The following is a 53,213-nucleotide window of genomic DNA, read 5'->3' as shown; positions in this document are numbered from 1 at the left end:
ATCCTTTCAGCGGTCATTCGGCTTTCCAACGATTCAGCCATCCGGCAATTACATTTGACATCCATCCATTCTCGCATCCACCATGTCTGTATTTGTGCAGCCTCTCGTTTGTGGAGAATAATTTGTGATCCTTTTGAAGGTATAAAATCGCGTGCGAAAATATGAAACGTTTGTTTGAACATACATGTCTACGAGTATATGTATAACGTGGTATATAGTGCACAGTTTAAAAACGATAATGATGCGATTCAAAAAAATATCATGCAGACATCAAATCATTCCTGCAAAAATTGCTTGTGCTCAATATACTATACACACATACAACCATCGGGAAAATTACAAATATTTTATTGGGTAATCATAAAATGAAACTGAATGAGTAAACTAACTCTATTCACATCTCAAAGGAACGCATTCATAAATTATAAATTTATGGATGACGACTGCCGCATTTTTTGAGTATTGATCTGAAAGACAAACGTGGCCGACTTTAAAAGGATCCCGATTTGTGACAATAGATGAATGATGGATACATCATTAGACAGTCCCATCGTAAGTCCGCTGAATGGTTGTTGTTCGGTGAATGTCGGGCGTTCAAGCTTCCAAAAGCACAACAGTCGGCCAGAAAGGGTTTAGCCTGTATTTTTTGTAAATTACATGTAATTACTTTCATCGATTACCTCCAAAATGATAAAACAATCAAATAACAATATTACTGTGATATTGGTTCGATTGGACGTTGAAATCAAAATTTGGATACATTTTTAATTCCAAGACTTCTTGGTTAATATATTATCTGTGGAACATTATTTTCGAAACTACTTTTTTATGTTAAATGTAAGAATTTAAGAGAAAAAAATGTAAAAACGGAGAATTATTTTTTTTAATATAAGTGAATTATAATTCATGATATTTGACAACCGTTATAATAATGGTATGAAATTGATTTTCGAAGCTTCATATATTTACTATACTCTATATGTATGGGTAAGTTTGTGAGATATCTTAATGAAACTAAATGATACTGTGTCGCTTAATTTTCTGGGATTAATAGAATTAGGTCAAACCAGCTCATACTTCTGTGTCGGCCGTCTACTTTAAATACTAATGTGCTGTTAAAATTGCAATAAAAGCTTTTAACTCAGCATTTTTATACTCTCGTAACAAAGTTGCTAGCAACAAATTTGCTAAAGAGAATATTATAGTTTTGTTCTCATAATGGTTGTTTGTAACACCCAAAACTAAACGAGTTAGATATAGGGTTATATATACCAAAGTGATCAGGGTGAAGAGTGGAGTTCACTGCCACGCCCACAAAATGGCGAAAACCGAAAACACATAAAGTGCCATAACTAAGCCAAAAATAAAGCTATGAAAATAAAATTTGGTTTGAAGGATCGCACAATGAAGGGGCATATGTGGATGTGGGCGTGGCCCCGACTCCAAATAGGTTTTTTGTACATATCTCGCAAACCAATAGAGCTATATAAACTATATAATTTTTTTAGCCACTTCCTAATACAGTCCAAAAATGAAAGAAATCGGATAATAACCACGTCCACCTCCCATACAAAGGTTAGGTTGAAAATTACTAAAATTGGGTTAACTCACTAACGAAAAACGTCAGAAACACTAAATTTCACATAAGAAATGGCAGATGGAAGCTGCACTCAGATTTTTTTACAAGATTTATAATGGGCGTGGCGTCGCTCACTTATGGGTCAAAAACCATATCTCTGAAACTACTCGACCGATTTCAATGAAACTTGGTTTGTAATAGTTTCCTTACATCCCAATGATAGTTTGTGAAAATAGGCCAAATCGCTTCACAACCACACCTACTTCCTATATACCAGAACTTTGAAGACGATCTGAATCGTTTACTTTACAATATATAAAGTAGGCACTAATGAAGATATCGGTGCAGAACTTTGCACAAATACTATGTTTATAGTGTGGCAGCCCCATTCTAAATCCCCGAAATCGGACCATAGGTTTTTAAGGCCCCATATATCGAACACAAGGACCTCGGTGCTTCTAACCTAATATTAATATCTCCAACTTTCAATGGGCTTTATACAATATATATGAAGAATATGTGGGTCAAATTGTGTATTATATAATATAAATAAATTGCGAAAGTATAAAATGTTCGGTTACACCCGAACTTAGCCCTTCCTTACTTGTTATTTCAATAAATGTTCTCACATATATTGCAGGAAAGGAAGAAATGTCAGTAGATTATCTAATAATAAGTAATAGGGACACCTTAAATAGAGGAGCACAGGTGGACTGTTAGTGAACATGCTACATTAGACTGCGAAGAAAATCAAAAAATCACAAGTAAGAATATTATTTACAGTATGGCGGAACTAAATAACAGTAATAAATTTCAAAAATGTAAATAATAAAAATGGGAAATGAAACAAAAAACAGAACAGAGCGTGTATAAATGTTCCACTGGCATTAAAGGCATACAAAATTCACCACCAAGGCTGAATGGCTGGCATCCGTGCATAGAATGACTCTGCGTGCACTTCCGCAATACGGCTATCAAGCGTAACGAAAACAAATAGAAAGAATGTTGAGAGAATGGAAGGAAAAAGTCGAAGTAAATTGCTGATTGCAATCGTGTGGTAAACAAAAACCGAGAACAATAAAAACATGCAAACAAATATAAAAATCTCAATAAAATGAAATTAAAGAGCAGAATATAAACGGAAGAAAACACGGCAATACTCACTATATATGTATTTATTTGTTGTCGGCGAATTTACGCTTGCTCTCGAATGACCGATTGCGTCATTAACTTATTCCAATTGACAACTAAAGTTATTGTTTTCGAATTGCCCACAAACCACCTTCGATTAATTCTTGGCTTTATGCTCACCCATATTGAGAGCATTGTCTGGCCAGTGCCAATCATCGTCATCATTTGTGTTATTTAATTACCTTAAATTGCTATTTCTTTTGCCTTCCCATTTTCCGATTTCGATAATTGCCGTTGACGATTTCATTTTAATCGGTGCGAACGCGCTTTCTGCGGCAATCTTATGCAGAGCGACATCCAAAAGCCTTGTGGTGGGCAATAATGGGAGTTTTAATTGATGACCAAGGCTGATTTTTTGTTCGCTGTGGATGATACTGCGTTTGCCCGGTGCAGTTTCGTCGTTAATGGGGTTGGTTCATTTCCTCATTTTCGTTGATTTAAAAAATGTCAACGCGTTAACCATATCGCTCATTTACATGAATAATGTCATAGCTCAAAAAACACGATTTTTGAGTTTAAGTTTTACCATCTAGTCGGTAGGAGATCCACGTTTTCAATCGAAAACAAGCTGTTTATATATAAACTTGATTATATATAAACTAAAGCCAATTTGGGCGTATGGAGCACAACTATGGGGTTGCTCAAGTCAAAACTGTATTGCCTGCATTCATCGCTTCCAAAATAAGGTACTAAGAAGTATAGTTAATGCTCCTTGGTATGTTAGATCTGCTGACCTTTACCGTGATCTTGGTGTGGATTCAGTAGTAAACAAAATAACCAAACTTGCAAAGTCTCACGAAATGAGGCTTATACAGCATGTAAATGAAGAGCATCCAGACTCATCGGAACTGCTGAACGAGAAAACCAACTGAAACGTAAGAGGCCTTCAGACTTAGCAATACAACTGTAGCAGCAAATGAATTCCTCTAACGTTTAGCTTTTAATTATTATTTTTAACTTACTACAATTGAATTGTTGTTAGTATTTAATAAAGGTACAATTGTAATAAAAAACAAGTAAGGAAGGGCTAAGTTCGGGTGTAACCGAACATTTTATACTCTCGCAATTTATTTATTTAACTTTATTTATATTATATAATACACAATTTGACCTACATATTCGTCATATATATTGTATAAAGTCCATTGAAAGTTGGAAACCATAATATTAGGTTAGAAGCACCGAGGTCCTCGTGTTCAATATATGGGGCCTTAAAAACCCATGGTCCGATTTCGGCGATTTTTAGAATGGGGCTGTCACACTATAAACATTGTATTTGTGCAAAGTTCTGCACCGATATCTTCATTAGTGCCTACTTTATATATTGTAAAGTAAACGATTCAGATTGTCTTCAAAGTTCTGGTATATAGGAAGTAGGCGTGGTTGTGAAGCGATTTTTCACAACATATCATTGGGATGTAAGGAAACTATTACAAACCAAGTTTCATTGAAATCGGTCGAGTAGTTCCTGAGATATGGTTTTTGACCCATAACTGGGTAATGACACGCCCATTTTCCATTTTGTAAAATATTGCTCTATTGGTTTGCGAGATATGTACAAAAAACTTAGTAAGGGGCGGGGCAACGCCCACTTCCCAAAAAAAATTATATCCAAATATGCCCCTTCATAGTGCAATCCTTCATACCAAATTTTATTTCCATAGCTTTATTTATGGCTTAGTTATGGCATTTTATGTGTTTTCGGTTTTCGGCATTTTGTGGGCGTGGCAGTGGTCCGATTTTGCTCATTTTCAAAAACAACCTTCCTATGGTGCCAAGAAATAAGTGTGCCAAGTTTCATCAAGATATTTTAATTTTTACTCAAGTTACAGCTTGCACAGACGGACGGACGGACGGACGGACAGACAGACATTCGGATTTGAACTCCACTCTTCACCCTGATCACTTTGGTATATATAACCCTATATCTAACTCGTTTAGTTTTGGGTGTTACAAACAACCGTTATGTGAACAAAACTATAATACTCTCTTTAGCAACATTTGTTGCGAGAGTATAAAAATTCAAGATTTATGTGTTTACAATTATGAGGACAACGGGCGCTGCCACATTATAGATACCAAAAATGAGAAATTTCACAAAAATTCCTCTTTTTGCGAAAATTCCCTCTGAAATTTTGTATACCAATTTGAATGCAGCCTTTCTGTACCTTCTTTATGATCAAATTTAAGTTTTCTGGTGTTTTTCCTTACTAAATTAAAGCATTTTTAGTGGTGTTCAACATTACTTTTGTTTGTTAGGTGGGCGTGGTTATAATCTGATTTCTTCCATGTATGGACTGTATAAGGTAGTACCTAAGAAACGACCGTAGAGAGTTTGGTTGATATAGCTTTAGTAGTTTATAAGATATGTACAAAAAACCTATTTTGGGGCGGGGCCACGCCCTTCCTAGTGCGATCCTTTACTCTTATAGCTTTATTTTTGACTTAGTTATTACACGTTATATGTTTTCGGTTTTCGTCATTTTGTGGGCGTGGCAATGGTTCGATTTGAACCATTTTCAATACCAATGTCCTCAGAGTGCTAAGGAATATGTGTTCCAAGTTTCAATTTTTACTCAAGTTATCGCTAGTTAAGTTATCGGATTTCAACTCCACTCGTCATGCTGATTATTTATATATACATATATATATATAATCCCATATCTAACTCTTTTATTTCTGTCTGACACAAACAACCGTTATGTGAACTAAATTATAATACTCTGTGCAACATGTTGCGAGAGTATAAAAAACATATCAAGTATAATCCCTTATGTTGCCAACTCTTGTGTTGACTCGATCAGGGTTAGTTTTTAATGCGTGGCCTAAGGCCGTCCGTAAGAAAGTTCTAAGCGAAAAAATTCAGACATCCCTGGAAAGATTTTTTATATACATACTTGATGCAGAAGAAATTTCTACGACAAGGAACTATGATATGCTGATAATTAAAACGCAGTGTTGCAAAATCCTTCACATATAGTTTGTAATATGTGGCAACGCTTGCCTTCCACATAATTGTAAACACAGGAACCTTTTCAGCTATTAGTGTGCTAAGTGCTTTTTAAAATGAGTAATTTTTGCTTAAAAAACCTTAAATAAGTGTAAAATTTAAATTAACTTGAATGTTAATAGATATGAGAAGTGAAAAATATGAGAAAATTGCGTTAAAGTGTACCATGTGTTACTTATTCCTTCTCTGGAGTGCCTCCTCTTTCACCTGATACCGTTATACCGGAATTCGTAGTCAAACCCCGACCGGCAAAGTAATCGGAATCGTGCCGACCTGTCCATAAAGGGAATGTTGTACAGATGCCTCCTAAATCTACAGTGACCTGCACGGCGAACAATAGTATACATATACATAAGTCGCACCCATTTTTTTTTACAATGATTGTAACCAGCGTTAAAGTATGGGTTTACGATATTTTCATAGTATTTTTGAGCGTCAAGGTTCGGTATGCAAAAATGAATCAAATGGGCCTCCTTTGAACGATTGAACAACAAGAATTAGTCATACGAATAAACCATTTCAAAAATTGAACATTTCAAATATGGGGGCTCTCATCAAAAGTGGTCCTCTGGCTATATGAAACTACAGTCAAGCCTAATAATCTTCTGTGGGATACTTGTGTGGTTGAAGTCGCTTGAAAAGGCCTCACTAGCTAAAAAGCTAATAGACAATATACGAGCTGCTCTCGTAAGTATGAGTGTTACACCAACAACCGGACAACACCAATCTTGGCACTTAAAGCCTCATTGCATATAACACCCGTGTCAGACTTTGGGCACTCAACAATTCTCGCACATTTCGACTTCATCCCGAGGTGCGCTTCTTAACGGATGGGTTGAAAATGGCGGGAAAGGTAGGCTTCCCGACTATTGCAGTGCTTTTCAAGCGGAAGTGGCTGATATTAAGGCTGAGACGGATATATTGCTTCGGAGTGCAGCAATCTTTAGAGAGATGACGATCCACTCTGATAGTAGAGCGGCGATACAAGTCTTGAGCTCGTGTAGTATATATATATATACACAAAATGGAAGCATTCTGTAATTCTGAAGCTGTAGTAGCTGCCTAACGACGAGATCTCATCACTTTCTTCTAGAATGTCCCGCCTTTGCGAAATCAAGAAAAATACTTCTCAGATCACACTTTTTCGAACAACTGCGAGAAATAGTGTATATAGAAGGGAAAATTTCTGCAGATTTGTTGTAGGTTCAGGTCGCTGGATTCATAATCGACTAACTCTCATGGGCTACATAGAAACAGCCATACGACTTAACATGACCTAACACCTTCGGACCAGTTACCTTGGATGATAGTGATCGAGAATTTATGGTCTTTATTAGGAAACAACATCTGGAAACACAACATAAGGAGCAAAGAACAGCTGGAAATTGCGATTGCGGAAGAGTGGACCAAAATTTCACCGGAAATCACAAAGAAAACAGGTGGAGTCAATGCCAGCTAGGCTAAATGCCGTACTAAAGACAAAGACAAGTATATGTATTATAAATACATATTTTTAACTTACACCTCAATTGTGTAAAGCTACTGGCGAATAATCGCCATTGTAGTAGCTTTGGCAACTGAGTCTAGATTTTTTATTACGATAAGCTATTTGTCTCAATTATTTTGAAAGTATTTGGCAGAAATGTTCAAATGTGAGTGACAATTTCTGTAGTTGAAAATACAAATACGTGAACAAAAATATTTTATTTGCATCAAAATATGAAAAAGAACTATAATGAGTTGTTATTAATTATTTTTCATGAGTCGGGAAGAAAGCATGAATGTCGCATTAATTCGATGGCTAATTAAAGATCTTTCCAGCCCAGGATATTTCACTTATGAAGTACGCTAAGGATTAAAATGTTGTTATTTGTTATGTTTACTATATTTTGTATATTTTCAAATAGATTAAACAAAGCATTTTCATACTTGTCGGCCGCATTTTAAATCCATCAACCGATCAACTGCTGTCTCTCCAATTCTGAAGATTTGAGCAGCGGTACCTTTGTTGAAGGTAGCTATCAGAAAGGTAAAGGGAATGACTTCGGAATTTCACAACTTAAATACAATGTCAGCGATGCTTACAGAAGTGACCACATTAATGCAACAGAAAATATGCCGAAAACATATAAAATTTAGCATAAGTGTATAAGAGCAAAATACAACTAAAATAATAAATAATAAGCAATCAAACAGAATTTTCTGATGTAATCCGATGTATGAATGAAACACATGTGCACATTTCAGCTCCTAACAAAGAATTCAACATCTGCATATTAATATCTATACCTCGAGAAGTAAATAAAATTTTACAAATTGCTCAAAAATATAGTATTATTAAAATATTAGCTTCTGCTATTCTTTTCCAGTCCTATGTGGTGACCTGAATCGGCTTCAAAGCCATTCCATAGTTTTGCATTTTTTTAAATAATATTTAAAGGCAACTCATTCAATTATATATTAATGTAAACACATTTTTCATTTGTATTTACAATTTCTTCGCCCTCTGAATATATTATGCTGCTTTACTCAAAACTACAATCTATAATGAAGAAACTGGTCTTGATCAGTAGCTAGTAATAGATAATATGCAAAAAATGGCGACTGGCGATCAGTCATATTCGTCAGTAGCCTCTCTTAATGTATTTTCGGGCTACGATAGCCTGAAGGCAACTGAACACAGGCTATTATAGATACCAAATATGGGTGTTAGTTTTTTTTTAACATTGCATCAAATAATCTACGACAGAAAATTTGGCAAATATTTTTGTTTTTAGTTGTTAAGTACTGAATTTTTATGTCAACAAATCGGTGCTCAAATTTTATCGATATACCCTTTTTAGTTTTTCAATTATATTACTGGAAACTGAGTTTCTATCAAAAATGCCGTTAAATAATATTAAGAGTATGATAACTCTCTAACTAATTAAGTCGTGAGGATTTCTTTAATTATTTATTATGCTAATTTTGGATGAGTCCTCTCTCGACGAACCAAAACCAAACTCTACAAGTCGTTTATCATTCCCGTCCTGCTTTATGGTGCAGAAGCTTGGACGATGTCAACATCAAATGAGTCGACACTAGGAGTTTTCGAGAGGAAAATTTTGCGCAAGATTTATGGACTTCAGAACATTGGCAACGGCGAATACCGAAGACGATGGAACGATGAGCTGTACGAGTTATACGACGACATTGACATGGTTCAGCGAATAAAAAGACAGCGGCTGCGCTGGCTAGGTCATGTTGTCCGAATGGACGAAAACACTCCAGCCCTGAAAGTGTTCGATGCAGTACCCGCCGGAGGGAGCCGAGGAAGGGGAAGGCCTCCACACCGTTGGAGGTACCAGGTGGAGAGCGTTCTCATCGATTCGGCTATAACCGGCTAAACGGCTGAACGCCAATCACATACATACATACAATTTCGGATGAAGTAATATTTTTTATGTTAATTGGACTATAGAAATGGTATTGCGCATTCAAAGGTTAAAATTCATAACTGAGTAGTTACTTGAATGATTTAAATAAAATGGTACAGGACACCTTCTATGTACGGCAAAACCCGTAAAGTTGGACATACTTATAATTTGGACACTCGCTCAATTTTAACAATATGTTCTGTAACAAAATAATATAGTACAAAATATCCATATATTCACAGATTAATTTCGACACTGTCTATCTTGGAAGTTGGACAAAATGTGTCTCAATTTTTAAACAGCAAGCACAAAAATCCCTTTCTATATTGGATAACATAATACATTTTATATAGATATGAAGTGGCTCTTTATTCGGTCAATTCCAAATAAGAACTGAGTTACAGTTACATGAAAAGCTTACATTCTAGATCTTACAAGCGAATGGAGGATGGAATAGGAGAGAAAATAAGTGTAGAGTTAAGGATTCAGTGTTGTAAAGCGTAGGAGTATGATAATAAGATGTGTAAACGTAAGGAATATAGTAATAAGATGTGGTGAATATCTTGATACGTAACAATATGCATGCATATTTGTATGTTTTTTGCTTATATTACACACAAATGTAATTGTATTTCGGCATCTACTTATGGAATTTTTCAAATGTTGCAATACCGTTATTTTTGCGAAATTTTGACGCGAACACTCGCGTAACTTGGACAAAAAGTGATGATCTGCTTTTATTCAATTTCACCAGCAAGGTACACTATATCCAATTCTATACGCTCACTTAATTTTGCTAAGATATCTCACATATTAACCAATACATATATGCGGGATAAAACCCAACGAATTTTTGAAAAACCTATAATTAGGTATATGGCAGCTAGGCAATGGCTATGGCAACAGAGACACACTATTAGAAGAAAACAATTTCCTCCGAATTACATTAAATTATCTGAGAGATTTACCCATATTTTCGGTTAAAATTTATCCTTAGGCGCAGAGTTCAACATGCTCGCTATCTGGGGCCTAGAAAAGTTATGGTCCGTTTTCGACAATTTTTTACAAGTGAAGCCAGAGATGATATGCACTATTTGTGTAAAGTTTTATTTCGCTATCTTCATTGGTTCCTTATGTTTACATTATAAAGTGAAGGAATAAGATGGAATTCAAAATTAAGTTATAAGGAATGTAGTCGTGGTTGTGAACCGATTTCGCCCATTTTTTATCCGTGTTATCAGGGTGTCAAGAAAATATTATATACCGAATTTCATTCGAATCGGTCGCGTAGTTCCTGAGATATGGTTTTTGACCCATAAGAGGGCGATACCACGCCAATTTTCTATTTTGTAAAAAAATCTGAGTACAGCTCCCTTCTGCTATTACTTCTGCAAAATTTAATGTTTCTGACGGTTTTCGTTAGTTAGTTAACCCAGTTAGTTTTAGTAATTTTCCACCTAACTTTTGTACGGGAGGTGGGCGTGGTTATTATCCGATTTCAACTATTTTCATGGTGTGTGGTGGGGTACGTAAGAGAACCGACTGCAGAAAGATTGGTTTATATAGCTTTATTGGTTTGCGAGTTAGATACAAATAACCGATTTGTGGCGGGGCCCCGCCCACTTCCCCAAAAAATTACATCCAAATATGCCCCCTCCTAGTGTGATCCTTTATTCCAAATTTTACTTTTATAACTTCATTTATGGCTTAGTTATGACACTTTATGTGTTTTTGGTTTTCGCCGGTTTGTGGGCGTGGCAATAGTCTGATTCCGCCCATTTTCGAACTTAACCTTCTTATGGTGCCAAGGAATATTTGTGCTAAGTTTCGTCAAGATATCTTAATTTTTACTCAAGTTACAGCTTGCACAGACGGAAAGACATCCGGACTTCAAATCTACTCGTCACCCTGATTACTTTGGTATATATGACTCTGTATCTAACTCTTTTAGTTTTAGGTGTTACAAACAACCGTTATGTGAACAAAACTATAATACTCTCTTTAGCAACTTTTGTTGCGAGAGTATAAAAATTATATCTCACTAAGTACTAATTTTTAATTAAACTAATTTTGTTGTTTCCTAGGCGCTTGTTGTGGGTTCTTAAGCGGGAAAGCGGTTGTATAACACCCCAGCCATTCGCACTTATCTGGTGAAGTGAATGACCATGTTGTGATATAATAACACAGTGTACCGTATTTAACATTATTTAAATGTCTACACTGAAAGAAAATTAATTTATTGAAAAATATTGTACACTACATATTCTATGAACAGTTGTGGTGTGTGATTGTTATAAGATAAGAAGCTCAATATCGGCTGAAATATTTCGTTTATCTTATAGTAATAGCACATAAGAGTATGGCAACCAGACCGCTTTTATTATATTCACGCAAAAAAGTTGCTAAGAGAGTATTATAGTTTTGTTCACATAACGGTTGTTTGTAAGTCATAAAACTAAACGACTTAGATATAGGGTTATATATATCAAAATGATCAGGGTGACGAGACGAGTCAAAATCCGAATGTCTGTCTGTCCGTCTGTCCGTCCGTGCAACGGATAACTTGAGTAAAAATTGAGATATCTTGATAAAACTTGGAACACACGTTCCTTGGGACCGTGAGAGGGTCGCTTTCGAAAATGGGCAAAATCGGACCACTGCCACGCCCACAAAATGGCGAAAACCGAAAACGCAAAAGTATCATAACTAAGCCATAAATATAGTTATAAAAGTAAAATTTGCAACAGAGGATCGCACTAGGAAGGGGCCCCGCCCCAAATCGGTTATTTGTATATATCTCGCAAACCAATAAAGCCATATAAACCAAACTATCTGCAGTCAGTTCTCTTACGTACCCCACCACATACCATGAAATTAGTTGAAATCGGATAATAACCACGCACATAGGGATATCCGTGGCTGAAATTCAAAAATGGCATGTTGTCTGATTTGAATGAAAATTTCACAGTTTGTTACTAACTATCTATACATTATTTTCCTAAAGTATTAGGATTCTATCTGCATTAGTTTTTTGTCCAGAACTGCCCAAAGTTGGTGAATGTGGAGAACATCAAAATTACCAAAAAATTTACTCAAAAGTCAAATCATTGATACAATAAAACAACTATTGAAATTCAACTTTATTATTATTTTTCATTTATAATATGTATCAAAGAAAAAATTTGCATCAAAATCCATTGAAAAAAATAATGCATAAAAAATTTTGTGGAACAACATAATTTGGACGTCTAAATTTCAATGTTCTTCAAATTCAAAGTGGTGCATCTTTTTAGCGCTGTCGACATACATATACCGAATTAAAGCCTGAAGTCTCAGCTAAACGATAAAAAAAAAATTAAGCTGCCCCAAAGTGGCCCCCTTAAAAAAAACAAGGAGATACTCTAAAATGGCAAGTTACCGCCCAAAAGTATGCAATATATAGCGTACTTTATAAACGTTTGCCTTTAAATGCAATTGTTTTTGGCACTGATTTCTTAACATTTTCTTGATATTTTTACCGTAATATTGAATATTTACGGTTGGTCATAGTTTGTCGTTAACGATGATAGATGGGAAAGTGGCGAGTATCACTGGAACTTCATCTATGGCGGTTTGTTTCATTTGTGGAGCAAAACCGACAGAAATAAATGACATTGATGCCTTGATATTAAGAAATACTTCAGATGAAAGTCTCAAATTCGGTATTTATCCACTTCATGCTCGTATAAAATTTATGGAGTGCATTTTGCACATTGCGTACCGTATTACTTTTAGAAAGTGGAGAATTACAAAGGACGTAAAGCTAGAGATGGAAGCCAATAAAGCAGCTATTCAAGACAACCTGAAACAAATACTGGGTATCAATGTAGACGTAGTGAAACAAGGAATGGGCACAACAAATGACGGGAATATGTCTAGACGATTTTTTGAAAATCCTGCTCTAACATCTGATGCAACTGGAGTAAACGAATAACTGGTTCATCGCTTTAAAATTATATTGACCACAATCAATTGCAGGAAGTCGATTGATACAGACAAATTCTATAGATATTGTTTGGATACCGCCAAACTGTATGTTGACCTTTATGGCTGGTATTATATGCCCATAACTGTTCACAAAGTTTTAATTCATGGCAGCAAAATTATTTCAGAGGCTATTTTACCAATAGGTGAGTTTTGGTTAACCTTTTTTAATTTTATATCTTAATTTATGCAAGTTGTAATGTTTTTTCATAGGAATGTTATCTGAGGAAGGCACAAGAAGCACGCAACAAGGATTACAGGAACTATAGGATATATCATTCCAGAAGAATTGGACGCATATCCACTAACGAAGATGTGATACATCACTTATTAATGTCTTCGGATCCGTACATAAACATTTTTCGTACTAAAATAAAATTAAAAAAATTAGAATGTCGCGAAGATGTAAAAAAGTTAAAAGAGATTTGATAGAAGAGAATTTCGTTGTATGGGAGGTGGGCGTAAAAGTGGGCGGATATTATTGAAATTTAACACCAACATATATAATGTCATAAAAATGCTATGTACCATCAGTGCTGTAGGTCAAAAATTAAGTTTCACCTTATATGGGAGGTGGACGTAAAATAGGGGGCGTGATTTTGATTTTTTTAATTTTTTTCTTAATTGGAATCCAAAACAATGATGTACCAAATGTCATTGTCCTGCGACAACTCCTTATATTTTTAGCCGCAGTATGCACCAGCAGAAACCTATGTGCCACGCCCACTTCCCATACAAAGGTTAGGTTGAAAATTACTAAAAGTGAGTTAACTCAGTAACGAAAAACGTCAGAAACACTAAATTTCACATAAGAAATGGCAGATAGAAGCTGCACTAAGATTTTTTTACAAAATGGAAAATGGGCGTGGCATCGCCCATTTATGGGTCAAAAACCATATCTCAGGAACTACTCGACCGATTTCAATGAAACTTGGTTTGTAATAGTTTCCTTACATCCCAATGATATGTTGTGGCCAAATAGGCCAAATCGCTTCACAACCACGCCTACTTCCTATATACCAGAACTTTGAAGACAATTTGAATCGTTTACTTTACAATATATAAAGTAAGCACTAGTGAAGATATCGATGCAGAACATTGCACAAATACAGTGGAACTTCCTTATAGTGAATTCTCAGGGGACCTGAAAATCGCTTCACTATATGGAGACTTCATTATATAGAAATTCATTTTTTTCTTTTGTAATTTTATTTTAAAAAATCAGTAAGTTTGGTTTGAATTACATTCTTCCATTTTTCATTTTCAACAATAGCTTCCAAATCATTTAGACAGTTAAAAAAATTATCGGTACGTCACTTTTCATCTCCACAAAGGTTCTAATACAGTTAATGGAAGAAGAAACTTGTCCTAATGTATTTAATGCCTCATCAGTATCTCCCATTTCTTCTTTAGTGTCGAAATTGACTTCATCGATATCTAAAAAGGCAAAAAAAGAAATTATGTTTATTACATAAATATTTGTTTGGTTACAACAAAAATAAATATTCACCAGGTACAGCTGGAACTCCGCGACTTTCTAGAACGCTGCTGAGGATATCTTCCTCGGACGGGTTTTCCGAAGTCGGCACATCAATATCAACATTGACATAGTCCTCAAATGATGCCTCGATATTTGTACTTTTTTAAATGAAGACTGCAAAGCAGCCAAATCCGCTATTGAAAGGTCTTCTTCATCCCACTGCTCAGATGGATTCTGCATGGCATCTTTTGAAAATCCTGCCTTTCTAAACAGTTGGCAATTGTTTCTGGTTTAACATAGACATCCCATACAGTGCTTAAATTTCGAATAGCATGGAGTAAGTCTATGGTAAAAACAGAAGTTCCCCCATCCAGCTGTTGTTTCATGTTGTAGATAATGCCTTGGTCCATTGGTTGCAGTAACGAAGTCATGTTGGGAGGAAAATAAGCAAGCTGAATGTTTTTTAGCATGTCTTTTACATCTCTAGGATGCGCAGTGCAGTTATCAACAAAAAGTAAGACCTTCCTGTCTTGTTTACCAAATTTTTTGTCTAGCTTTAGAATCCATTTGGTAAAAATCTCACTGGTCATCCATGCTTTCCATGATCGTCATTACCCATTCTTCGCGATTTTGTAGGTTGGCGTCAGCACTTTCTCCACATAACGTTTTTTGAACAATACCATGGCGTCTTTTGAACTTTTCTAACCAACCTGTACTTGCCTCAAATTCATGGTGTCCTAGTGCTTTAGAAAAATAAAGGAAGATTCTTACCACGTGCAACGACTATCCATTTCAGCACTGCTTCATTAATATCCTCAAATTGGCAAGTTCGAAGAATTTTGCGTTTTACGCTAATTGGCGCATCTTCTACATTTTTCAAAATCATTTCCTTATTTTTTAGAATATTTGATAAAGTGCTGGGAAGTATTTCAAACTGATTAGCAATATCTTTTTTTCGTACCTTCCCTTCTTTAACTTTGTTAATAATTTATACCTTTTTTTCAAGTGAAATGCTGCTTCGATGCGTCATTTTTACTTCAATTTCTTAGCACAACTGAACTCCTACTACAATGTACATATGTATGTATATATTTTCATTTTGGGATTCCCCGTATTACATTTCTACATTTCGTTTATTTCTGAGAATACGCAGTTACAAATAATTGAGTGTAACCGAAAACATATTTGAAAAAAAATCACTATACGGAGACAAAAACGTATGAAGCTTGATTTTCAAGCAGTAAAATTTGTTCATTATATAGAAAACTTCACAATATAGAAATTCATTATAAGGAGACAAAAATGCACCGAAAGTAGAACCAAAAAACTGTGTCTTCAAAATGACTTCATTATAGGGAGACCTTCATTGTAGGGAAGTTCACTATAAAGAAGTTCCACTGTAATACCTTTATAGTGTGGCATCGCCCTTCTAAAAATCGCCGAAATCGGACCATAGGTTTTCAAGGCCCCATTAATCGAACATGAGGACCTCGGTGCTTCTAACTTAATATTATGGTTTCCAACTTTCAATGGACTTTATACAATATATATGACCAATATGTGGGTTAAATTGTATATTATATAATATAAATAAAGTTAAATAAATAAATTGCGAAAGTATAAAATTTTCGGTTACACCCGAACTTAGCCCTTCCTTACTTGTAATGTATGCTATTGATTATTGGCATCAGTGAGGGGTGTACGAATACGGATTTTGCACGTGTTTATGCTATATTTTTAGTTTTTGTGGAAATATTATTTACTTTTATATAAAAATCAGTAATTTTTCATCTAAATCTAGTTATTGTTTTCAAAATTGGTTTGAAAATGTATATTTTCGCTGAAAAAATAGGGTGTGCGAATACGGATTTTGCATACTGTACATAGGTAGTTAGCCTATACCAACACAGGACAGGCTGTACATATGTATGTACATATTTTACATTTTCTTTAAATTATGTGAATGCGGCCCACAATTTTATGTAAGCGACATATGTACGTCGAAAACCACCGAAAAGAAATAAGAAAGTAATACAGAAATAAATTAATGTGCAATTAATTATAAATACTGACAGAATATAAGGAGATAAAGAGAAAGCATTTAGCATAAATTTGGTAAATTAACTAATTAACAGAGTGCCGTATCTCCATATATACATATATATTTACGAATCTACGTCTATGTTAGTCTGCTGACATTTAAATAATTAAATTTAAAAATGTTTGGAATACAAATAAACAATAATAAATGCGCAAATTTATATATACATACATATGTATATACATATGAATACGGTTTAGAGGGTAATGACAATATTGGGAAGAGGAGCATACACGCTGATTATGCAAATACGTTTCAATCGCTTTAATATCAATAAATTGAAAGTAATGATTTCGTAACAGCCAATTTACAACCACCAACTCTTACACGAATATTTTGATAGTATACACAATATAAATACATATAGTCCATGAAGTTACATATAATATGTACAAAGTTCCTCAAGATCTCAATTAGTTTTAGGTATTCAAAAAATCCTTTGCTCTGTGCATTATGTTGTGAGAGTATAAAAATCTGAATATATGGTTACAAAAAATTTACGCGGATGTCAAAAGGCAACCAAGTGAATTGTATATATACTGCCGATAATAATTAGGACTTTTTCGCATTTTTTAATAAATGCATACCTTGCGACATCCACAGCTTTTCTACAAATAACATAGGCATAAAAAAATCATTGAAATGTATTTCTTCTTCTTCTTGACTGGCGTAGACAACGCTTACGCGGTAATAGCCGAGTCCACAACAGCGCGCCACGTATCCCTCCTTCTGGCAGTTTGGCGCCAATTGGTTATACCAAGCGAAGACAGGTCCCTCTCCACCTGGTCCTTCCATCGGAGTGGAGGTCTCCCTCTTCCTCGGCTTCCAGCAGCGGGTACTGCATCGAATACTTTCAGAGCTGGAGCACTTTCATCCATTCGAACAACATGACCTAGCCAGCGTAGCCGCTGTCTTTTTATTCGCTGGACTATGTCTATGTCGTCGAATAACACATACAGCTCATCGTTCCATCGTTCCATCGTCTGCAGTATTCGCGGTTTCCAATGTTTAAGGAACCATAAATCTTCCGCAAAACCTGTCTCTCGAAAACTCCTAGTGCCGTCTCATCGGATGTTGACATCTTCCACGCTTCTGCACCGTAAAGTAGGACGGGAATGATTGTAGAGTTTGGTTTTTGTTCGTCGAGAGAGGTCTTTACTTTTCAATTGCCTACTTAGTCCATAGTAGCACCTGTTGGCAAGAGTGATTCTGCGTTGGATTTCCAGGCTGACATTGTTATTGCTGTTAATGCTGGTTCTCAGGTAGACGATATTATCTACAATTTCAAAGTTATGACTGTTAACAGTGACGTGAGAGCCAAGACGCGAATGCGCTGACTATTTGTTTAACGACAGAAGATATTTCGTCTTGTCCTCGTTCACCATTAGACCCATACGCTTCGCTTCCTTATCCAGTCTGGAAAAAGCAGAACTAACGGCGCGGGTGTTGTTTTCAATGATATCGATATCATCGTCGTACGCCAGTAGCTGTACACTCTTATAGAAGATTGTACCTTCTCTGTTTAGCTCTGCAGCTCGTATTATTTTCTCCAGCATCAGGTTAAAATCACACACATACCAAATTCAGACATCGCGGCATAAAGGTAGCTCCTTTTCGTGCTGTCGAAAGTAGCTTTAAAGTCGACAAAGAGATGGTGTGTGTCGATCCTATTTTCACGGGTCTTCTCCAAAATTTGGCGGACGGTGAATATCTGGTCTGTTGTTGATTTTCCAGGTCTAAAGCCAGACTGATAAGGTCCAATCAGTTTGTTGACGGTGGGTAGTCTTTCACACAGTACGCTCGACAGAACCTCATACGCGATGTTGAGGAGGCTTATCCCATGGTAATTGGCGCAAATTGTGGGGTATTTGAATAGCTCGGCCGGTAATCCATCGGCCCCCGCCGCCTTATTGTTCTTCAAGCGGGTAATTGCTATTCGAATTTCTTCACGTTCGGGCAATGGAACATCTGCTCCATCGACGTCGATTGGGGAATCGGGTTCACCATCTCCTGGTGTTGTACTTTCACTGCCATTCAGCAGGCTGGAGAAGTGTTCCCTCCACAAACTCAGTATGGTCATCAATAACTAGATCACCTCTGGGGGTCCTACAGGAGTGTGCTCCGGTCTTGAAACCTTCAGTTAGTCGCTGGATCTTTTCGTAAAATTTTCGACCATTACCCCTGTCGGCCAGCTTGTCAAGCTCTTCATACTCACGCATTTCGGCCTCTTTCTTTTTTTGTCTGCAATTGCGTCTCGTTTCCCTCTTCAGCTCTCGGTATCTTTCCCATCCCGCTCGTGTTGCGGTCGATCGCAACATTGCGAGGTAGGCAGCCTGTTTTCTCTCCACTGCGAGACGACAATCCTCATCATACCAGCTGTTTTTTTTACTTTTCAGAAAGCCAATGGTTTCGGTTGCAGCTGTACGTAAGGAGTTTGATATGCCATCCCACAGTTCTCTTATACCAAGATGCTGATGAGTGCTCTCAGAGAGCAGGAGTGCAAGTCGAGTAGTAGTCCTTGTGTTTGTTGACGTGTGCGCTTTTCTACACAGAGGCGGGTGCGTATCTTAGCTGCTACAAGATAGTGGTCCGATTCGAGGTTGGGACCACGAAGCGTACGCACATCAAAAACACTAGAGACATGTCGTCCATCTATCACAACATGATCGATCTGGTTGCGAGTGATTCGATCCGGGGACAGCCAAGTAGCTTGATGGATTTTCTTATGCTGGAATCTAGTACTACAGACGACCATATTTCGGGCCCCGGCGAAGTCGATCAGCCTCAGACCGTTTGGCGATGTTTCGTCATGGATGCTGAATTTTCCGACTGTTGTGCCAAAGACACCTTCTTTACCCACCCTAGCGTTGAAATCGCCTAGCACGTGCCTTTGCAATAAAACATTATATATTTACAGAAGTATGTACGTATGTAGATACGTATTTAATAAGCCAGTTTGAGACATAAAAAGAAAAATTTCATTGCAATAATTTATTTGGTTTTTATTTATGCCGTACTAAGAATCGTTGATAAAGCAATCGATTCTAAGTTGCCACACAGTTTCGGCTGTATTTGTACGCTTAGTTTTTCAGTGAAACTGTAAAATTAGACTTCATTAGCCGAACATTACATACTTTCGCTATTTGTAAAATAAAGACAACAAATGATTATAAAAAACATCTCATTAATTCTTAATTAGGTAATGTTTCACTAATACTTTATTCTATAGGTCGTGTGATCAATTAATGTTATTAACGTATTTTGCTTGTACCCGAAATATTTACGTATACGACAAAATGACTATATTATGTGTGATATGAAATATAAAGTGGCGAGCAATAGGGGTCGGAGGTTTGTCAAGTTATAAAAAAGCAAATAATAATTCGATTTGCTTTGAAGTTTAAATTTTAAATCCTCATTTATTTCTATAAATGTAATGTAATACAAAAAATTAGAAAAGGAAACATAAAAAAATAATTTCATGGGAAAACCATATAAATATATAAACTAATGCGTCCAGTTATATAAACCATCCTCAGTACACTTTGATTTTCGTCCAGAAGACCTTTGAATAAAATTGGGTTCTGTCTGCCGGAAACGCAAAAATTGGTCAGTTGAGGATTGGAAATTGGTAATATCTGGGTCTGATGAAACGAAAATCAATCGTTACCATTCTGTTGATAAGTTATATTATTGGTATCGGCCCAACGAGCAGCTCCAACAACATCTAGTTCATAAAACCATGACACACCATGGCGGTGGTATAATGGTGTGGGCATGTTTCACTTGGATATTCTTAATATTTTGAACATAATTGCTTGACTTTGTTGGCAAGTGTGTATACCCAATAGAAGAAATCGTGCTTCAACCTGATGAAGATCCGAAATATACGGCTAAAATTGTGAAAGAGTGGCTTTAAATTATTTTTTAAGTGGCCAGCATAAAGCCCAAATCTCAAACCAATTGAGAATTTGTGGGCTGTTGTGAACCAAACTCAGCACGACTATGTCCAAAAAAAATTAAAGAGCTTTGTGAGAGTGTCAAAAAAGCATAGACAAATATTCCCCGTATCACGATCGAAAAATTGGTGGAAAGTATGTCAAAACGAATAAATAGAGTTTTAAAAATAAAAAAAAATAAAATAAAAATCTTTATTGGTTTATGTTTCCTTTCCCAATTTGTATTAAAGACATAAATAAGATTTAAAATTAAATATTTCAAAAAAACATAATTATTATCTATTTAAAAGCATGACCACTCCTAATTATACCCTGAACAGGGTATATTAAGTTTGTCACGAAGTTTGTAACACCCAGAAGGAAGCGTCGGAGGCCCTATAAAGTAGATATATATATAAATGATCAGTATATTGACCTGAGTCGATTTAGCCATGTCCGTCTGTCCGTCCGTCCGTCTGTCTGTCTGTATATATAAGAACTAGTCCTTTAGTTTTTAAGATATCGTTTTGAAATTTTGCAGATGTTATTTTCTCTTCAAGAAGCTGCTCATTTGTCGGAACTGCCGATATCGGACCACTATATCATATAGCTGCCATACAAACTGAATGATCGAAATCAAGGGCTTGTATGGAAAACTTCCTCATTTTACTACATATCTTCACGTTATTTGGTGTTAGTTATTGCTCATAGAAATAATTTAATCTCCGAAAAAATGGTTCAGATCGGTTCACTATAGCATATAGCTGCCATACAAACTGCACGATCGGAATCAAGGACTTCCGCATTTTACTACATATCTTCACGAAATTTGGTGCGAGTTATTGTTCATAGAAATAATTTAATTTCGGAGATTAAGATATGTTTTCTTTTTTTACTTACTTTTTCTTACGTCTTTAGATTTGCTTAAACACATAGTTACTAAAAGAAATGCACCTGTGAAGTGTATATTAGCTTCGGTACAGCCGAAGTTAACGTTTTTTCTTGTTTTAAAATATTTTTAAATCATATATTCTCCTCACCATTATGATTATCTGTACCATATTCATTTACGCTCAAGAGGACATAAAACCTTTATAAATTACTAATTCGAAGTAAATATTGTTTTGCTCATTTAACCCGGCCGTTACACGTTCAAGAAATTGCATTCACGTTGCAATACACTCACAATTTTTTACTACCACATTATCATTTTTCGAACTTAAAAGCAATACGATAAATCAGCTGAGCATAGAGTTTCCCTATTTTAAATTACAAGTAACAAAATTTTAAATGCTCCATTTGTTCTAAGTTTTAAGTTCTAAATTCCCACGTCAAATGGTAAACTTCAGTACTTGAGCCAGTACAATTAAATGGGAATCACCTGAGCTTATATATATTTAATTATATTTATTATTTCAAATTATTTTCGGATTATTATTGAATACGAACATACGCCTTTCATGTATCCATGACTTTCAACTTGAATCCAAATGGTTCAAGTACCCACGGTTATACAGAAATATGTATATACATACATACATACTAATATGTACCAGTGTATATTTAACACTTTTATTTTGTTTTCATCTTATATTTTGCTGACGGCGTTTTGTCGCTCAACGTACAGCGTGTGTGTTGGAGCAACGAGTCTTCACACATCTGTCAGAGCAGCTTTTAATATTTTATAAAATCTAGCTGAAGCACTTACGTAAGACGTTCATGTCGGTGTGTGTGTGCTTATAAACAAGCTATAAGGCAAACAGCCGAAATTCGAATGACGCCTATCTTTTCCGGTGGGGCTTCCCCGTCATGTGTGCCTAGTTTAGGCAGACAATTATACAAACAACGAAATTATTAGAGATAACGATTATCGGCGGCTTTGGTTTTTATTCAATGACAATATTGATTGCATGTATTGCTGTGATTTCTCCTATTTTTGCCATATATTGGTGTTATTTTTGTTTATTTTGCCGGCGTACGTTTCTTAAGTCTTTTGTTAATAAATTGCTATGTCTTGAACACTTTGCAAATTATTGATAAAAAATACGTTTAGCGAAAGTATAAAGGCTGCATACAAAGCTGGTTGGAAGTGATGATAACGTTCATACTTTGAATTTCAAATAAATATTGTAATTCCAACTCTCAATAACTTCAACTCTCCGATCTAATATGTAGATAACCTACAATATGATTGAATATAATCCTTATTCAATAGCGCCATCTCATAAAAATCAGCTTAAATAAATAAAACATTTTAGAACTTTAGTTATAGAGTGTGTGAATATGAAGCTTCTGAAATTGAAAAATATAAAAAACCACACGCTTATTATTTCGGCGTGTGGTCCTTGAAAATACCGGCTTATTCATGTGCGACTATCCGCCGGGTGAAACACCTTGCAAACGTTCACACAGGCACAAACATAGCGATATAGCAAATGTTTACCTAAACAGTAGTGCTAATAGCTGATTCTAAGTAATCATGCTCGGATGTAAACAAATTCGTCACCACAGTTTTTATGGGCAACTAAAAACCGGTTGAACGAACGAAAACATCTCTTTGCCAGCTACCATACCCACCAGATTAGTTATTTCACTTTACTTCGATGCGTTGATATGAAAATGATTTAGAGTAGTGTTAGTAATTGAGGAAGAGTCTAATAATATTATACTAGTTATGCCCTGTGCACAGCGCTACCACAAAGGTATGGAATAGTTTTACTGTATCGAGATATACGTGTATATGAGCATTTAAATATTCATTATCATATCATCATAAACAAATTTTGTTATTAAAAATAGCCTTTTTACAATTACTCATTTGCGATTTGCTCTATTATAATCGATCGATTTTCTTTCTCGCCGCGAATATTCATTTTCAAAGTATTTTCAACGATGTTTGTACTAAACGTAAGAATATTAAATATTCCTTATATTTGGACGACTAAGGCAACACTGAATATTGCATATTAATATGTAAATACAATATGTGCATATTATTTATGTATATAAGGCAAAATGATGCAAAAGCTGTTTCTGAAATTCAACTGTCCATTAATTAGCAGTTAATACTCGCATTTAACAAAGTGATTAGCAATTTTTGTATTCATGTATATATATTATGATTATATAAGTATGTACATTATGATTTGTATATTATCTTCATATATTATGAAGATGAAATGCTTAATTACACGTTTAGAAGTATGACTGCAATTGCTGTTGAATAACTTGTAGATGATTTAGATGCAAAATATATTAAAATAAATAATTATTACTATCCAAATTCTATGTTATGTACATATATGTATATACGAATGTAAAAATATCGTATTTGGAAAACGTTTCTACAAAAATAAAACAAAAACGGTTTGGAATATGAATGAATTTTTTATTATGTGTGGAACCACGGGCACGTTTGCAGAAGTCCAGACGCTGTACCCAATTTTCAACGGTTTTCAAGCAAAAATCAGACGATACTGTTGCAATTTCATGTTCGATATTCGTACGAAGTTCATCAATCGTCGCTGGCTTGTTGGCATTGTAGACCATAGACTTGAAAATAGTCTAATGGCGTCATATCGCACGACCAAGTAAATTTCGTAAGATAACACGTTCACCAAACTTGGTTTTCTATAAATCGATTGAGACATTCGCTGTGTGCCTTGTGGCGCCGTTCTGTGGGAACCACATATTGTCCAAGTTCATATCATTCAATTCGGTCCAAAAATATTTGGTTATCATTAAGCTTTAGTGATTCATTCACAGTAACGTGCAAGTCTTGATCATCACGGAAGAAGAACTTCCATCCGATGACCATTCGAAAAACATAAATTTCAAAATTCATATACAGTTGAATATCCCTTCCCAATAAAATATAGATTCATACTCAGTTTTATTTATTTACTTCGCATTTCGTTTTTTGCTTATGTACATAAATTAAAACATGTATTCTGTAATTTTTGGCTGAACATATACAGTTTTACTTGTTTGTTTCAATGAAATGAGATTCTAATTTGTTTAGTGCTTTCTAGTGGCGTCAGTTGTATTGATATTCATATTTAAGGAGTAGGTTTTAAAATTTGGAAATAGTTTATGTTTTACTAAATATTTAAAATATTATCCAAAAATATCAATCCGAGTAATATTCTAGGAGGAAGTACCGTCCATAAGGTTACAGTATGAATGTACATATGTACATATGTAAATCTTTATACGTGTTTATCTCAAAACTAAATTTTTAAAGTCGGTGGACACGATTTCTCGAATAGTTATGAAGTGATTTGTTCAATTTTGCACATATCTCTGAAATAACATCATCCAGGTAGTAAACGAAGTTTTTTTTATTTTGATTACTATTTTTTCGAGAAAATTAGACCAAAAAATAATGTCAAAAATTCAAATTTCAATTTTTTTCCTTCGTTTATTAAATAGATAATAATAGATGTCATATCCCACTTAACCCCTTAAATAAGAAATTTAAATTGCAAAGGAATGCGATACTTCATTTTTGGATGACGGTTGAATACATTTCAAAATCCTCATCGTTTCCACAGCGCTAGAAGTCATATTGTTCGGGTCTGAAATATTCGGTTTTACAATATCATCTGTTATGAATCCGGCTGAGCAAATCTCATTGTCCTCTTCAATATAATCTATAATAGTAACATTTGAAGGGATATTTGTATTACTATTTCTCATCCAAAATTCGAAATCATTTTCCATAAATGTTTGATCATCGTTGTTTTGAAAAAAATTAAAGGTATGTTATCTTCGTCGTCCCAACGGAATGTTGGCCAAATCCAGCCTTTCGGAAGCAGTTACATTTTTATGCATGATGTATGCAATTCATAAGTGAAGGTAATTTGTATGAAATTTGAATTCTATTGCCAATTCAAGAGTTCGAGCTATGGAGAACTTCCAGTAAAGGAAGTTTAAGTTATGGAAGTTCAACAGTATTTCACAATAATCTATATTGGGTTATTTATATGGAAATAACCGGAGTGCAAATAAAAAATAGTATCAATGAGGAGAATCAATTCATGAAGCGCAAAATTTGTTAAGTAAGACTTCAACATTAAAACCCGTCTGTACACAAGGTACAAAAAGTCCACTTTCTTATGCTATTGGTTTCGAATCTACACTACACTATGAAGTGATTTTGCAAAATTTTACGAAAGTAAGGATGTTTTTACGAAAGTAAAGAGAAAGAAAATGGTCAATAATCTGATATAATGAACGTGAAAATGCATTTTCAGTTTTCAACGTTGCTGAATAATAATGGCGAACCGCATAAGGATATAGTGTTCATAGTAGGATATAGTGTTCATAGTAATTTCTCTTTTAGCGAAGATGAATTTTCGAAGTGAGTGTAATCAGTAATGTAAACATCGCATGGCGACAGAGAACACTTGAAGTGCTCAAGGCTTCAGCAAATTTGTCAATTATTTTAGAGCTCACTGTATGCGCGTATGAATGCATTTTAAAATACTGTTTGAAAAAGAAGATAAATATCATCTTTAAGCAGTGATCTACGCATGTATACTATATGTGTATGCATGTATGTAGATAACTATTGAATCGGCAGATGTGAAACAATATAAAGACGTCCTAATCGCAGAAAAGGTAATAGGTGTGCTTGAGGTATCGCACATCTCACGTACATATATATACAAATTATTCGTAAATATTATTTCTTCGTCTCTGTTTTTCTTCATATATTCACACATGTACGTACATGTGTACATGTACATATATATTTATTGTTTTTTTTTTATGTTTTATGAGCATCTAAATTGTGGGAGAATCCCAAATTCTAAACATAACAGCATGCTTCATAGAAGACAAAAGTAGCTTGAAGGTACATACAAATGTATAAATGCATCTGTGGAGTGTTTTGTAGCGAGTAAGTGACAGATCATTTTACTATTTAGCTATGTACGTACCGTAGTGTCGATAATACTAAGCGGTTAATCACCTGCTGCAGTGCGAACTATGAAATATACATACATAAAGGGTGATCCATTTCGAGGTTCCCTATTTTTTTAAGAAAAATCCGAAAATTCAAATTTAATGGGAAATGTTTTTTATTATTCGAAAGAACATTCTTTGACATTTATTTTTTAAATATTATCTCTTTCAAATGTTGGATGCGGCTACGTCTCAGATCCATCCATCCGTTGAGTTGAGCATTTCGACTGGTAACTGGCGAATGACACGCGTAATGTTTTGCTCCAAGTCCTGAATCGAAGCGAGATTGTTCTCATAGACTTTAGACTTTACATATATCCTTTACATATGATCACACGATCTTGGTGGCCAAACGACTAGCTCAAACGATGAAATTTTATGCTCACCGAAGGGTTCTTTTAATAAATCCATTGATTGATGGGATGTGTGGGAAATGGCGCGGTGGGAACGGTTCTCACCGGCACCATTTTTGAAGAAATATGGACCAATGATTCCACAGGCCCACAAACCACACCTAACTCTTCGTCCAAAATGGTTCAATTCTACTTGTTTACATACCCTATTCTATTCGGTCGAAAATTATTCGAAGATGTATGCTGGGTCTCATGATTAGCGAATCGCGCACATTCTTGTATCACCCGATATATATACACATGCTTATGAACAGGCCTCTGTTGTACCCGGATGCAGCAAAGCACAAAACTGTAATATAGTTTTGTAAATTTTCTGATCTTTTGGAACAAAAATTTACATACATTAGATCTTTCTGCAATGCGTGATCCCACACTTATGTTATTAGCTTCTATTTTACTCCAGTCAATGTTAGTCTTGCTAACTACACGCTACCTATTTGTGAACATTACGTTAGGGTAAAATTTCATTATATATTGGGTGAAATGGTGTTTTACGTTCGTTTCCGGCCGAAGTTGACTGTTCCTTATTTGATCTGATTTGTGTATTTATTTTTTCAGCTAAATATTTATTTGGGAGTCACCAGTTGCTTGAGCTCAGAAACCACTGCCGCTATTATCGAACACTCTTATTTGCCATTGTTTGCAGATCAGCCATTCACACGATTTTCAATGCTTATTGATTGAGTGGCAATTTGAGAGACTGTTTTTGTTTTCTTATACAATTTGCCGTTCGGCTTGTACATATATTTTTGTCATATTGGTTGAAGTTAGAAAAAACGAGCATTTTCATGCCGTATATTTACTCCGTATGTACATATGTATGTACATACATACATATGTTGTACTCAAATCATGTTTACTACTACTCTGTGCGAGCGAGTGAGCGTGTGCGTTTCTAGTTCATGTGTGCGTTATTATGTTATACCTGCAATTCTGCCATAGAGAAATTATCTTGTCACTGTGCTTCCAAAGGTTGAGTATAAATATTTTTCGCATAGTGTATCAATACAACATTAGTGTGAACTGTGAAGACATAAACGCACGCACCACAGCAGCTCCCAAGAAAAACCAGACACGATTTTTGTTCAGCTTGATTTGTCGAAAATAGTGTGATATCATGAAAGTTCTATTTGTTATGGCGTTGCTGATTGCAGCTGCTTCAGCACTGCCGCAATTCGGTTTTGGTGGTCCTGGGTTTGGCGGTGGATATGGTCGTCCTGGTTATGGTGGTGGCTTTGGTGGTCCAGGTTTTGGTGGTGGATATGGCCGTCCGGGTTATGGTGGCGGCTTCGGTGGTCCTGGTTTTGGCCGAGCTCCTGGCTATGGTGGCGGCTTTGGTGGTCCTGGTTTTGGTCGAGGTCCTGGCTATGGTGGCGGCTTTGGTGGTCCAGGCTTTGGCCGCGGTCCTGGTTATGGTGGTGGTGGTTTCGGAGGTCCCGGTGGTCATGGTGGTCACGGTGGTCGCGGTGGCGGCTCTGCTTCATCGTCTGCATCCGCCAGTGCTAGTTCATCTGCAGGCGGCGGACAAGGAGGTTCTTCGTCTTCATCTGCATCAGCTTCGGCTTCATCATCCGGTGGATTCTCCGGTTAAGCTTTAGTAAATGGGGGACTTAGAGTAGTACATTTTTAATAGATTATTTAAATATAAATTAAGTATGGGAAGGATGAAACTTTATATGATATTTTTATGTATTTTTGAATGATAAATTATAAATATATACATATATATAGTGAATACATACAATATACGTATACTTTTAAAAAATATACTTAAGGTTCCATGTTTTATTTTATCTATGAATTGTAGCAGGGGTAATTAAAAAGTCTAACTTTACATGTACTTGCTTCTCGGTACTCTGTGGAAGTTAATATTGAGTAGGAGCAGATATTGATCCACCTTCTAAAATACTTTCTTGATAATAAAGATGCTGTATTTTTTTCCTAGCTTTCCACCAATGAAAAGTACTTCTTCCGGGAATGCGCTCTAAGCGTAAAATGAAATCTTTGAAACGTTTTCAGCTATTTGTGTTATACTTTATTTCGCTCAAACATTGTGGAAAAGTTTCTTTATCTCATGATCATATACGCAGCACATCAATGGAGTCCTAACCCTAATCTATATTTCAATATTTCTTGAGAGTAAAATGGAGTGTATCTATACTAATATTATAAAGAGGAAAGATTTGACTGTTTGTTTGCATTGAATAGGCTTCGAAACTACTTGACCGATTTGAAAAATTCTTTCACTGTTGGAAACTACACTATCTGTGGTGAACATAGGCTATTTTAAATTAGTTAGGGATCCATACTAAAACTCCTATAATATAACCCAAGGTTTGAAAAATTACCAAAAAACCTTCTTAAACCGCAGGCGCTTCGAAAACTTAAAAAATATATATAAATGTCACCGCTATAAAAGCTTTTTTATCAATACTTTGGAAATAATGCTTATCACAACAAATGACTTCATGTTTAAGTGTGCTTCAATACCATTATATAACTTTTTGAATTATTCAATTTGGACATTCCATTCGAAAGATATTACAAGTTTAAAACTGTAAGATACAGTATACTCTCGAAAAGTAAATTCTCAGAAAGTAAATAATCGCGGAAAAGTTAATCACCTTTAAGATTGCACATGCACCTCGAAAAAGTAATTTTTTTAATCAGAGAATGTGATAAAAAATTCGAAACGAAGCAAGCAGCGTTTTTTACGATGTTGCAAAAACACTTACTCTCTTGTTTATCGCGTCTTTTTAGTAAATAAACTCTCCTACTTGATCCACTAGTTTAAAAATGAAAAAGATGCAAATCAGGTGTCAGACTTTTTGAATTGTCGTACAAAAATGGTCAGAAAATATATTGCAAAAGAAAAAAAAACAAAAGAAAATTCAAATTTTTTTCTCTTCATAGTAAGTACATATGTATGTATGTAAATGTAAGTATGTTTTTCATGTAAATCCATATGTTTTATTGAAGCAAATAAATGAATGAATTTTTTAAGTTTAAAAATGCATTCAATATTATAAAAACAGATAATTTATGTATATATTTGGAAAAGTAAATTATTCGAAAAAGTAAATTACCCAAAATACCAATCGATTTACTCTTCGAGACTATACTGTATTTGAAAAATGTCCGCTCAAGCTGCTAGGTTAGGCGGCACCATAACGGGGCAACTCGACAGGCAAATGTTTGTAGCATATTAACCGTCAAATCGATAGCTTATTATTATTTATACGAGCTACTGCATTTTAACTTCAAAAATATTTTATAATTTTATATTATTTCACATTTCAATAATTTTTCCAGAATATTTATTAATATTTTTGAGGGTACAAATTTCGGTAAAAAATATCTACGTGTACATGTACATATGTACATATACCAACAATTATCTTTAAAATATTAACTACTAGCAGACCCGGCCACACGTTTTTGTGGCTAAGGTATACATTAAATTAAGTTGGTCCAATCTTGGCTTCGGCGACGATATTGCTTACTCGAGGTTGATTATGTTACGCAGCATGATTACAACTCACACTACTTTTAATTGCAAAGTACGGGCAATTTTAAATAGTTTGGGATAATTGACTACGTCATCCTGGTTTGTAGCTGTGTCAACTCTCTTGGACCGAAATTCTAAATTGTCGCATTAAGTTCATCGATATATTTTTTTTACCACCAATATAGGTCTATCAAACAGTCATTTATGGTTATCATATTGAGTTTTCATGTCAGGAAAACTTATCTTTCGAGTCAATGAAGTGACAGCAATCTGTTGGAAATGCTATTAATCCAACTGCCAACTACTTCTACAATCGCAATTTGATATTGTTGCAAAAACACTCATATGTTAGTTGTTAATTGGCGATTCTTTAGTGTCTCCACAAATTAAATGATTTTAGGCATGATCACCTGCTAACAGAATCCTGGCTCCACCAAAAACGTTCATCGACAATCAAGATCTTTTAAAGTCCTGTGCAGTACCTCCAGCGACTTCTTGAATATTTGGAAAACCTTCGTTAAAGCGCTATTTTTGACGATTTTGCCGACTGGTGTTTCGTTCATTTACAATTCAGGAGTTATTTCAAGGTCGAATGGGCCGTTTGTTTGCCTACTAACAGATGCCAAGTTGCTCCTATTTCCGTTAACCTTGGTGGTGAAAATGAGTGAAATTGGTTCTGGAATTACATCAGCCTTCATATACTATATATGATGATTTTCTATTGGACTTTATGTCGAATATATAGGTCAAATTGTGTGTTATCTTAATAAAATTACATCAATAAATTGCGAGAGTATAAAATGTTCGGTTGGACCCGAACTTAGCCTTTCCTTATTTGTTACAAATTGTTTTGGGCTATCGACACAACCTTATACAATTGAACTATAACAAAAATATTTTAACCAAGCAACAATGATAACTTTCAAAATATTATTTTTTTGTTTTCTCTTTTTATATTTTTCTTGTCAACTCGAATAAAATTCTCTTATTATTATCTTCCTCGCAATTTTTTTCATATTTACTCACTTTCTAATCTTTTTCTCGCCTTCCACGAATATTTCAAGACTAAAATTAGCCAGATCGGTTTGGCCGTTCTCGTTTTTTTGCGGCACAAACGAACAGCAATTCATTTTTATATTTTATTATTATCAAGCGACAATTTTTTTTAATTCCGCACAGGACCATTCAGAAGGTAATCGACCGTGCGAGTGATCTTAACCCCCCTCCCGTGCCTACGTGCCCGAGTGACGCCTACAACTCTACAACGCATAGTTAGCCGCCGAAAAATTTCAAAATTTTTATCTCGTGATATCTTTTGAATGGAATGTCAGAATCTAATAATTCAAAATGTTATATAAAGATTTTGAAGCGATCTTAAATAATAAATCATTTAGTTTGATAAGGATTAATACTAAGGTATAAATAAAGAACCTTTTCAAGTAGTGGTATTTTAATTATTTTTTTATATAAAATCGCTTAATGTGACAAAGCTATAATAGTTAGAGATATGATGTCGGGTGGTTTTTGTAGATAATGATAAGTTCTACAAAATTGTAGTACATCACTTTGTTATATCTTCAATCGTTTTCGCAGCATTCGCGATTAAAGACAGTTTTTGGTATTTTTTTTTACATTATCGGAGTTTTGCTAAGGAACCCTATTTTTTTTTAAACTAAATATAGCCTATGTCACTAAGGGATAGTATAGCTTTCCAACGGTGAAAGAATTTTTCAAATCGGTTCAGTAGTTTCGGAGCCTATTCGAGACAAACAAATAAAAAATCAAACCTTTCCTCTTTATAATATTAAAGTATAGATTAACATACATACAAGATGCAGACAAATGCATTCACCTAATATTTTTCAGCCTACCTAGATATGTATCATTCGAGTTTTTGTTTTGAATCTCACAACGCTAAATTACAGTTTACCTAAACATCATGAACACATCAGATGCTGCCACTCTGAATATTTTGGATGATAATGAAAAATTATCAAAACGAAACATCAGTTCTTTTCAGAACTGAATCCATCTTATTTTAATTTTTTCAGTACATAATATATTTGACCGTTTAGCTATTCAAACAGCTTAGTAACTACTCGAAGTTCATATAATTTTTCAATTACATTTTCATAGCTAGACGTCGTCATGGATAATCTTCATCAGAAACTGAAAATCGTCTTGCAAGGCGAAGAGAATACGCATCGCAATGGCGATAGAGAGTCGAGTAACGAGCATCGCTTTAAGGACTTCTCAAGCACATGCGCGAAAATCGATTATCGAGCGATCGCAGCAGCTTGCTGAACAAAATTTCAGAACCTCCAAATACGCGCTCGAGAATGGAGTACGAAACGTGTGCAGCGGCTTGAAGAGAAAAATATTAGCTCGCCTTAGGGAGTCGAATTCTGAGCGTTCCAAACGTCTTCATGATCAGAGAGAAAGACAACGGACATCAAAGACAACAAGTCGTTAAATATAATTTCGTGTTCGAATTTCTTCATTTTACTCTTTTTTAATGACCCCACGCAAAAAGGAGGAAGTACATACATACAATATGGGAGAGTGTGTAAAAATTTTAAGGCTGGTATTGTCACTGGCGAAGCGAATGAAATTTCAGTCGAATTTCGCCAGCTCGAATTATGAGTAGCGAACACTTGGCGAATTCGCCAAGAATAGGCGAACGAACCAGCGAAAATGAATATTTGGTATTGTCACTGGCGAATATGGAAAATTCGCTTCGCCTAAACTGTTAAAATCTGGCGAACGTTTATTTCATTCGCCAGTTCAATAGAATTCAAAAAAAATGTAAGGAAACTGTTATTTGAATCGCGAATTGAATTAAGAATGGAATGGAACGTGAGTACATTTTAATTAATTTATTTATTGCATTTAATTTATTAAACGTTTTCAGAATAAAAAAAAACTAACCAGAAGCAGATTGAGCTGATGGTGAAGCTATTGGAGAAAAATCCACAGCTAGCCAAAGGAATGACGTCGTTTGGGTCAACAAAACAAACTAGGATTGACTTGTGGGAAGATATAGCGGCTGAACTCAATAATATCGGCCCTCTACTACGTAGAGGAAGCGAATGGAATAAGGTAAAAATAAACCATTTCGATTGTATATATGTATATAAACACATTGATTTGTATATTACTTAGGTTTGGTTGGACTATAAATTAAAACTAAAGAAAAAAAATTCCAACAATCGAAGTGAGACTGTAGCCACAGGTGGGGGCCCTTACACTCAATCGCAAGGTATACAAGAAAAATGTATGAGCTAAAAAAAGAAAAATTGGAATTATATAAAAAAAAGAAGAAAGGAAGAAAGAAGAAAATATTGAGCAAAAAAGGAGACATAAAGAAAAAATTGAAATAAAATTAAAGGAATTAGAATTAAAACAAATTAAACACACAAAATAAAATAAGATTTTCAAATAATTAAAAATTAATTTTATTATTTTTATATTTTATATTACACAAACTTATGTACTAATGTATTTAGGGATGTAACTACAATATTTACAAAGAATTAGCTATTTGTCTTCGGCGACGATCCGCTGCTGAACCACTGAAGTTTTCTTCAACTGGTTCCAGTGGTACTACTACATCAACGAAAGTTTCTTGTTCAGGATCATTAACGCCATACTGCTTACAAATATTGTGTAAAGCACAGCACACATTAATAATCATTGTTGCTTTACTAGGAGAATATCGAAGTTTACGTTCACCTAGTATACAACGAAAACGGCATTTTGGCACTCCAATTGTCCTATCAACTACGTTCCTTGCCTTTGCATGTTTTTTATTAAATTTTGATTCCACTGTTCCTGATAAAGCATTTCGGTGAGTTGTCCATAGGTACTCATGTAGTGGAAAACCAGAATCACCTAAAATTTTAGTAAATATGTATGTAAATACATTCATAAATAAATAGCAAGTTAATGTATTTTTGTACCTAAATAAACTGAAATGTGATCTCCTCTTTGGTATGTGCGTTCCAAATATGTTTTTAATGTGCTATTATTCCACACAAATGAGTCGTGGGAAGATCCACCATATCTTGCATCAACGCACCTTATTACCATATCATGATCGCACGCCTAAATAAATGTATTTGTTAAGATGAAATAATAATAATTAAAAATTTATATGCTTAGTTGCTACTTACAATCATTGCGTTTATGCCGAAAAATCCCTTTCGATTTAGATATAAGTGCTTGTTTTCACTTGGAGCAATAATCGCAACATGCGTTCCATCAACGCAACCAACCACATTTGGAATTCCTGAATTAGTATAAAATTTTCTTCTTGTCAGTTGTTTATGTTCTTCACTTATGTCCGTTTTGATCCATACACAAAGAGTGGTTTCCAATATTGGGAGCATTTCATTCAAAATCAATGAAACAGCAAAACCTAATAAGAAATAATTTCCCACTGTTTGTTGATAGCTCCCGTGAGCCAGAAATCGAAGAATGCAACACAATTTCAACATTGGCGATATTGACGACGATAGATGATAAGGACATTTTTCCTTTATATTGTCTAACACATACATAAATGCATCCTTGCTTAGCCGAAAGTTTTCCTTAAACACATATATTCGGCATAAAGTTTAGATTAGATTAGATTATATAGTGAGGATTGCACCGCGACCTAAGGTCTATTGTGCCCTATCCAGTTATCACAGCACCACCTCCAACCCCGTTACGTTAAGAAACCTTAACGGTGATGCATGCGATACTTCCTATTTGGGGATATAGAGCCCCAATTGTCTGTCCCCTTTCCTACGCGATCGCCGAGCAGTCAAGGAGTAAGTGCTCTGGTGTCTCCGCTTCCGAATCGCAGAATCGGCAAAGATCCGACGAGTGGATTCCCAGTTAGTGCAGATGACACCGTAGTCTGCAGTGGCCGGTAAGAATGCCACTAATTGTCTCAGATTGTTCCTGTGGAGCGCCATTAACTGTTTGAATCATTTCAGATTGTATCCTCCGAGGAACAGTTTGGAGTGACGAAGTCCCTGTATGTGTAACCAGCAGCAATTCCTGCTTGCTACTTCCTCCTCTTGCAACGTGTCGACCAACCGCGATAAAGGGCTCCGGCCCTATTGGGCTGTCAGCTGTCGTGTAACCAGCAGCAATTCCTGCTTGCTACTTCCTCCTCTTGCAACGTGTCGACCAACCGCGATAAAGGGCTCCGGCCCTATTGGGCTGGCCTTCCTTGCCAGTTGGTCTGCGAGTTCATTTCCCTGTACGCCTTCATGCCCTGGAACTCAAATCAGGGTTATGCTGTTGTTGTTGCAAATCCTATTCAAATTGCCTATGCAGTCCATGACCAGCCCCGAGTCCACTTCGAAGGATGATATTGCCTGGAGAGCTGCTTGGCTATCGCTGATAATGGTTAAGCGCTCATTATGGTAGCTCCTGTCCAATATTACCTCTGCACAATTGGTAATGGCATAGACTTCAGCTTGGAAGATGCTGGGGAACTGACCCATGGATAAAGACAGCTTGAGGCGTGGCCCCGTTATCCCGGCGCCTATACCAACTGCTGTCTTTGATCCGTCTGTGTACCATTGTTGTGTGCTTCTGCGTATGAGTTCCTTGAGAGTGAGTCCTCCCATTCCCTTTTATTGCACATAACTGTTTTAAAACTCGGGAGGAGAGGAGTGGAGTCCTTCCGATGATATCCAATTGCCGGGCGCTTAACATCCTGCTGTTTCCTAGACTTGGTCTTGTTAGGGCCAGTAAAGTCTTATTGGCCAACCACAAAATGAAGTGGCGTGAGGTTCAGGATTGCCTCCAAAGCTGCAGTTGGACAAGTTCGCATTGCACTAGTGATGCATATACAGGCCAACCGCTGCAATTTGATGAGCTATTTTTCAGCTGTCGCCAAAGAGATCCTTGATGACCAAGCCACCGCTCCATAAGTGTTTACAGGCTTCACAATCATGATGTACATCCATCGCAGTATGTGCTACAGCCCCAGGTTTTACCTGCTAGGCGTTTGCACACCATTAGCGCTTTGGTGGATTTCGCCACCACGGAGTCCAAATGCTTCTTCCACCTCAGTTTCATATCTAGTAGTACTCCAAGATATTTTATTTCCTCTACCCTAGCTACCGCTTCGCCATTCAGTGTGATGGTACCCAGGGCTGGGAGCGATTTTCTTCTTGTGAAGGGGATAATGGCTGTTTTTGATTGATTTATGTTAAGTCCAACATTAATACACCATTTCCTCGCTAGGGTTAGCCCTCTTTGGACGATGTCTCCAAGAGTGCTTTCGAATTTGCCTCTGGCGATGATTACTATGTCATCCGCATATCCCTGACATTGTATACCTTTTTCTGTTAGTACCTTCAATAGCTCTTCTACGACTAGACTCCATAAAAGCGGAGATATAACCCCACCTTGGGGACAGCCTCTTGTCGTACCTAGTCGTATGCTGCGTTTCTGCGATTCTTGTACTAAGAACTGCACTTACCCATCTTACGATCGATAGGTCGATCCGCCTCCTGTTTAGGGCTCTAGTGACACTTGAGTGGGAGGTGTTATCAAACGCACCCTCTATATCTAGAAAGGCACACAGGACCACCTCAACAGTCGCAAATGTATCCTCTACCTCCGATACCAAGCTGTACAGAGCCGTGTCAGTTGATCTACCAACTCTGTAGGTGTGTTGACTTGAGTGTAACGGGTAGTGCTCTAATGCCACAGTCCTGATGTAGTTATCCACAATTTTCTCCATACCTTTCAGTAGGAAGGAGGTAAGACTGATTGGCCTGTAGGATTTCGCCAAAGAGTAGTCCCTACTACCAACTTTCGGTATGAAGACTACTTGTGCAATTCTACATTTTACCGGGATGTAAGCATGTGCTATCTCTCATCAGCCTGACTAGGTGATTGAGGATATGTTACTGACCATGCTGGAGTAGCGCTGAAAAAATACCATCCACTCCTGGTTATTTGTACTTCTTAAAGGTTCCAATGGCCCATCTTACTGAGTCGGTGGTGAAGATCCTTAGCCACTTCCAGTCCAGTGGACCAGGCATATGATCCTCCGCGGGAGTTAGCTGTTCCGTAGAGATCGATTTGGCAAGGGCTTTGTGGAGCCTGGCTGCCGCAGGGGTTGAGGAGACGTTTTCACAAAATTTCCTGAAGTTGTCTCTTTTTGCAATTACTGTACTCTGTCAGGTTTCTCCTGTATTCGGTCCATTCACCAGTGCGTTTGGCCTTGTTAAAAAGTCGCCGCACTACCTTCCTTAGTGATGAAAGTTTCTTGGACCACCATGGGTTTTTGTTTTTAACTTTCAGGGATGTCAGAGGGCAGCTTGCCTGAAATGCATCTATGATAATGTTCTCCATAATAACTGCCCTATCTTCGATCCCCCTACATTTGCTTTCACCACTGTTATACACAACACTCTCCGCGTTAAGTTCAAGAATATCGTTATACTTGGACCAATTCACGTTTCTTGGGTTTAACACCTTGGATTGGGAGGTGGTAAATCTTGGTCACCGGACACCCGCTCCACCTAGGCGGGGCGAATGTCCGGCTAAGCCTCTGCACCAACGACAAGGTGCCTACCGTCGCAGAGGCATAAAGTCTAATAGAATAACGAAAATCGTCATACATAGTATATGAGGGCTGAGGTAATTCCTGAACCGATTTCACTCATTTTCACCAGCAAGATACACTATCTCACATATTAACCGATTTATAACCATTTCTGGTACAGAGACACACTATTAGAAGAAAAAGATTTCCTCTGATATAATTAAAATATCTGAAAGATTTAACGATATTTTCGTTGAAAATTTATTCTATGGCAAATTTATTCTATGAAAAGTTATAGTCCGATTTCGACAATTTTTTCACAAGTGATGTCACAGATCATATGCAGTATTTGTGTAAAGTTTTATTCCGCTAGGGGGATGGGGTCATATGTGGAAGTTCACGTAAGTGAGGAAAGTTTCTGATTGTCATTCACTTGGGAGTGGCCAGGAATGATTCTTTTGCATATGACTCAAGCAGCTCATTACTTAAAAAAAAAACATCCTCAATGAAAGACCAATACAGAGCCTCGTACGAGGAACCCCACTTTTGATGACTACCCCTGCAAACGGTTTAAGGACGATTTGAGGGCATGCACCTAGAACGTCCGGACCCTTATTTGGGTAGGTGCCTCTGCCCAGCTGGTTGTTGTCCTCTTACAACTAAATGCTGAAATCACCGACATCCAAGAAGTTCGATGGACGGGACAAGGACGGAAGAAGGTGGACCCTTGCGACATCTACTACAGCACCCATATAAAGGAGCGCAAATTTGGTGTTGGATTTGTGGTGGGAGAGAGAATCCGTCGCCGAGTTCTGGCATTCACCCCGGTGGATGAACGTCTAGCCACAATCTCGATCAAAGCGAGGTTCTTCCACATATCGTTGATTTGCGTCCACGCCCCTACAGAAGAGAAGGACGATGTGATCAAATATGCCTTCTATGAGCGCCTGGCTAATCAACTTCGCTGGGGCCCGAAATATGGTTGTCTGTAGTACCAGATTCCAGCACAAGAAAATACATCAAGCAACGTGGCTGTCCCCTGTTCGAAACACGCGAAATCAAATCGATCTGATGCATGCATCATCTTCTTTGTAGAATATCGTCGGAATAAAGCATGCCTGACGTTTGGAATCTCTGTGTGCTCTGCCCAATCTATAAAAACGGAGACCCCACAATCTGCGCCAGTTATCGTGATATAAGTCTCCTCCATATCGCATACAAGTTCCTGTCGAGCGTATTGTGTGAAGGACTAAAGCCCACCGTCAATAAACTGATTGGACCTTATCAATGTGGCTTTAGACCTGGAAACTCCACCATGGACAAGATATTCACCATGCACCGAATCTTGAAAAAGATCCGAGAGAGTAGAATCGATACTAACCACCTTTTGTTCGATTTTAAAGCAGCTTTCGACAGCACGAAAAGAAGTTGCTTCTATGCCGCGATGTCTCAATTTGGTATCCCTGCAAAACTAATACGGCTATGTAAACTGACGTTGAGCAACACCAAAGGCTCCGTCAGGTTCGGGAAGGACCTCTCCGAGCCGTTCGATATCAAACGAGGTTTCAGACAGAGTGACTCACTATCGTGCGACTTCTTTAACCTGATGCTGGAGAAAATAATACGAGCTGCAGAGCTAAATAGAGAAGGTACAATCTTCTATAAGAGTGTACAGCTACTGGCGTACGACGATGATATCGATATCATTGGAAACAACAACTTTGAAGTTATAGATAATTTCGTCTACCTGGGAACCAGCATTAACAGCAATAACAATGTCAGCCTGGAAATCCAACGCAGAATCACTCTTGCCAACAGGTGCTACTATGGACTAAGTAGGCAATTGAAAAGTAAAGTCCTCTCTCGACGAACAAAAACCAAACTCTACAAGTCTCTCACCATTCCCGTCCTACTTTACGGTGCAGAAGCGTGGACGATGTCAACATCCGATGAGACGGCACTAGGAGTTTTCGAGAGAAAGGTTTTGCGGAAGATTTATGGTCCCTTAAGAATTGGCAACGGCGAATACCGCAGACGATGGAACGATGAGCTGTATGTGTTATTCGACGACATAGACATAGTCCAGCGAATAAAAAAAACAGCGGCTACGCTGGCTAGGTCATGTTGTTCGAATGGATGAAAGTGCTACAGCTCTGAAAGTATTCGATGCAGTACCCGCAGGTGGAAGCCGAGGAAGAGGACGACCTCCACTCCATTGGAGAGAACAAGGCTCTTGACGTTTGCATTCCATGCATTTGTTACATGATTTATGCAATTTATAATTGTAATATCATACGTTTGTTCGCCTACATAAGATATAGAGGGACTCTTCTAAAATTCTACCTCGATAGAAATATTTTTGATTTTGTATTATGCTCTGGTCGAAAATTTCGATTTAAGGAAGGAAAATTGTATGAAAGTTGCCTCCTATTGCCACTTCAAAAGTTCGAGTTATGGAGAACTTCGAGTTAGGGAAGGGAATTTGTATGAAATTTGGCTTCTAAACGCTATTGCCAATTCAAGTGTTCGAGTTATGGAGATCTTCGAGTTATAGAAGTTCGAGTTATGGAAGTTCCACTGTATTATAAAGTGAAGGAATGAGATGGAATTCAAAAATGTGTTATATGGGAATTTGATGTGGTCTTATGTTTTACCTGATATATATAGAGGTTATATCTAGCGTTTGATGGACAAAATAGTTATACTTTATGCAACACATTGAGATTATATGCAATTACGACAGATTACATAATATATTTTAGGAACGGTGATTACTGTTATCACTTTTTTGTTAGAATTCTGTGAAAGCCGGTTTAACAAAAATACACATTCAAATGCAAAAAACTAATTATCCGTTGATGTTCATTAAAAATTGCTGACTTGTATTTTGTTATGGACCGGCTTGACGGGCAGTTTTTAATTTTATGGACCAACAGTGTACAGCAAAACAAGAACAAAACTTTATGAAGAGTTCCTAGTTAATCAGTCTCAAATAGAAAAAGTAACCAAAAATACATTTTATATACAAGCATATATATATATAATATATATGTATATAATATATAATAGATATTATGTTAATTTTATTTAAGTTTGTTTTAGATTTTTAGCCGTTCATTTGTTTTCGATAAATGGCAAGTTAATTAATTATATTTCATTATTGTTGGTTCTCCATGAAATCTTCATATGACGAAAGAAAATAACTCGACTTTTTTATAATTATACAGAAATGCTAACATAACTTAATTATAAACTTTATACTTCTGTGTATATCAATTCTAAAATAAAGCTTTTGCATTTGTTTACTAAAGAGCGATTAGAGTATGGGGGGACCTTTTTATATGCTCCTTCCACTTTACTTTTATGCATTTCATTGTCAACATTCTATATATTCTTGGCATCAGAATTTTTTCCACACATATTCAAAACATTTGCTTGTTTGTGACGTTGAATTTCTTAACTCCCCCAATTACTCTTTCAGCTGCATTCATCTCAGTATTTAGGAACCCGTTAGCTCCATGCAGTTTCTCTCCCAGCACAACCTGTCCTATTTGTTTTGGTCTAACTCGCTTGCTATAAAATTGTCATCTGAAGTCGGTTAGAAATTAGTTTTGTATTGTAGGTCGTTCAATCTACTTCCATTCTGCAACCAAATTAATTTGCATCATGAAAGTGTTCGTTATACTTTTCGCTATAGTGGCTGTTGCTGCTGCCATGCCTCACAGATCTGGAGCAGGAGCTGGAGCTAGTGCCGCCGCTAATGCTGAAGCTAGTGCTGGTGCTCACGGTAGCGGTCGTCATGCTCGCGGTGGTCCTCACGGCGGCCCAAGATATGGAGGTCAAAGCGGTTATGGAGGCAGTTATGGCGGTTCAAGTTCATCTTCTGCTGCGTCTTCAAGTTCGTCCTCTCATGGAGGTCAATCCAGTACTTTCACTGAAACTCATACATCCACCACTGGTGAGGGTAAAGCAGATTCTGGTGCTAATGCAACCGCTGGCAGTAAAAAATAAATTAAAAAAAAACATCGAATAAAAACACCGATGCATCGAAAGTATATACAAAATTGTTTTAAAAACATTAAAACTGCGAATTAAGCATTTGTTTGTTTGCAACCGTTTACGACATATTACTTGTACAAGTTCTGAAAAATTACTATTAAAAACAGCTTTGCTAAATAAATTTGATGTGTAACAGTTTTTGTTAAAGGATTTAAAAATTATCTTATTCAATAGTTTCATTTTAGTTTATAAAAATAATATAAAACAATGATGTAGCAACAATTGTTAAGTATTTGAAAGCTAATTTATATAATTTAGGAGATTGTGTTTGTGAATTGTTCCAAATTCACAGCAAATTTTCTTCTAGCCTTCCAACTGGAGTGCTCAAATATATAAGGATAGCTCGTCTAACATATTTAACAAATTCTTTCTTTTCTGTTTATCTTCCAATTTAAAGTAGTTTTCCGAAATAACGAACGCATTAATTGTCAGGCCTGTTCGTTACATCGAATTTTTCGTTAAATCGAGTACTCACTTAGACGTATGTTTTTCAATAAAAACGAGTTAAACATCCGTAAATTGCTGTTTAATAAATTGTTTTATTAATTATTTGTTAAAAAATTGAAAACCATAACAAAACAGTTCAAATCCTATAAATTCTTCAAAAATGGGCCAATTCTCACACTTATACTTCTATTTGGTGCTGATCAATAATTTTAAGCTTTTTTATAAAATTTAACAATTTTTTTTTCAATCGCACATTTCTTTTGAATTTTTTCAAATTTTATTTTTAATTCTGGTTCGATGTTATTTGATTTTTTTCTCTTTCTTCTGTTCTGTTGTTCGTTAAACCGAGTACTTACAAATCCACGATGTTCGTTTTTTAAGGTACTCAATGTAACAAATTTGCTTGTTCGTTTTAAGCGGTTTTCGTTAAAACGAATATTCGTTATTTCGGAAAACAACTGTAATTTGACTAACTCATGATGATCAGCACAAATACTAAAGGAGTTTTCAGCTTTATCAGAACTATCAGAAGGGTCCATCTCCATCCCTTCGGCTTCTTTAATAGCATTAACCTTATTATTATGTAGTTACAAAACAATACTGTGTTTGAACCATCTTAAACGGCTTTACTTTTTGATAAAACGGTTTCTAATTCTTGGAATCCAAATGCTGATTTTGCAACTAAATTTAAAGTGTGTGCAGGACACAGAATGTGTCATCTTTTTCCAAAGGCTAAAAATGGGTCATTTTGTTATTTTTTATATATTTAATCTATTTTATTAATTAATGTTAATATTGATTACTTTTCATATTCCATGTGAATTATACGTAATTTGAACCTTTTGGATAAAGTATAACATATACCATAAGTATATAGGTATATAACTCAAACTTATTTTATGTTTATCCGATGTGAACATTCTCGTACTATATGTATGTATTACGCATTTTCATTGCGCAATGTATCAGTTTTAAATACTATTTTTTACTCTTCCAACATGTTAGTATCTACTTCTGTACATACATATGATTGACTTTATACCGAAAATGTGGGTAAATTTGTAAGATGACTTAATGAAATTAAGGGAGCTTTCTTTCCGAATGATAATATGTCCCGTAGCTGAAAATGGATAAAATTATATACATATATCGGTCAATAAGTAACATACATATCTGAGCTAATGAAGTGAACGAAAATCTTAAATATATTATAATTCGCACTATAAATCAACGCTGAATATGAATGAAATCAGCAAAATGTTCGGCAGTATCTGAACTGTGTGCTTCCATACTTATTTACACGCACATTCAAGCCCAAGTGAAACCTGTTATTCATTACTATATTAGTGCCTATTTAAGTAAACTTCTTCGTAAGAATGGGGATTTCTTTTCGCCGACAACAATTTTTTAATGTGTTAAATCGTAAATAAACTTTTGTGATACATAAATTGTTATAATACTTTTGCATTTCCGTTTAATATTATTATTCAGCCACATCAAGCGCACTCAACTCGATTGAATATCTGCAAAATTTACGTTTATATAGAAAAATGTTAAATTGAAAGTAAATACCTGGAGCATTTGTTTGAAATTTGTAATATGTTTTCTAAAGTAATAAATTCCCAAATTGATATACAATAGGTGAGGTGATACAGGTGAGGGTATCAAAAAGACTCCGTGATGGAGAATCTGAAAATCTTCTTGCAAGTCGAAGAGAATACGCATCTCAATCGCGTGCCAGAGAGTCGAGTAACGAGTGTGCAGCGGCTTGAAGAACAAAATATTAGAAATATTTGTACAAGCTCGCACTAGGGCGTCGAACTAGGAGCGTTCCCAACGCCTTCGTAATCAGAGAGAAATACAACGGACACCAAAGACTAGAGGTGGTATCAAGTTTTAGCTCAATACAAATTAAATATAATTTCGTATACGAATATTCCTCATTTTACTTTTTTTAAATGAACCCACACAAGAAACGGGAAAAAAACATACTTATGTATGGGAGAGTGTGTATAAGTGTGTAAAACCTTATATATATAGAAGCCGGAGCGGTCTGCTAGTATACATACTATATAAAGACTAATATTATGTATTTATATGTCAGCCCTTCTGACTGATTTTAGTTTATTGTATATGCCGGTCGATATGTGAGCTTTTTGAATGTGTGTAATTAGGTGAATATGGCTTGTTAACCATAATGTGATTTTGTGCTATGACATCGGTTCACACCTTCTCTTAATAAGAAATATGCATATAAACAATAAGCCAAAATTTCAAATTAAGTAAGGAAAAACATCAGAAACCTTAAATTTCATTATACAGATGGTAGAGAAGGGCTGCATTCAAATTGGTATACACAATTTTAAATGGGCGTGGCTCCACCCACTTATGGGTCAAAAACCATGTCTCCGAAACTACTTGACCAGTTTCAATGAAATTCGGTTTGCACTATTTTTCTTGGATCCCAATAATATGTTGTGAAAATAGATTATAAAAAAAGCACTAGTGAAGATATCGGAACAGAACTTTGCATAAATACTGTATTTATAGTGTGACACCTCCCTTCTAAAAATCGTCGAAATCGTCGAAATCGGACCATACGTTTTCAAGACCCCATATATCAAACATGAGGACCTCAGTGCTTCTAATGTTTTTTGTCGAAAATATATGTAAGTCTCTCAGATATTTTGAAGTAATTTGTTGGGAATACTTTTCTTCTAATAATATGTCTCCGTACCAGACATAACTTCACCAAGCTACCATATACCTAATAATATGGTTTCCAATTTTCGATGGAATTTATACCATATATATGCCGAATATATGGGTCAAATTGCGAGAGTATAAAATGTTCGGTCCCTACCGAACTTAGGCCTTCCTTACATGTTTTAAATATAAAAATTATGATTTTCATCTGTTATATAAACTTGATCGAAAAATGTTATATGTATGTACACGATTTGATAAAAATAAAAAGAAAATGTTGACTATGTCGATTTTAGTTTTTTGTCCTTTTTAATAACTTACCTACTATAAATAATAATAGCGTCATCAGTAAGCAAAATTCGAAGGAAAATATTGCGATTTTGGAGGCTAACTATGAAAAACGTAAAATGTACTTTTTTACATATTACTCAATCTTGTATTTTGTTATTTTTTAACATGCAGGTGAAGAAATAATCAAGAAAGTTCGTGCTTTGAACTTCTACACATGTCGATTGATTATTCTAATGAAGATAATTATTATAATGAAGAATGCAAATTTCGCATTGGAATATTGATTAAGAATTGTTTGACATTGTTCTTAATAATATGATTTATGGTCTATGGGGACCTCTAAATATAATGTCACCACGTAGAGATAATGGAAAATTTGTGAAACGTTTTCCAAAACCATATCTAACTGATACTATCACCTGAAAATAATATTTTCATTTTTTTGGACGTACCAGGTAAAATATATTTGACTGGTAAAATATTCCTCATTCCATTAATACTTCCGCGCATTCGAGGGCAAAATTATATTACATTGACAATTGCTTAATCATGCATTGCAGTAACCTTGGTTAAGGATGGACGGATCACGAAGAAATATGTAATATACTCTACTGTCACTGTCTGTTTTTGATAGAAATGCACCTATGACGAGGTTTCATTTAATATGCCTCAATGCGATATGAAGTTACACAATATATTCGACTCCCACAGAATTTGTGGCTATCAAATATGAAGTAATGACAATATTATTTCTAAATTTGCGAGATTACACTACCTACCATGTTCAAATTTTAGCCACAAACAATTAAAATTGCTTCAAATTTAAATTCACTGGATTTACCTTTAATAAATTAATTTGGAACCACGTTTTTTGAAGCCTTGTTTACTATGACTATAAATAAAGCAACGAAAGATTTAGAAAATCCGTGATTTTCTCACGATCAATTATATGTCGCATGCCCTATCGTTGGAAAATCATCGAAATCATTGTTTACGCATACTACTGAGCGAACAAAAATATTCTACGTCCATTGACATTAATGATAAATTAAGTTTATTGTTAATTAAAACAAAATACCTGTTATAAAATAGTTCGAGTTTGAAATCATATCAAAACGGTTCAGATTGTTACAGTTATACAAAAATGGAAAGAGTATATTAGATTAAAGACGTATATACAGAACATCGTCTGTGGGGCCGCCCAGTTTAATAAGAACTAAACATTATTCAGCAGTGCATGCTAATAGTTCATCAAACACTTCTATTTCAAATAGATCATTCCCTTGTAAATATCTCACTTATGGCTTTTGTGTTTAATCGGATATCTCCTTTTGGTTTTCAAATAACAGAACCTCTCAACAATAGCTTATCTATAATTAATTCATAAATGTTTATGTGTATACTAATTACTATATATTCGTAAAACAAATTTGTTTGATTTGTTTACTAAAGAGCGCTTTGAGTGTGAATCTATATGCAAATTTTTCAATGTCAGCTATTTGGGGGAACTTTTTCATCTGCTCCTTTAACTTTACCTTCGTACATTTGATATATGTATTTATTATAGCAAGCTCTTTTTGTTGTAAATAGTTGCTGTTGTTCGCGTCAGATAATTTTTCACACATATTGGAAATTATTGCTTGTGTGTGTCATCATCGTTGAATCTCTTAACCACCCTTGTAGTAGTTTCTCTCTCCGCACAACCTGTAATATTTGTTTTGGTCTAACTTGCTTGCTATAAAATGCCATCGTATCTTAGTGAAAAGTTAGTTTTGTTTCGTAGTTCGTTACATCTACTTCCATTCCGCAACCAAATCAATCCGATCATGAAAGTGTTCGTTGTTCTTTTCGCTGTAGTGGCTGTCGCCTGTGCTATGCCTCACAGACCAGAAGGTGGAGCTGGAGCTAGTGCGGCCGCTAATGCCAATGCCAATGCTGGTGCTTACGGTGGTGGTGGATTTGGTGGTCAACCTGGAGGTCATCATGGTGGTGGCGGTTTCGGCGGTGGTCATAATGGCGGTCATCACGGTGGTGGCGCTTTCGGTGGTGGTCATCATGGTCCTGGTGGCAATTATGGTGGTGGTCAGCGGGGTCCCGGTGGAGATTATGGTGGCCATGGAGGCAGTTATGGCGGTTCAAGTTCCAGTTCTTCTTCCTCCTCGTCTTCAAGCTCGTCCAATTATGGAGGTAAATCTGAAACTTTTACGGACACCAAATCAAGCACCTTCGGCAACGGTGTAGCAAACGCTGGCGCTAGTGCATCTGCCGGTAGTAAATAAATTGATAATTGCTCTAACATTCACCTCAAACTGCCCGACTTTTTACCTTTAAGCTTATGTGATTTATGAAAAACTAAGTAAACAAATAAATAATAAAAAAATCAAAATACTCAGTTTATTTAATTTTAAGCATTAAAAATGTGGATACAAAACCAACAATTATGCTTAGAATAATGTGTTCAACAACTAAGAAGTTAGTATATCAATTCAATTTAGTGTAAAATAGGTAGCACAATGAACGTGGCACACAATCGAGTGCTTCAATATTAACTAAATTCAGGAAAAGTTAGTGTTGACCATTACAATGTATATTGAAATCCCTACTATGTAGAGATTCTTACTGCATCGAACTAACGTCCCCAAATAATGTTTTAAATAAACAAATGACAATAAATAACTTGAAAGTTATGCTCTACTAGTAAATACAATTTAAGTATAGAACTCTAACTCTATAAGGGCATTCTTGTGCGGAACCTATAATAGTAATAGTGAGTTAACAAGAAGTTTATCTGCGTAAACAGTGGCGTTATGATACTCGGTAGCAACAATTATGGCAATTGATATATACTAATAATATGAGGTTGATTTTAATATAACTATTTAAAATATAAACCAAAATGTACTTATAGTAAAGAAGTTAAGAGAGAGCACATGACCTTCCACCCATAATTGCATTTCATTCACAGTTACGTCGAATAACAAATATAATATTTATATTGCACCATTTCATATCATAAAGTTTTGCCCATACATGCCCAGCATCCTTGATACTTGCAATTTGGAGAGTATAAAATGTTTGGCTGCAACCGAATTGTGCGCTTCCTTACTTGTTTACACGCATATTCAATTCCAAGTCAAACCTGTTAGTTAATACTTTATTAATGCCTTAAGTATTTAAGTAAACATCTGAAACAATCTGAACGGGGATTTCTATTAGCCGAGATTCACAGAATTCACACACAGAATCAAGCCAACAAAAATGTTTAGATTTGTTAGTAAATGAACTTTTGTTACAAATTGTTTCGAATTCTATTTGCTATTGCATTTCTGATTCAAATTATTATCTATTCTGCCAGTTCGAACGTGCTCAACTCAATTGAGTATTTGAAAAAATTATGTTTTTCTTGGAAACTATTAAATTAACACTTCTTTGAAAATGCCAATAAAAATATTAAAAAATTTTTTGTGATTTGTTTTCTAAAATAATAATTTCCTAATCTGACAAATTCAACTCCTTGAAAGCATGCCAGATAAACGCAATCGGTTCATACTATCCCTTAGTCCGTCGATATGTGAGCTAGTGATCATGAATATATGGTAGTAGAATCTAGGTCAAAATTTACCAATTAGTATAACTAATTTTTTGAATAATCCACAAAATATATAATCTTTCTGATGCTCAATCTTGCATTGAAGGAACATAGTATAACATAATCTCGAGAGATGAATATATATGTATGTATGTATATATACGTATGTACAAATATTGGTGTTGGTATTCGATTGTGAATATAGGGAGATGTGAAATGTAGTTTTTACTTTTTTGTTTGTTTGGCTTTACCGTTTGCGCTTACACGCGCTTACCAAATGATTCCGAACCCGACAGAAGTTCACTCAAATGTATATTTACATACATACATATGTATATTAAAAGAAATATATTAACTCTCGAATCCAAAGTCTTATAGACACTGAAATTGGAAAATACACCTATATTGCCACTTAGCTTTTGCTATAAAAAAGCTGACGTTGGCCAAAACTGTGTTAGTTTGATTTTGTGAACGGGACTTAGTAGATAGTAACGGAATTTCCCCACGCAATGAAACTGTTTGTAATACTTTCCGCAATTGTGGCAGTTGGTTGTGCTATGCCACAATTTGGTGGCGCCAATGCCAACTCTAACGCTAATGCGCAAGCAGGGGCTCAAGGTGGTGCTGGAGGACCCTTTGGTTATCAACCTGGTTTTGGTGGTGGCTTTGGCCGAAATCCTGGTTATGGTGGCGGTTTTGGCGGAAATCGTGGTTATGGTGGTGGCTTTGGCCGCAATCCCGGCTATGGTGGTGGTTTTGGTGGAGTTCCTGGATTCGGAGGGGGTTTCGGTTACAACCCTGGTTACGGTGGTTCACCCGGCTTTGGTTCACAAGGCTTTGGTTCACCCGGTTTTGGCAATGCCAACGCCAACGCCGATGCCAGTGCGAACGGTGGTTTCGGAGGAAGTTCGGCCAGTGCAAATGCTGGTGCATCTGCTAGCTCTGGTGGCTTCGGTGGCTTCGGTGATTCCAGTTCCAATGCAAATGCCAATGCAGGAGCTGGAGATTTTTAAAAATAAAAACAATTGTATTATAAATTGTGGATAAATTTCTATACATATGCTCACATTGTCATCCAGCACATTAAATTGTGCTCATATATTTCAGACTGCTCAATTGCGCTTCACTAGGATATAATTAATTTATAATTATTGCCAATATTTGGAAAATTGAAAAAATAAAAAAGTCCGCTATAAGTTAACTAGTGTGTGTATGGCATTTTTGAGGGGTGGTCATGAGGGGTGTGCATATCATCTAAAAGCGTCGCAAATTTTGGTTTTTGTTGATGGCATTATGAACCAGCACACTTTTCTGTAAATTTTGAGATATAGATTGAAAGAATTCGCCATCAAAATTGGTATTAAGGATTCATTTAAATTATATCAGGATAATGACCCAAAATATAATAAAGCCCATATCGTAAGGCCTTGGTTGCTTGTTCCAAAGTTATCGAAACGCGGACTCAATATCCTGACAAAAATCCAATAAAAAATATGGCAATAATTGCTTATTGAAAATTATAGCGAATATGTCAAATCGTTTGAGCGAAGTTATAAAAAACCAAGGCAATAACACAAAGTACTTAAAACTGAAAAAAATTACCAATAAAACCGAATATTAAAGTTGCGTGAATTTTTGACTATTTTGTTATTTTTAATTATTTTGTAGTATTATTCCAACAAAAAAATTTTGATATGTACATATATTCTTAGCTAAAATATAAAACTACATTTTGACATTCAAAAACTTTACTTCATTATTGATTTTATCCATTTTATCTGCACTTAAAGTGTTTGAAATAAAAAACCGAATATTAAAGTTACTCACTATAGTTTACCAGTCTTACTGTACTGATTGACCAACACAATCGCTTGATCATTAAATGCATAACACGGTAAAACGATAGCTATTCTATGGAAAGTTTTTTTTTTATTTTTATAATTTTAAAGCCACATAGTGTTACCCCAGCTCTTTTTTCTGGCATCAAGAGTCGTTGATCACCTTGGTCTTGGTCGCAAAACAATATTTTGGCACTCGAGTTGAGAGAGCTGTTATCGCCTTTATATATAATTATCATCTATTTGTTAATTATAAAAGTGATAAAACATGAATGGCAAAGGGTTTTTTATCTCTTTATTCAACGCGGTTGCACACGTTTTTGGGTTGTCACACACAAAATCTTCGGGAGAAACGCAATAAAAAGGTTGTTTTTTTAAATAAAGTCTGCTTTTAGCTTGAAACACTGAATCCAACTTCTTTAATGCTTCTGAAAATTACATTACCTGGGACTGTGCTAAACAGACCTCCATGACGGAGATAATCTCCTCATTCGGCTCAAATTTCTGTACAGTGCCACATATGGAGAATACGGCAGATGGCTTAGCAGTTAATATGTAGCTTAAATCAACTAGTTGGGGTTGGCGGAGTTGTTATAGTTGAAGACCATTTTTGACTTTCCCAAACATTTAAAATCTTCAATTTGTTGTTGAATGAGCCAATAATTCGGCATAATAAAGCCCAGTGACCATTTCGACCCTTATATATACTGTTAATCGACTTTGTACATTCTGGAAAAAATCGCACTATTTACGCAATAATAATAAGTCTGATATTGCCAACATTACCGGCAGTTCATGCGTAAATTTGCACAGTTATACATATATGGTTGTACATTTTGTCGAAGGTGATGACGTCATCGTCTAATTTATAAAATATTATAGACGTTTACTACGAACCTTTCACTGTCATGCATATTTAAGTAAATCATGGTGAGCCGGTTTAAAAGTTTATGATTGTTTGTCTACAAGAAGAAATTAAACAAAACCAAAGACAGAGAGATTTCTGCAAACCATTTCCAGCCCCTCTGCCATTTATTTGTTGGGTGTGCTCGTGACTGCGCTACAAGACAAATTAATAATTCATAAGGCGATCATTTTGCGCTAATCAAAAACAACTTCTATGACGACAAAACAAAACAAAACAAAATATCGGATATCAAAACATTGCTCAGAGTGCTGCTTAATTTAGGCAGACATAAATTTATATATTTGTTGTCCATTGGTCAAAAGAAAAACTCGTAGAGAGTTTTTCGTGATAGAAAAATGGAGACATCCATGGTAGTCATTGTTGGAAAACTCTTTCCCTTCATTGAACTCTGAAGCATTATCCAATTTCACTGCCCGAGTGCAGGGAAGCTCTTCAGCTAAAACTGGTCAAAACTGACAATGTCTTGCGACGTAGAAAAAACGTAATATGTATTTGTAAGATACCGTTTTAAAGCTGATGTAGCTCAAAAACCAGTGATTAGCAAATTTTTCAGAACTTTGATTTAAGTTCGCCCGCAAATAATGTCGCATCCCTATGGCTATAACCTGTTCTTAGTTTGAGTGTGTATTTACAAACGCTAGTTATATTATCCCAAATCTCAGTGAAAACGTTTAAGCTTTCGAACAAAACACGTTTTGCATAAATTAGTAGAAAATTATAATGTCCATAAAATGTTTTAATTTTTATGGCGCCGCTAATCTTTATAAAATAAGCATTCAAACTAAAAACACCAACAAAAGTTGCTAATAAATAGTAAGGAAACACTAAATTAAGGTGAAACCGAACATTGGATTCAGCAATTCTACATATACGACGGTAATTCTCGCTATTATTTGAACGTGTTACAAAGTCATTGTACTCTAAGCAACATGTTGCGCGTGTATTTAGCAGCGGAGATAACAAACAATTTTGATGAAATATTGATTAAGAACAAATCGGTTATTTATTTGCCATGTCAATTTTGTTTTTAAGCTTCCAAAATTCGAAGAACCGAAGCAGATATCTGTACGTGCAGGTAAGCATGTATGTATGTATGTATATAACAGACATGCGGAAATATTCAAAAACTAAGATAAATAGTTATAGTCCGATTTTACAACCCTTACTAAAA

General features: G+C 35.7%; 4 protein-coding genes across 4 annotated transcripts; all 4 read left to right on the top strand.

Annotated features, from left to right (window-relative positions):
• Positions 1-28,115: 28,115 nt before the first annotated feature.
• On the top strand, positions 28,116-28,887 carry LOC105218897 (uncharacterized). Its single transcript, XM_011194768.3, has one exon. The coding sequence runs from the start codon at positions 28,236-28,238 to the stop codon at positions 28,707-28,709; it is 474 nt and encodes a 157-aa protein (XP_011193070.2). The 5' UTR covers positions 28,116-28,235; the 3' UTR covers positions 28,710-28,887.
• Positions 28,888-41,850: 12,963 nt separating this feature from the next.
• Positions 41,851-42,195, top strand: LOC105218903 (keratin, type I cytoskeletal 9-like). The gene has a single exon (XM_029044656.1). It carries the CDS (start codon positions 41,851-41,853, stop codon positions 42,193-42,195), a length of 345 nt encoding a protein of 114 aa, XP_028900489.1.
• Positions 42,196-47,414: 5,219 nt separating this feature from the next.
• LOC105218904 (holotricin-3) lies at positions 47,415-48,073 on the top strand. Its single transcript, XM_011194776.3, has one exon. The coding sequence runs from the start codon at positions 47,430-47,432 to the stop codon at positions 47,964-47,966; it is 537 nt and encodes a 178-aa protein (XP_011193078.1). The 5' UTR covers positions 47,415-47,429; the 3' UTR covers positions 47,967-48,073.
• Positions 48,074-49,714: 1,641 nt separating this feature from the next.
• LOC105218898 (keratin, type II cytoskeletal 3) lies at positions 49,715-50,477 on the top strand. Its single transcript, XM_011194770.3, has one exon. It carries the CDS (start codon positions 49,786-49,788, stop codon positions 50,287-50,289), a length of 504 nt encoding a protein of 167 aa, XP_011193072.2. The 5' UTR covers positions 49,715-49,785; the 3' UTR covers positions 50,290-50,477.
• The last annotated feature ends 2,736 nt before the right edge of the window (positions 50,478-53,213 follow it).

The sequence above is a fragment of the Zeugodacus cucurbitae genome, chromosome 3 (assembly GCF_028554725.1).
Source record: "Zeugodacus cucurbitae isolate PBARC_wt_2022May chromosome 3, idZeuCucr1.2, whole genome shotgun sequence".
Lineage (NCBI taxonomy): Eukaryota > Metazoa > Arthropoda > Insecta > Diptera > Tephritidae > Zeugodacus > Zeugodacus cucurbitae.
The sequence above is the reverse complement of the archived record's forward strand: the minus strand, read 5'-3'. Positions and strand labels throughout refer to the sequence as shown.

Bases quoted from the DNA above. Each gene is read 5' to 3' on its own strand.
- LOC105218897 (XM_011194768.3), top strand. From the start codon at position 28,236: ATGAAAGTTCTATTTGTTATGGCGTTGCTGATTGCAGCTGCTTCAGCA.
- LOC105218903 (XM_029044656.1), top strand. From the start codon at position 41,851: ATGAAAGTGTTCGTTATACTTTTCGCTATAGTGGCTGTTGCTGCTGCC.
- LOC105218904 (XM_011194776.3), top strand. From the start codon at position 47,430: ATGCCATCGTATCTTAGTGAAAAGTTAGTTTTGTTTCGTAGTTCGTTA.
- LOC105218898 (XM_011194770.3), top strand. From the start codon at position 49,786: ATGAAACTGTTTGTAATACTTTCCGCAATTGTGGCAGTTGGTTGTGCT.